The sequence below is a fragment of the Phoca vitulina genome, unplaced genomic scaffold (genome assembly GCF_004348235.1).
Source record: "Phoca vitulina isolate PV1807 unplaced genomic scaffold, GSC_HSeal_1.0 scaffold53, whole genome shotgun sequence".
In the NCBI taxonomy this organism is placed as follows: Eukaryota; Metazoa; Chordata; class Mammalia; order Carnivora; family Phocidae; genus Phoca; species Phoca vitulina.
In genome coordinates, this window is record NW_022589756.1 from 10,170,887 (window position 1) to 10,242,975 (window position 72,089).

Below are 72,089 nucleotides of genomic sequence, written 5' to 3' on the forward strand. Positions count from 1 at the left end.
GTACACATGCACAGGATATTAAGCCTGGCTTTTCACTTTCCACCTGAACCTCAGCATAGATTAGGATATGAAGATTCCCCAGATGTAGACTTACTAAAGTCAGGGTATGGTGGACACAAGCAGGACACTGTTACTGTGGAGTTTTTCCTGGTTCTCTTCAAGTTGCCTTGCACTCAGAAGGAAGTTGGCATTTGTGTTTTCATACCAAGGCACAAACAGTAGAACAAAACACTCAAGTCAGCATTGAACCCAGGCGCCAAGACCCCTATGGAGGAAATAGAAGATCAAAAGGGAGGCATTTGGTCCTTGTTTCTGTCTGTCACTATTATTTATTATCTTCTGAGTGGTTCCCATGCCTATGGGAGTTTTCAAGGAACCCCCCTCCCCTGCTCCGCCCCGGACATCTGGTTAAATATCATGGATTCATTTTCGATTTTATCAGGCTCTCCCCTCCCATCTCACCTGCCAAGGAGCTGAGAGAAGAAATCAGATGGACCACAGTTGGAAGAGTCTAGCACTCCATGGAGAGATGCTTCCTTCAGAACAGAGACTTGGCACATTAGAGAATCAGGTGTTTAGAGTTTGGCTGGACACTCCCAGAGGACAAAGGCCTCCTCAGCCTAGTACCTGGAGGGGTAAGCCTGCTAACTTGACCTTTCAAGGACCTTTTTGAGGTTGCAGTTCCTTGGGATGCAATTCTAGATGGAGAATGAGCCTGAATCCCTTACGGTATCTTTAAACCTTGTAAATCTCATAAACAGATGATTTTAGGCATTTTGTCTGATGTAACCAATGAAGCTAGTGAAACAGCTTGTCAAATGATCCATAATGGTTAAGTATGCATGCAAACTGCAAAGAGAGTAGTAAGTACCTCAGGTTACATAGTCTATGTGCTGGGACCCTTTTCCTGCTTCACCAGTAGAGTGCAACTGGTCTACCCAGAAGGAGCCTGGCAGAAGCTTGAGGGACAATGAAGTGGCATTACTGGGTTTCAGAGGGAGCTGGCAGATACTGTAGACATGACCTAGTTCAATTAATTCTTCACTTTATAGCAGAGAAAAGTGAGGTCAAAAAAGTCAAGTGCTTGAGGTCAAGTGGCAGAGTGTCAGGGGATGATGCCTTGCTCCCCCAGCCCATGGTTGAGGGGCAGCAGAGGGAGTGAGCATTCTCCTCAAAAGCCCAGGTAAGAAGGGATGGCAGCCACTCAACTCAGAAAGCCAAGGCACCAAGAGAAGGTGGACACAAGGCTTTGTCTCAAATGATTGAGCCTGAGTTATTTAAATCACTACAGGCATTGTACCTTCCGAATGTCTTTAGAAGAAAATGCAAGAGAAGGAGAAGGAGAAAGAGAAGAAGGAGGAGGTGGAGGAGGAAGAAGAAAGAGAATAAGAAAACTTGGGTTTCCTGGGGAGATATTACATAGCTCATGGGAGTCAGTGGTTTTAAACACTCTTAAATTAAATAAAATTGGGTCCCAGTGGTGGGGATAGGGCAAGGGAATGGGGAGGAGAGAAGTGCTTAACTCTTGATTCCTAGAATAAGATCTGAATGTCCACAAAACCTTCTGTTCTTCTTGCAAAGAACTGGTCTAGTGAGATACAAACACTAGCCAATCCATCTGACCCAAAGAGGTAGAAAAAGTGTTTGCTTGTTTTTTTTTTTTAATTATTCAAACAAATGTCAATATTCCTGTATCTTGGTGCTGATAGAATTCTAGGGGCCCTGTAGTCCAACCTCAACTGGATGCTTGAATCTAAATCTGAGACAGAAACCCAGAAACCTCTGTTTTGGTTGAAGGCTCCTGGTGTCCTATGGATCAAACACCATTTCCACCTTGTTCCACTCCTCCTTGGGGGTTCCTGTAGACAGAGCCTCCTTGGGAAAGCTGTCACCCAGAGAGCTGTCATGAAAGCTGTTTAGCGGTAGAGGGCATTGTTTACCTAAAATCCAAGCATGAAGGTGTCCTAACAAGACAAGCAGAATTCTGATGCCCTGAGAGTGGTCATCTAACAAGTTCTCTTGTCTCCTCCAAACCAGGCCCAAACCAGCCCAATAGATGAGAAGGTCATAAGTTCACAAAGGGCTCCCTTGTCTTACTCAGGAGCTCAGTCCTGTTGCAGCAGTCCTCCTTGTTGAGAAACCCTTAAACCAGCCTGCACCCATTGTGTTACATTTCCTCTCGTTCTGTTCCACTGACTTTGAACCTTGTGTTCATATTGCAGCAGATCGAATTACTTCCCCAAGATGCCTTCCCTCTATTATTCTCCTTTAACCAGCATTCCCTACCATGTTAACATCCTTAGGATGGGACACAAGGTAGGGTTGGGGCAGCGCAAATTGGGCCTAATTTGAACATTGGCAGATTAAATCTAACATTGTCTGACAGTTTGAGATAAAGCTAGATCTCATAAACCATGAATGAAGAGCATTTGATTATTTATTCAGCTTACACGTCAGAAGCCTAGTTTCTGTAAAACATGCAAAAATCAGAATCATTCTTACAGGACTATGCTTTTTGGAAAAGATGCCCCAAGACACTTGGAACACTGGAAATAACCAGATATCCATAGTGTTATTCTCTAAGTTATTTATTAGCCATGTTTCTGTGGAAAATGTTAACTTTACCTGTGTTGAGATTTGGCCTTGGTCTGTATAAGGTTAAGCCTCGGGATCCCCTGTTCTAGCCAAAGAAACTTAACACAGCCATGCGTTTTGTGAAATTTGCGAAAGTGAGATATTTTGGTCGCAAATTGGTTAAGGCTGTTATTTTTTCCACTCTGACTTCCCCTCCATCATACTCGCCATGTATATACGTACTTTGGTCACTTCTGGGTAGTTAATCGTTGCCAGCCATCCAGGTGTGGAAATGGCTTCCAGGCACACCCCAGGGTCCCAATATCATCATGAGATGAAGGTGCAAGGCCAGCGGTCTTGCCTCAGTGAGCACATGTCTTGGGGCTCCTGGCTCTGGAAGTGTGTAACAAACAGGGGACACCCAAGATTTGAAACATACAGAGCCAGAAGCTTGTATGGATTATTTTTCTGGTTTTGTGATACTTGTCAAGTTTTTTTTCTTCTATAAATACGCTATTTGGACAAAACTATAGAGAGAGTAAAAAGATCAGTGGTTTCCAGGGGTTCCGGGGTAGGGAGGGTTGAGTAGGTGAAGCACAGAGGACTTTTAGGGCAGTGAAACTATGGTAACTGTAACAGTAGATGCATGTCACTATACATTTCTCCAAATCCACAGAATGTACAATGCCAAGAGTGAACCCCGGGTGTAAGACTATGGACTTGGGGTGATTATGATGTGTCTGTGCAGGTTCGTTGATTGTTACAGTGCACCACTCTAAAGGAGATGTTGATAGTGGGGGAGGGAGGCTGTGCGTGTGCGGGGGCAGGGAGGACATTGGAAACTTCTGTACCTTTTGCTCTATTTTACTGTGAATCTAAAATTGCTCTAAAAAATAAAGTCTATTTTTAAAAAAATACGTAATTTCTGTGATTCATTTGCTCATTCCGAATAAATATTCACTTTTGAGCTTCATTATGCATTCACAAGCTTCTATTCTATTTCTTGAAGAGGGCTCCAAATTGTGGAGGTCCCCACAAAACTTGGGGCTGCCCTGTTTATAGGTGGCAAATCCTTGCAGCTATATTAGCTCACACTTAATAACTATGCCATTTTCCATTCAGATTATAAATCTTGATGGTGAAAAAGGTCTATTTCCTGTATTTCATAGATGAAGTAAAACTATTTGTTGTCTAGAGTTAATAGACCCCTCTTACTATACCCCACTGGCTGTTATCTGTAGGAATTGTGTTACTGGCCTGTTGAGTAGAGCGTAGAAAATTTTGTCCTGAGATTTCTGGTCACTTGGAAGTGTCTTGAGCTAAAACAGAAGGGGTATCACAGGAAGCATCTAATTATCTATGTCAATAGATGGGACCAGCAAATAGTGAACTACACAAGCCAATGACTTCAGAACTGAGTTTGTGGTACAGTGAACGGGATAATAGCATCCTGGCCTGGTGAGCTGGGTCAAGAGGAGCTGCGAGGCTCTTCGGCATGGTCATCCGTCCTCCTCTTCCCACCGCTGTTAATGACACTGAGAGACATTACTTCACAGACTGTTGCATACTTTTTTTGTTTCTAGAATTTTCCAAGTTCACCCTTCTGGGAGACAAAATTAGTAAACTTCATAGTTTGTTTTCTCCAAGTTATTGCTTGGCTAGAGTGAAAAAAAAAAAAGGTTTTTTTTGACAACCAAGATTCATGAGGGTGAATTTTTCTTCACAGAAAAGCCACAATTCAGATTCTCCCAGAGCAGATAAAGAACTGAAGATAAGCTGTAAATGTGGCTTCTCTGGTAATTCTCCCAAAGATCCTGAAGGAGAAATCTTGTCATATCTGCATTTGCCAGCAGAGGGCGGGACATCCCCTGTGGTAGGAACAAAGTTGGCTCCATAGCTAGGGGTCTTCCCTTGGCCCACCCCCATTACCAGGTCAGTTCTGCAGACTTCCCCTTGGGCATCTACACCCCCTGATGAGGTGGTCCCACTTGAGGAGGTTACAGAGAGCCCTGGGCCCAAACATCTGGCCTGGGCTGTTCTGGGGCCCTTAGACTTGGAGGGTCTTGTGTCCTGGAGAGCCATCTGCAGCCTGCAGGTCTCCTTTGGAAATCATGCTCTAGAAAAACTTTAGGGAATGAGATAGATCTAGAAAGACTCCCCACCCGCCATCTTCCCAATCCTGTCTAAACATCCCAAAGACTGCCCTACAGCATTCTAGACCCCACAAGGGGGTCTAAAGTAGCACCAGATAAAATTCAATTTGAATTTCAGATTAAAAAAAGAAGAAGAATTTGTTTAGTATAATACTGTCCCAAATCTTGCATGGGACATATTTATATTTTACAAATAATTTTTGTTTATATGAAATTCAAATTGAATTGGGAGTCCAGTCTTTTTACATGCTGAATCGGTACCAGCCAGCTCTCCTGAGATGCCTAGAATATTCTATCCCAGTGCAGACGCAAGGTCTGCTTTCTTCTCCTTTCCCCCAGCCCTGTCTCCCCAAAACTCTGGATAGGAGCTGCTCTATTAGGCTGGCTCTAATCTAAACCCCTCACTGCAGAAAGGGCCCAGGAATTTGGGGCAAGAAAGTGCTTTCACGCTCTCATTTCCTGGGCCTTAGTTGATCCTGTCAACAACACAGTCAGGCCGGCGCTTAACAGAGAAGGAAACAGAGACACAGAGCCTCTGACCGATGCAGGTCATTGATCTTGAGGGAAGATGTGGAGAGACTGCACGCACCTCCTGATCTCACAGCTGGACCCAGGGTCTCTTGCCCCCCACCTCAAGCACAAGGACCGAGATGCCCAAAGAGAGCAAGGCCACGTGCCACGTACTCCAGCATGCCGCCGCCGGCCAGGGCTCTGGGACCGGCCCGCGGGGACCCGCCTGTGCCGGCAGCCCCCGCCAGCAGGACACCTGGGCCCCGTCGGCTGGCCTCCGCAGCAGCCCCAGCGGCAGCCACGCTTTCCTGTGCAGCCGCTGAGCGTGGAGGATGCTGATAACAGGAACAATGCGGCAGAGGAAAAGTGGCAGGAGTGGGACAATGAGCCAGCCAGGGGGACTCTCCCAGGCCAGGCGGGATCGAGGAAGGATCTGCAGGTCCCAGGGGCCAGGCTGGAGACTGCTCTGTGGCGGGGCCATTAGGGGGGTGCCCAGAGCCCTGGGAAGGAGGGCTGGGGGGCAGCCTTGGCATTGCTCCAACCCCGAGGAGACCCCTCCCTCTCTCTGTTTGTGGGTGGAGCAGGTGCAGATAAGGAATCATTAACCCAAGAAGGGGCCTTCCAGAAGTCCCCAGGCAGGAGGGCAAGCATCATCCAACTGGAACAAAGACAGAGAGGCTCCCAGGATGACCACAGCTCTGACGTCTAACTTCCTCTCCTGCTCTCCTTCCTGTCTCGTGCCCAACAGCAGGGCTCTTCAACATCCCGCAGCTCTTGCAGAGTGGCTGGGTATACACACAGGTCCCCCAGGCAGGCCAGCCAACCACTCAGGTAGGCCAGATAGACATCTGCTGGGGGTGGGCCAAGTGGACCAAGTCGCCACAGTGGCTGAGTGCCTGCCTCAGCTCTCAGCCAGGAGTAACTGCTGAGATGTCTCAGGTGCCACCACCACTTCACCTATGGCTCATGGCTCGTGGTAGGTATGGAGCAAATGGGTGTAAAATAAATACTCAAATCCCCCCAGGCCACACCAGAGACCACAGGAGGTGCCCCGGGGGCGGGGGGATAAATGATGAGCTTGGAAGAATATCTGCCTCTTCCCTATACAAAATCCGGACCACAGTACTGAGGCTGTGTTCATTGCTTGGTCCCACCTTATAGGGACCTGTAAGATGCAACAATGTAACAGGATAAAATGAACACAAGGGAGGATGGGAGGGGAGGTAAAATGGAGCCCAGAGCGAGGGCAAGTCCCAGCAGTGCTCTCGGCCAAGTCCTGCACGCGGCTGGTGGAGCCAGGAATGCAGCCGTCACCATGAGAGAGGAACATGACCTGTCACAGGTGGCCTTTGGGGAGGAGCAAAAACAAAACAAAACAAAACATCGGAATATTATTTCTGATACTAAAACCAAAGACCAATTCTTGCCCGAAGTCCTCAGGGAGAGAGCTCAGAGCCAGGCAATGGACACCTTCCCCTTCATGGGGAGCTTGCTGCTCAAAGCTTCTCTCGGTGCTGGGTAGGGATCAGTCAGGAAAGGCCCTAGAAGGAGACCACTGCGGGGTGACCCCTGTGTCCACCTCTCTGCTGTTTCTACTTCATTTTTTTTAAAGATTTTATTGATTTATCTGTCAGAAAGAGAGAGAGAGAGCATGTGCACAAGCAGGGGAGCGGCAGAGGCAGAGGGAGAAGCAGGTTCCCCGCCGAGCAAGAAGCCCGAGGCCGGACTTGATCCCAGGACCTTGGGCTCCTGACCTGAGCCGAAGGCAGATGCTTAACCGACTGAGCCACCCAGGCGCCCCTGTTTCTGCTTCATTTTAGGGCAAAATGTTAAGGGGCAAATTTTAGTGTATCAAGAGAGGTGGATGTTTCTCCAGCCCCCAGCCAATTGTCAACGAACCCTGTTTCTCTTGGTTGAACTCTGGTTAGGGATCGGATTGCATGCAGTAGGAGCTGTTCTTCTCTGACAACAGCCGGGAGGCCCTTGTGTGTGTTTCTGGTTCAGTGCAGCCCTCTCTGCTAAGTTGTGTGCCATGGGTGAGGCCGCCACCCTCTTGTGAAAGAAGATATTTGAGAGGCCACTCCACCCTCTCCACCCTGGAGATCCGAAGGGCCAAGGCCCCAGCACAACCAGATTGGGCCCGGCCTACTGCAAGGTCTCCAGGGTCATGAGCAGGTGACCCAGCTTTTATCCATCTAAGCCCACTCCTCTCCCAACTCCTGTCCCAGTCAGCACTTCAATCTGCATTTACAGATGAAATTCATTTAACCTCAGGTGTGTGTCCTCTGTACAGGGGAAGGATAGCAGCTTTGCTGGCAGGAACCGGGGGGGAGGGAGGGGCTCTCAAGGGTCTCCACCTCCACATTGCCAGGATACTGAGCAGCCATGGGCTACACTGACCAGAAAAGTGTGTGGTCAGACCCCAGGTGCAGTCTTGGAGGTGAGTCATGGATCCCAAACACCACGATGCATTAGTTTAGAAAGTTTCTAGTACATTCTCCAGGTTGGGGCCAGGTGCTCCTAACTAGTCCAGCTGGGCCAGCTGCCTCTCTCTGGTTACCCCCAGAGAGTTCGGGGTCCACACCAGGTCAGTTCCCCGCAATTCCCTCACCCACACAATCAAGGGCAGCCACTGGAGCTCCCTGTTACGGACTGTTTTGTCAGCACTTGGCATGCAATCAACAGAAGTGACACCAATTACTTGTGTCACAGCTTCGGGGGAAGACGGAGATGTATGAAATCCAGTGCAAGGGCCATCCATCAAGGCCTGAGAGGGGGCTGAGGGTCTGTCACGGTGACAGGGAGTTGAGGGAAGCTGGAGTCTCTCAGGACAGCTGGTTGGCAAAGTGCATTCTATCATCAGAATTGACACCTCGGCAGGGCAGCAGAGCCCAGGAAGAGGGACTGGGCCTTTCGGAGCCAGGTATCCTGGCCCAAGGGCCCATCCCTCCCCCACCCACCAGTGTTTGGTCAAGCCGGGCCCTCCCTGCCTCCTAAGCCTCTGGGCTTTTGACTATTCTGTCCCCTTCTCTGGAATCTCCCCTGCCCCAGCTCCCAAGTCCTCTTGTTAAAACCCTGCTCTTTCTTCAAAGCGCCGATCAAATGCTATCTCTTTTGTGAAACCTTCCCAAATTTACTCTCCTCCAGTTTGAATGTGCTTTCTCTCTCCAGGCTGACCGGCGGTAGGTAGCTTTCTATCCTCTCAAGACAAAAACTTTGTAACCTGTCACAGCAACAAGTAATTTATTAAATATTTACTATGGCTTGTCCGTGCTTATGACAACACTTCACTCTCAGAGACACTTAGTCAGCGGGGTATTGACCCCGTTTCGATAGATGGGTAAACTGAGGTTCAGAGACACTGGTGACTTGCCCCAGATCACACGGTTGGTAAGCAGAGTGTGGCAGCTGAACAGTTTTGTAGGTACAAAGGACAGTGAGACAGAGGAGCCTTTGAGAGCTGCCAGTGTACCCTTGGCAACCCTGAAGCAGCTGGAGGCCGAGAAGGTCTGGTCCTGGCAAGTCCCACCAGCCTCAGGAGGGCGCTGGGCTTGAAGGAGTGACTGCCAGTGGGGATAGAAGGCAGCCCATGTTTGTTGGTCATGGGGACTACTCAAGAGGTTTTGCAGAACTACCAGCACGTGTGGGTCAGATGAGAAATTCAGGGAGGTGACTCAGCCGGGTAGTTCAGAGTGGGAAGGGACTCTAGGAATGTTGTAGATGAGGAAATAGGCCCAGAATGTTGTAGATAAAGTCACCCAGCTCAAGACAGAGGAGCTGAGACGTTCCCACACTGCCAGGACAGTCCCCCTCCTTCTTAGCGGGCACCGACTTCTTCAGCGTAGATCTTGCATCCAAGAAACCACTTAATTGTGGCCGTTGTAGGAGCTACTCAAGCCCCGTGTCCTTCAACAAAGCCGTGGAGGGTGGCATGTGGCCACTACCAAAGACTGCCTTTTCTAACTTCTGCTTCACAGTTGAGGACGCTGGTGCTTGAGCCTATGCCTTGCACTCCTGCCTGGGAGGGGACTCAAGTGTCGCTTTCTGCCCCATTGTCACCCTATCCCTGTGTTGCCCCAGGTCACAGGCACAGGTCTTGATTTGCTTGATGCCATACGTTGCCCTCAAATTATAAAACATGTGCAATGCACTCTGCCCCCCCCCCCGCACCCCGGGGTGGGGCTCCCTGCTGCCTCCTGCAGAGCACGAGGACATCAGGGATTAGAAAGTGCAGCATTAGCACTCTTCTTATTTAAAGTGGCCCTGTTGCATTCATTAATTAAACCTCCTTGGCCTCTGAGAGAGAGATGCCACAGAGTTATTCCTACTTAAAGCTGGGGGTAAGGGGCGGTAGGCAAGCTCCATCCTATCCTTTAAAAGGAAAAGTGGAAGCAGAAACATAGGGTCCCAAGACAGGAACGGGGACACCTCCCCTTTGTTCATCCCTCCACATGCTTGAATAGAACTAGGAACCAGGGTCAATGGGAAATCCACAAAGTTTTCACACTCCCATCCTCCCAGGTTCAGCAGGCTGCAGGGGAGGGGCTTCAGAGCTGCCAGAGAATGTACTGGAAAGGGAAGAAAAAAAAAAACAGCCTCAAAAATGCGAATCGGCTCAGGGAGCAGCGTAATGGGAAGATTTCAGCATGATGTATGGTGCTGGGGATGTTATTAATGGTTTGCTGATTTTTACCTTTAAAACCTTTGGGCAGATTATTTATTATGTCCTTGGCATGCCTATGATCTATGGAGGGGGCACTAATCTGCGAGCACGGCCCCCCACATCCCTGCTCCTCTACAGCTTCTAATTAGGCTGGGATGCTGCTGTCCCCTCACCCACCGCACTCAGCCCACACGAGCAGAGGAGGCAGCCCTGACTCTGAGGCTTGGGCTCAGGCTGTGGAGCAAACTCGGGCCTGCAAATTAGGGAATCCTGTTTCTAGGCCTGATTCTGCTTTGACTTGCTGTGTGACCTTGGGCCAAGGCATGACCTCCCTAGACCTCTGTGCTCTTATCTTTCACACCAGGCCACTGGGCTGCACAAGCTCTAGTGATGCAGAAGTATAAATGGCAGAGCCAAGATGTAGCAGGGTCATGGCTCTCCTGGTCTGAAACACTCGTGCTTCTATGACACACAGAACTGGAAACCAGTCATGCTCTTCCGATGGTCTGCCATCACCAGCCCCAGAAGCCAAGCGTTCCCGGGTAAGAGGGGAAATCATTCTTTCTTGTTCTGGCTTCGCTGTTGTGTCTGTTAACCACAGGGAGGTCCTCACAAATCCTGGCTTCCATAGGTAGGAAGGGATGGCTGGGCCCTCCAAGCACATGGGTGCCCGAGTCATTCTTCTGGTTAAGTATGGAGCCAGGCCTAAAAGGCAGGTGCTGCAGGAAGGCCATCTTGATGGTCAGAGTGCATGGCCTCAGGCAGAAACACCTGGGCTAGAGAAGACCACACCCCTCATGGTGGCCTGGCCCCTGTCCCCCAGGAAGCCGGGGTGCGGGGGGGTTCCTGCCAGTCCTGGTTTCTCTCTGTCGCATCATCTGCTCCCCAGCCCGACAGCATCTCATACCTCTCTTAGATCCCCAGTCACTCCTTCCTGGGTCTGTGTTTTGGGGACCTGGTGGCTGGGTGGGTCTCTGAGCCAGGGTCAGCCTTGAGCTGCCAGCTGGGCTGGCTGAAGCCTGGTTCTCCCTGAGGCATGGGGAGAGGCCTGCCCTCACATTGGCCAAAGCTCCATCCTACTTCTTCAAAAGTGCCTAAAGAGTTTCAAATTTTCCATGCCCATCCTCCTCTATTGTAATGAATCTCTTTTGTCTTCCAGAACAGGTGTCTCTTAGGTGATACTAACCTGGGGGTCATTAGAGCCCCCTCCTCAAAGAGGCAGCATTTCTGTGACTCTCAGCTCCCTCTCTGCCCTATACCCACTACCCACAGACCACCCCCCCATATACCACGTGACTCCCCTGGGTTCTTCCTAATTGCTGTCACCCCCATCCTCCAGTCCCCTGATCATGGCAAACTTACCATATCCTGGCTCCAGTCCTTCCTGCCTGGAAGCACCCACACCACCACTGCCACTAGTCAAACTAACTCATGCAACCTGACCTTCTAGCTGCCATAGTTGCTCGAGGCCATTCTTGTTGTACCTCCCAGTTTTCTCAATCACCATTGGGGTTCTCTGCTGTTGCTGCCCCAGTAGGCACATGGAATAGAAACACTGTTATTCCACTTATCCGTCAAGAGGGTAGCACGGCTAATCAGTAAACCCCCTGGAGGGGTCACACAGGTACAGGGATAGGGGAACATCAGGAGCACAGTTTCACCTCTGCATCCTCAGTAGCTGGCACGTGGCCTGGTATGAAACAGCTGCTCAACATATGTTGGCTGAAAGAACTAACAAATGTCAATCATCCCAGTGAGTAGTGTGCCCTAAAATGCTCGTCTAAGTAATGCAGGAAAACTCTATCATAATGAGTCTTTGTGGTGCTTTTGTGACATCCGATTGCAACAAACCCACTGGCAGAAATCATATTCTCCATCTGCAAGACCAGGATGAACTAAACATCACCTAGTTTCACAGTAGGAGCCAAGAGCCCTGGGCCCGGGAGGGGAGAGACTCAGTTAATCCTGTAGATGGTTTATCTCCTTCCCCCATCCCTTAAATTCTGAAGTTTTTGTGGGTTTGATTCTGATATGCATTTGGGAAGGTCAGGTGCACTTGGAAGGCTGAGGTCAAAGAGCGGAAGAAAGATAATCGCTCCTTGATTGTAGAATGAAAGAGTTATAAAGCATTCTCGTTACCTCTGGGTCCCCAACATTTTCTGGAGCTGCCTGTCCTGTCAGGACCTGTTTCCTATGGAGCAAGAAAAAGCTCACCATGCTGGGGCAGAGCAAAAGAGGATGTGGTGCTCAGCCTTTTCCAAGAAAATGAATCACTTTCCAACTCTTACCCTTCCCACCATTCCGTCCATTGCACCCAATGAGCATCTGTCTCTGGATTCGTCCTTTCCTGGAATGACTGTGATTGATGGAGCTTTGAAAGGTCACTCAGTTCATCCTTTTGCCTTGAGGTAGGGTGCTCCCAAGCCAGTCTGGCATGTTAGGAGTGATCTCATTCTTTATGGGAGAGAGTGGGAAGAGTCAGAAATCAGGAGAGGGACGCTCATCCACTCCTAGCCCTGTGCCTCTGGGGAAGCCATGGTGCTCTCAAACTTCAGTCCCCTCAACTGCAAAATGCAGCAATAACAATACCCATGGCAGTCGAGGTGGGACCACCCATCTTTGTGAGGGACTGGCCCACATGTTGCAAGGTGTTCAGCATCCTGGGCCCTGTACCCCAAACTTCACTAATGCCCCCAGCCATTGTCACAAACAAAAACATTCAATGCTTTTCCAAGGCTGCCCACAGTTGGAAAACCATAGGTTCCCTATTCCTTATCAGGAACAGGTCAGTGAGGGTGTCTGGGGATGCAACCGAGGAGGGTGGACCCTGGGGTGGGGAGACACTGGCTGGGACAAGATGTGAGAACCTGGAAGGTTCATCCCAGCATACTAAGGGCAGGACTGTAACATGGCCAGAGGTGCAGCCCAGCAGAGTGCAGCCACCCTGGCCTTCCTCCCCATTGGAGCTCCAAGGGAAGATGGTGGAGCTTGAAGCCCAGCACAGGAGATATGAGGCAAGAAGATGCTCAGAACATGGAGTTCAGAATTGGGCTGTGTGGAAGAGGGAACCCAGGCTTGGGAGATTCAGGTTTGGGTTCAAATCACAACTTCAGCATCTACCAGCCACATGTCCTTGGCAACTCACCTCTGAAGCCATTTCTTCATCCACAAAATGGCAATATGACAGACTTGTTGGGTTGTGGTAAGGATTAAAGGTGGAGAATGTACATAAAAGCCTATATTTTCCTGCTATACCTTAAGAGTGCAATAAGAGATCACAGATTATCTTGGGGAGAGGAGGAAGTTGCACCTTCAAAAGCAAGGCACCCCAGACAGAGCTGAATTTCCAAGGCAAGGACTCAAGCCCAGCAGAAAGACAGTGGTCCAGTAACCAGAATGCAGACCAAGAGCAGGCCCAATTGATCTAAGGGCTGTTTGAATACCTCTGGCCAAAGGTCAGGGCTGTCCAGGAGCCAAGGGATTCAAGTGTCCTCCACTATGGGGCTGTATACATGACCACACTCCCTCTGGAGACCTTGCTCACACTTGGCTCCAGAGATCCTGGCTATTCACTCTTCACCATCCAAACCCATGTATGACTTCTCTGTTCCTTTGCTCCTGTCATCACCTCCACCTGGAATGCCCTTCCCTTCACCTCTCTACACCAGAGCTCATCCCTCAAGACCCAGGTCAAGTGTCAGTATCTCTTGGTACTTTCTGGGACAGCCCAGCTGGAAGGGCCTCTTGCTCAGATCAAGTGTCCATATTTTACCCACATGGTTCTCTCCTCCAACAGCACTATGCCAGCCTATGTTTTAGGGGAAGCTGCCTCACTCCCCAAATAAAAATGCCCCAAGTTGCTTTTCTTGACTGACATAGCTGACTCTGCTGAATAAAAAGAACAAAGTAACAGTGACAACAACTGATAGTATTTATTGACAACTTTCCAGGTGAGCAGGCACCATGCTAATTGTTTTGTGTGTTCTCTCTGAACCATCTTGACAACTCCAGGAAGTGAGTACTATTATTTACCTTGATTTTCACATGAAGGAGAGTAAGTAAATGGCGACTAATGGTGGAGGTGAGGTTGGAGTTCCTCAGTCCACCTCTAAAGTCCACACTGCTAACCACTGTGCTGCCATTTCTCCAGTGCTGCCTCAAGGAGAGTCCAGGCAAGAACACGCTGTGGTCACAGTCCTGGGAAAAGCAAATAGAAAGAAAATGGCCTCTTCCCAAAGCTTAGCAAAATACTTTAGTGAAAGTTTAAGATTTCTCCATGTCATTAACAAAAAGGCCTGTGGTAGATAAGTCTATAATCTGCAGGGTAATTTGTAAGCAGTCAGGAGCATCATTCTGGTTGATGACAGGCTCTTGCCTAATTATAACTAGAAGTAACTTGGTGAGGTTTATCTTTTAGATAGGTGATGGTGGCCATGGTGAGGATAAACTTGAATGGAGCAAGGTGAGAAATGGGAAGACCCTATTAGGCAGATGGTAGTAATGGTGAGGAGTGAATCACCAGGCCTGGGAAGTTTTAGTAGAATAGAGAGAGAGGGCTTAATGGACTTGGTGGAAGAAGAGATGAATCTAGGATGGATGGTGGTGGTGCCATGGTGTCGGTGTGGTGGGGGAGAGATGGGTCTAGGATGGATGGTGGTAGTGTCATGGTGTGGTGGGGGAGAGATGTTTAGGATGCATGGTGGTGGTGCCATGGGTACAGTGGGAGAGAGATGAGTCTAGGATGATGGTGGTGCTATGGGCTTGGTGAGGGAGAGATGAGTGTAGGATGGATGATGGTGGTGCTATTGCCATGGTTGGGGTTAGATGAGTCTAGGATAGATGGAGATGATGCCAGGTCTGAGCATGTGCCAGGTCTGAACATGGAAAGGAACAGGCTGAGAAAAGGAGATGAGTTCTACTGTGCATGTGTTGCTCCTGACGAAAATGCAGGAGCTGGAGCTCAGGGAGATGCCTGGGTTGAAGTCCTGGATTTAGGAGTCATCAGCCCAAAACTAGGAGCAGCAACAGCAAGAACGAGTGAGGGCATTCAGGGAGATGAAGAGAAGAGAAGAGCAGTGGGCTGGCATGGGGAGACCTCAGCATTTCAGGTTCACATGCTGGCCATGGAGGAAGTGCCAGAGCTGGACGCTTGGAAGCCCATGAGGATGAGACATTGTTATGAGCCAGAGGGGCATCATTAGGAGTGTGGGCCCTACGAATCAGGATGATGACTAAAAAACACCATGTTGTTTGGAAAATACGCCACTAGCCATGATTTTAGGGCCAAGAGTGTGGTGCAGGCCAGTGATTTGAGATGGGAGGGGGTGGATGAAAGTGGGGGAGGCATGGCAGCAGCTGGGTCATGCTCCTGACCTGTGGGGCCTTCGATTGGTCTTCTCATCAACGAACTGGGCACCTTGGGTTTGATCACCTGTGAACCAAGTCTAAAAACTTAAAACCCAGGAGGCTATGGGTAGGGCTCTGTAAACCCCAGTAGGAATGAAAGCACAAATGAGGGTCTCCAAGTGCCTCTGGGATGAGGGTGTGGAAGCAGTGGGAAAATGGAGACCTGCCTAGAGGTGGAACAGCATGAAGCAGTTGCCCTTTCCCCCTGGATACTGTGGCTCAGCTCAGATGCTGGGAATGGCCACCAGTCTGAGGGTTGAAGACCCTGGGCTGAGTACTCCAGGAGGCCAGGCCTGTGGCGGGGGGCGGGGGGGGGGGGGCTCCAGTGGAAGTCATGAAACAAGTGTGGGTCCCATTGCCCGGGGTAGCTTGGTTAGGGAGAGGGCATGAACTCAGGGACCTTTGCTGCCCAGGTCTGCGTCTGCCCCAGGTGAGACCCATAGACAAACAGAGGGCCCGGGCTGCCAGCTGTGCCTCTGGATCTGGGGTCCGGGGGTGGGTGGGAGGACCAGCGGAGGGAGATTTCTCTTTACCCACCCTAGTTGCTTCTCCAGAGAGGGAAGCAGAGAAAGGTTGCTGAGGCTGACCTACACTCTCCCTTGGGCAGACCACATAATGAGGGAGAGCAGGGAAACTGTGTGTGTGTGTTGGGGGGCTGCTGGCGGGCTGGCAAGGCTGAGGAGAGGTGCACAGCCTCTCTGAGGAACCCCAGTTCTGGTGGGATGGCCTGACCACAGAGGAGTCAACTTGGCGAGGCGGTGGGGGAGAGGCAGGTATGTGGGCTTTCTTCCAGGGGTTTGTGAAAATGCACATTCCTGAGTCCCACCTCAGATACACTGAATCAGAATTTTCTGAGTGGATCTGTCCACTTGGATCAAGTTGTCTAGGTGGAAACCCTGGACGATGATTTGTTTGGAAATCTCTCAGGATGCGTCCCCTTCAAAGCTGCACCTGCCTGGAGAGCTTTGTAGAAGAAGGTCAGTTTACTTCTCCCCTGGACACCTCAGAAGGGCTCTTGTGGAGATAAAGCCTGGGTCTCGGGGACAGACTCAGATGCAGTGGGGGAAGAGGAAGGTGGGTGGGCATGCAGGTGAGAAGAGTGCAGTTCTGGGTTACAAGGCAGTGGGTTTGCTGCTCGTCCCATTCCTCTGCAGGACCTCTCTCAGCTCTGGGAAGGAGGAGTCTGAAGTGAGATATAGTATCTGGTCTCAGCATGGCCACTTATCCCGCTGTGTGCTTTAGACAATTCCTTTTTTCAGGATGGGTCTGTCTTCTCACCTGGGAAAAAGAAGCTGGACCAAGTCAGGGATGAACCAGCTTGGCGGAACACTGTATACATCTGAGAGCTTGACAACTTAGCTGTGCTGGGGCTCTTAACTCAAACCAATAAGGTCAGAATCTCTGGGCACGGGACCTGGACATGGGGTGCTTTGGTTCCCAGCCGCTGAAAGACGGTCCTTTTGAGCTAGAGCCTCTGATCCCCACCAGCTAGACAACAGGATGGGGAGAAGAGCTTGGCTTCTTTTTACCACTGCTCACTTCTCTCTCCAACTTACTTCAAGGAGAAATCCCTGGCTGGAAATGTTAGAAGGACTTGGGCAACGCTTTGAGGGACGAATGAATCGAGTTTGGAATCAGGGATTCGGGCTAAGACTACAGGAATGCCAACATTTTCCCTAGATGCTACATGTCAGAGGCCTGGACCGTGGTATGCCGTATGATCGCTACAGTGAGGAGGGGGCAGGGGAGGAGACACAAAGAGCCCCACCTTTGGGAATGGCCCTGAATTCTTTATCTTCAAGTCAGAAGAAAACACAGTTTTCCATTAACAACGATTTTTAAAAGGTAAAGGGCAGAAATATTTGGGAGCTTAAGGCAGGTGGGTTTGTAACTAAAAGGAGAATCCCATGGAGAGATAATTTTCCAGCTTAACTCTCAGCTTTATGAAACCAGCTTATCTCCAGCTCCCGATATCTGTATATAAGTAGACTATTACTAAGGACATAATGCAATCAGTTGAGCAAACCAATCCCATCTAATTTACTTTTCTAAGTCTTAACTATTTTGCAGTAAGTTCATTTAACAAAGTGTTAATCACCTTTAGTTATTTATTTATGGGGCCTGAATTGAAATGAAGAAAATATGATACAATGGAAAAAGGACAGGGACTTTAGACTCTGAAATATCTGTGTTTAAATCTTGGCTTTGCCCCTAACGAGCTGTGTGAGCTTGGAGAAGTTTATGTAAGTCTTCCCTGTCGCGATTACTTCGTTTGTGACACGGAGGTGACAGTGTGGACTTGCCTAGTTCACAGACATGTTGGAAAGAGTACACGTGCATCTAATATGGTCACTGACACATAACAGGCATTGAAAACATAGCAGTGCTAATGAAAATATTGCTATGTTCCCAACATGAGTACAAGGAAGTTTCATATGTGATCTCATCGACTTCTCAACAATGCAGTGAGGAAAACACGGTTTTCACGGTTGAAACTGAGGTGCTAGCGCTGGGACTTGAGCTTATGGGTCATACGATTCCAAATCCCATGCTGTTTCGTTCTCATGATCAGGAACGGACAGCGCCATTTTAATTAAGTGCCAGGTCGGTGAGTGCCAGCGATGGCTGTCTGTCATTTGGGGAGGTCAGTTTAGGAAACACAAAGGTTGGAATATCTCTTAGGGGATGACTGGGGACCTCAAGCCACAGAAGAAGTGCATGGTGTATACATCATGTCAACTAACAGTGACAAGTTCTGGACAACTCTGCATGTCACCATATTTAAAGCAAGCTCACAATACAATCTGTTCCACTGAGGACTTCTGGCTAGGGCACCAGCGCATGCGTGTGTGTGTGTGTGTGTGTGTGTGTATACACACACATATGGCACCTGGGTGGCTCAGTTGATTAAGCAATCAACTCTTGATTTTGGCTCAGGTCACGATCTCAGGGTCCTGGGATCGGGCCCTGAGTCAGGCTCCGTGCTCAGCGTGGAGTTTGCTTAGCCCTCTCCCTCTGCCCCTCCCCCGCCTAAAAAAATAAATAAATAAAATCTTAAAAAAAAAAAGGAAAAGAATAATCACCTCCACAGAAAACTTTACAACACATCAAATTTTATTAAGAATATTTACAGCACTCAGAAACAGAACAGGTGACTGCAGGCATGAGGACATGGCCTACACCCAACATTCACTTACTTTTAATTTTTTACTTATTTTTATTTTTGCTTTTTTTTTATTATTAATATTTACATTTAAACAACCAGGGGGCAATACCTGTCCCTGTAGCATCGACTTCTACTTTAATAATTCCGAGTACACAAAATGGTCATATATGAGCAGGAATGCTGGTGAGAACCAGTCAAAGAAATTCTGCCCCATCAGGAGCTCCCTACTTAGACAGGGCCCGGTCCAAGGCTAGCTGTGGAATGATGTAGAGGAAGGGCATTATTTTTTTAAATCTCAAAAATGATAAATAGAATATTAACAAAAAATTATAAAGGGCACAGGTAAATCAATTCATCAAAAAAAAAAAAAAAAGAAGCTAGGACCCCAGTTGAAAATGGGCGAAAGGCATACACATAAAATTTATATGCAAATAGCTTTTTAATAAACAGAAAACTCTTTAATCTCACTAGCAATCAAATATATCAAAAATAGTACCACATTAAAGTCAGGTACTATTTTTTGCCCATAAAATTAGCAAAAGATTTCTCATTTTTAATGGCTATACCAAACACTGATGAGCTCGTGGTGGGCCAGGTGATGTAAATTAGTACAGACCTTTAGAAAAGCAATTTGGCAGCATGATATCAAAAGCCTCGAAAAAAGCTGATATTTTTGGCTAAGTAATTCCACGCCTGGGAATCTATTCTAGGGAAATCATCTGCAGTTCGGGCAAAAGAATGCTAAGAAAAAAAAATAACGAAACCCATCTAAATGGCCCACACTAGGGAAATGGCAAAGTAAAGTGTTTTATGTTTGCATAATAAATTATTCAGGCATTAAAAATAGTTTTATGAAAAAAAGTTTTGTGAAGATTTTGAGATAAACTGGGGAAATTCCTATATTGTTAAATAAAAAAAGAAGTGTATAAGGATGAGTTCAACTATCAAACTGTTAGGAAAAATTGGGAAAGAACTGTAGACAACTGTTACATTAGTCATCTCTGAGTGATGGGACTATGGATGACTACTTTTCCTTCTTCCTGCTTTATTTTGCCTTTCCCAATTTTTTCCATTACCAATATGTATTTTCATGAATATATATATGAATTAAGGACATACACTTGGACTTTGGGGCTGAGAACAAACTTTGTCCAATGACCCTGAATTTATCTGTGTCTTCCGAGTATTCACATCTGCAGAGTCACCAAATATATTCAAGACTAGAAAAAAAACACCTCAAAGTTGAACGAGGTGAATGCCAAGAGAGGCCAAGGAGAAAAATAACCAGAGATCAATAGGCAAAAGAATGAGAGCAAAAAACAAACACACAAACAAAACTCTCCTGGAACTTTTCCAGTCAGTTCCATCCTTTTGGACTCAGCAGGAAACTGGTGGGGTCCAGCTGACCTCGGATAACAGGGCAGATCTGAGGTAACCCTCCTTCACACCACGCATGGGATTGGCCAGCAGGGCCCTGTGAAGCTCCAGAATTTAGAACCCAAGGACAGCATGGTGTGGCTGTGTCCTTGGCAAGTCCTGATCTTTCTCCAAGCTCTTTGCACATCTCCAGGGGACCGAGCCATGCTCAGGTGTGTAGACAAAAGGTTAAAAACAGACTCATGACTGCCTTGCGGCTGGATCTCTAGAAATCTAAGTCATCTTGGCCAAAGCCATCTGTTCTGTCCATGGTGAGGTTTTTAAACCTCCTTTCTGTGAAAGCAGGAGTTTTAACTACCTTCTCAGCTTCTAGGCCAGAGGCCTCGCCTGCCTCCTGCTCTGGAGTCCTTGGCCCCAAGGGCGCCTCTTCTTGCTCAGAAGTGGAGCTTTCTGGGTACATATCTGTGACTTTTCTCTCTGGACCAGGGAGTACCTTGGACTCCTCTTCGAAGCTCCTCATGTTTCCATTCAAAGGCTTTTCTACAGAGCCTTTCTGAGAGAGCTGAGAGCAGTTTCCCAGAGATGATGTGCTGGAGGAGGCGAGACCTGCTTTCCAGCCTGACCTCCGGCAGGGGCTATCTCCACCTGGGGTAGGGGGCAGTGCTGGCTTCCCCTCTTGATCTGGGCTTCTGTTTCCAGAAGTCTCACCCGGCTGGCCCTGTCCCCAGCCGACCTGCGGGCTACCTTCTTCCTCCCCTTGGTTTCCCCCTCCCGACTCTGGCTGCCCCTCTCCTTCAGCTTCCGGGGCCTCTGCAGTTTTGACACCATCGTCCTGTCCTCCTGGACTTGGGTCACCTCCTCCAGAGGCTTCACCTTCCAAACCGGTGTCAGCCCCAGAGCCCTCTTCGGTGTTTTCTTCCTTCCCACCAGAGCCCTGCTCCTCCCCACCTGCTGCCTCTGGGACACTGCTTCGCCCAGCCCCTGTGCTCCCTTCTCTCTTCTGAGCAGTTGCCTCCTCCTCCCTCCCTCGGGGGTCTCCGTCTTTGCCAAGGGTCTGGCTGTTCTCACCCTCACCCCACCCCTCTGTCCCAGGGTCCTGGTCTAACCCCAGCTCCAGGCCTCCAGTGGACCCCTGGACAGTCCCTGTCCCCAAGGGGTCCCCCTGAAGCAGCTCCATCCCTCTCTTCTCAGGGGCTGCCTCTGCTGCCTCGCCACTAGCACACCCCCCTTTCTTCTTCTGCAGAATGTGCTGCAGGTCGAAGGCCTTTTGGATGGGTGCCCTGGATGCCCCTGTTGTGTCCTTTGGGGACGTGGGGATCACTTTCTTCCTCATGCAGGCCTCACAGGGACAAAACTCCTCCCCCTCGGCCTCCCCAACCAGCCAGGTCCCCAGGGCTCCGCTGAGGGTTGGTGCATCCTCCTCCTCTGTGGGGAAGGGGCCGGGCCCCTGGCTTCCAGCCGGCCCGGAGAAGGCCGAGAGGTACCTCAGGCCCTGGAGACGGCGCCTGCGCTGCTCCATCTGCAGGGACATCTCCCACCTGAGGCCTTCCTGGGCCGGCCCCGGCCTCTTCCCTACTGCCTGGCTCCAGATCTTCTGGAGCTCTTTCTCAGTGCTATCTCGGAGCCGAAGGCCCAGGTCCTGCTGCAGCTCTGCCACCATCTGGTCCAGCAGGCTGTTGTTCTGCAGGCTCCAGCGGGCTCGGAGCTCCGCGGTGGCCCTGCCAAGGTGGGCCATGAAGGCCTTCTCCATCTTCCTCAGCAACTTGGACACCCAGAGGGGCTCAGGGCCCAGAGACACTCTGTGGGCCGGAGAAGAGCTCGTCTCCCTAGGCCCCTGGGTGCACTTGGCCTGGGCTTGCGCATGGCATGTCTCAGCTGCTTTGGGCAGCTTCTCCAAACCAGGTTCCATGTGGGGGCCACTGGCATTTGCATCCCTGTCGCTGAGGCTCCTAGGGAGCTCTGTGGGTTTCTCTCTTTTCCCTGGAGGGCAAAGTATAGTGGAGACAGGGTCTCTTCCTGCTTCTTCTTCCTGCACACTCTTATCTTCCTGTGCACCCTCCCCGTCCTGAGAGTCGGCCTCTGACAGTTCTTGTCCCATGACTCTTCCCTCTTCTGGGAATCCCTGGACACCATCTCCTTGCAGTGCTGCGATTTCTTTTTCTTCTCTGACTTTCTCTAGCGGTACCTCCTCTTCTTGCATTGTGTTTTCAACTACTTGGTCCAGGTTCCTGCCCAGAACCTGCCCCCCACTGTTTCTGTCTGCCTCGTCTTTTCTGCTGGCACAAGCCCATGCTTGGGAATTTGAAGAGGCCGTGGAACCACTCAGCTGTTGGTTTCCTGGATCCTCTTGGTTCTCGGAGGTTCTAGAATCAGGCCTCTGGGAGGGGATTTTCAAGGGCAGTGCTACCCTCTCAGGGACCAGGGCGCACTCCATGGCACAGGGTCCACTGCCCTCCCCTGAGCCTCTGGAGCCACTGCAGACATCCACACCAGATGAGGATGTCAGTGTGAAGTCCTCCGTCATGACGTCAGACCTGAGGCCCGGCAGAGCCTGGCACCAGCCAAGCTCCCAGAGGCCCGAGTCCAGCTCACCACACCTGAGGCCACACCCCGGCCACAGGGCCTGGAAGGTGCTCAGGAGCTCCTGGTACCGAGGAGAGTCTATGAACTTCACTTTGCCAGTGGGAGACCCAAGGTCTTCATCAAAGAAGTGGAGCCCAGCAAGACAGGTGATAAGGGCCTGGGCAGAGCGGCTGAGCCTCCTGCCCGCTGCGCTGGACACTTCGGGCAGGCTGCTGGGCCGGCCCTGCTTGGAGCCCATTAGTGTTTTCATGATCTGTATGGAGGCAGAGACCTTGTGCGGAAGCACGCACGGGCCCACTGAACAGTCCACGGCCATGCCTTTGCCTGATCCAGCCTCCCTGGGGTCTTCTGAAACTCCGCTACAAGGAAGATCCTCTTCTGACTTGGGATGAGCATCACCAGTCACTGGGAGGGCTCCGTCTGGCTCTGCTTTCTCGCTGGTGGCCCCTTCATGTGACGGTTGTCTGACCTGCGTTGGCTCCCCCAGACATTCTGGGGAACGTTTGTCAACAGGATCCTCCTTGGGGCCTTCTGGGTCATCCCCTGCCACAACTGTGCTCTCACCCACCATCTCACATTTCACGGGTATGGGCTCCACTGGGATGTTGCTCAGCCATTCACGGACCACAGCATCTGGTGAGGCTTGGGGCAGAGCACCCAGCGCCATTCTGCTATCTCTCTCTTGCCCCTCTAGGCTTTCTTCTCCACCAGCAACCTTCTTCCCCTGGAATATTCTCCCAGACCTGGGGCCACAGCTGGAGCTGCCCCTTCTCAAGGCTTTGACTGCTTTCCCCATGGCCCCTGACTGAGAGCCGGGGGGCCAGGGGCACCATGCCTCAAGCTTTCCCTCCTCCAGCTCTCCCCCGTCTGGCCCCCAGTCAGCACTGGGGTTGCTGCAACACGAAGGGTATTTCTTGACAAAAGGCCATGTCCTTGGGGGGGTGGGACAGTATCTGCTGCATACCAAGGGGACCTCAGAGAAGGGCCCCTGGCTGCGCAGTGGCTGGGAGGTCTGCAGGGCGTGAGTCTTATCACTGGGGGTCCTGTGGAACAGGGATGTGCTGATCGGTGAGCAGTCGCAGCCTCTGTGGGCTCCCGGCACCCCTCCCTCGGACTGTCCAACTGGCAGAACTAAAGGCCGGGAAGGCTTGGGAATGCCGCCCCCTGCCTTTTTGTCCAGACCATCAGCTTGGATGCTCAAAGAGTCTGATGGGTTGGAAGGTGTGGGAGCTGATGAGCGTGCCCTGAACTCAGGGTCCCCTTCAGTCTCAGCAGAGGGAGAGTATGGGGGGTAGAAATTGGAAGCACAGTCAGAATTGCTCACAGGGGTAATGAGAGCACTGCAGACCCCCTGTGCATACTGGGAATGAAGAGAGGCAGAGGAGAGCGGCCCTGTGTCCTGGGACGCCCGGTTCCCGGCCCTGGGTGAGCTTGCAGAAAGGGGTGGTGCTGAGCCATTTGGGCAGGCCCTGCGTCTGCTGGGAGGTCCCGGCATTTGCCTGGGCACAGGTGAGTCAGGTGGGCGGTGGGTATGCCTTTGGGTGTGGTGCTGCCTGGGGTGGCCTATCTGAGCCCCTTGGCTGAGACCAGAAATGCTGGGTGAGGACACAGCACCGGCTCTGTCCCCCTGCTTTCTCCTCCTGCCTGGGACTGAGGCGCAGGCAGAAGGTAGAGAATGGCCTGGAGTGTCCCCAGAGCCAGAATGACCTGGAGCCAGGGGTGGTCTCCTCCCAGACCTACCCTTAGCCTGGGAGTGCCTGGTACCCTGTCCACTATCCTCTGCCTGAGGGTCCTCATTCCTCAAAGACCAGGGACTCACCGTGGGCGGACTGGGGCCTTCCCCCTGAATGGCCTTTGTCCGGGAAGTAGTCACGGCCCTTGTCTTGCTCAGGCAGCCCTGGTGCTGCTTACCCCTTTCACTAGACTCCTCGAGAGACCCAGCACTCTCTGAGGAGTGAGAAAGAGCACCTGCCGTGCCTCGGGTCTGGGGCTTCAGGCAGCTATGGGGCTCCCTGCTGCCCTGCCCTGCTTCCTGTGGACCTGGGCCCTCACTAGTCCAGGATGGGCTTCCAGCTTCCCACACTGCTCCCCTCTGGGAGGCAGCCCCCGAGGCTGAATGTAGGTCGCAGCTGCCCACGCTGCCCTCCGGAGACCTGGAGCAGCAGGAGGAGTTTGGCTCAGAGTCTTTGGGGGGTCTGTCCCTAGAGGTAGGGCTGACACTGTCCTTGCTGCTTCTTTTCCTGCTGGTGAACACTTGGCTACAGGGCCTCCTGGAATGGGAGTGTTGGGTCAGCCTGGATCTCCTCCGAGAGGCTGTCCCCTCTCCCTGGGTGAAGTACAGGGGGTTCATCCAGATCTCACACCTGGTCCCTGGCTGCCACCGGCCTCGGCCAAGGGCTTCTTCACATCCTGCCTCACAGGGCCCCTGTCCCTGTGCCCCAGGCTCTGGGGAACCCCCAGGGTGATCCTCCCACACACAGTGGAGGGAGTCCACCTCCCCCAAGACAGGGACCTCCTCACTGGCTGCTGTGAGGGCACTGGCCCTCCCCACCCTCCTGGACCACAGGAGTGCGTCCTCACCAAGTAGGTGGAAGCGGACTTTCATCTCTACAGACAGGCTGCCATCCTCGTTCATGCGGACCTTTTTCTCAACATCGTCACTGGCCACCAATGGGCCAAGCTGGGCAGGCATGTCCTGAGCGTGTCTGTCAGGAACAGGGCCCGTCTGAGCGTGATGCAGGGACACCGGGGGGTCGCTGAGACCAGACCTCTCTGACAGCAAGGAAAACCGCCGTGGCTGGCTGCCCGACCTGGACCTTGAGTGGATCACACTCTGCTTGGCCTTTGGCCCCCAGCTTCCTGGCACACGATGAAAGTAAGAGAAAAGAGGAAAGACAGTGAGCTACTAGGGGGAGCTTCAGGGTCGGAGAATAAAGGCTAGTCATGAGGCTTTCATCATTTAAACACCCCTGCCGCCCCCAAAACCACAAAGTAAGGGCAGAAACCATTCTAGAATGAATATCCAGTCGGCAATCTGTGAACCAGCAAAGCCTAGTGAGATGAACTTAACGTCTGAATTCAGTCTCAACTCTGCGATTTCCTTGCTGTGTTGTTTTTGGCAGAGACTCCTTACTGAGTTGTAAAATAATAATGGTAGGTTTGTTTTGACGATGCAGGGCAATGCATATAAAACTTTCTGCAGAGTTGCTAGCACAAAGTATGTTTTCGATAGACAACAGAGTTGGCAGGCAGAGCAGCAGGGCCCAGAGCTAACTCCGGGCCCGGCTCATGCCCACCCCCAACACAGGAAGCAAAATCAATAAGCTGCTGTAAAGGTGCCTGATTGTAAACTGTAAAATGCTTTGCAATTATTAGTGGTGATTTATCATCCTAACACTCATCAAGCTTTGGGGTTGATAAATGATTGCAAGGAAGGACCTGGACACACAATAGCAAGTCTTGATAGTCAAGCCTGTACTCTAGCCATGAAAAAGAGAAGAAAAGGGAGCCACTGAAGGAAGAAAGAAGTGGTCTCAAGTAGGAATGAAGCCTTTAGTACTTCTCATTTCATCTCCTCCTGATTGGCAAGAAGAAAAGGCTAGTGGAGGCTGAGCCTATGGCCAGCAAAAGAACAGATCCCCCTACTTGAGTTCATCTAGACAGAAGGTTTCGCCAAGCTCTGCTCTTCCATAAGCACCTAATGAGACTAGGATCTACTCCAAAGGAGGCTCTGTGGCTAATAGGTCCTTGTACCTCTAGCACCTGGCATGCAGTGATCACTAATACCATTATTGTCATTTCTTAGTAGCTTTTCACAAAGGATATTATTTTGTTTATTCACCAAATTTGCCCATTTCCATTCCAATAATTTTGCTGAAAATTTCAACCTGCAGTTGTTAATTATGCCTTTAAAATAATGTGTTTTTAAATAACAACACCTACACTCTGGCACATAGCAGGCTTTTTGGAGAGATACACATACAGTTAGATGTATAGACTGATGAATAGATGGAGGATCAATGGTTATTGTTAGTTTTAGTCCATTTGGCTTCTACTGTTGTCTAAAGGAGTCATGACTCTTGAAAGATGCAAATGCCACATACCCATGGTCCATTGCCTCCATAATGTCATGCCCACCATGGTCCTTAATAAAGCTTATTTTAGATCCTAGAAATTTAGAGTTCAAGATTTCCTAATCCCTATTTTCTTTAAATACCAGACACCCCCCCTCTCATACACCAGGCAAATTTCAACCCAATTAAGGTAGATGGCAGTAAGAAAGAGGAAGAGGCAAGGGTGACCCCAAAAAAGTGGGATACCCAAAAATTTGGGCCAAAAGGCAGGTTTTTAAAATTATCTAGAAAGGATATCTGCTTAGTCCTACTGAACCACTATCCAGGGCAAATAAAATTCGGGAAACTCCAAAACTAACTCACCGGTTTTGTTTCTTGGAGTCTGCCCAGATAAAGTTTCAGTTCCGTATCTTCTAGAATCTTCCATTGCCAGAGGTTTGAAAGACTCGTAGCCAGCACATACTAGCACTGAAGGACTGCAGAGCAGACCCTTCAGAGAGTCCACCTGAAGAAGGAGAGTGTTGAATTAGGAGGCCCGGTTTGCAGAGCCCCTCTTCTACCCAGGGAGACATAGGTAAAGGAAGAATCCCATCACTCTGGCCCTTTCCTGAAGTTTGCATATCTCACCCCAGAATTCTGTCCTACCCACTTGCCATAATACCTCCATAACTAGCTGGGGGCAGAGGTCCTATCACCATCACCTTCTTCTCTCCACATACCCCTCCCCCCACCCGGTTTAAGGCCTGTGGTTTAGGGGTTCTTCTGGATGCCTCAGGTGGAAAACATTTCAAGAAGTCTTTGGCCTGCTTCCCTGCCCACCCTTGCACCCTCCAGAATATGTATTTTTTTTAAAGCAACCAGAACAGAAAGGCCTCCAGCTTCCCTATGGAGATCTGATTCACTATCTCACTCATTTCCCACAAAGAGTTCGCTCCTGGGTCCAATCTGTGTTTGCCAGTATAATCTCGAGCCCATCACCTCTGCTTTCAGCCCTTCTGGAACAGGGAAGGGCAAGGCTGCTCTCTCTACAGGCTCCTCCAATGATTCCCTAGGGTCCTGCCCAGAGGCTTATGCCATCCTTTCCCACCCACCCTAGGACATCCTAGGCTGGATGCTGAACAGGCAACATTGCATTCCAGGAAACAAGTCCCTGCTTTTAGAAAAATCTCACATGGCCCTGAGGCCCCTACGGCACATGTGAGACTTTGCACTATTTATGACATTATATAGTAACGGGCAGTGTTGGGGGATTTAGTTTCATCTTCAAAGGGCTGCATTTGTTCTTCTTTATTTTCTCAAATTAGGAGGGTATGTTCATTAGCAAGGAAATGAGAAAAAGAGAACTCTTGCATCCTCTCCCCACAAATGACATTAAATTAGCTGTACACCAGATCTTTCAACCTAGTGGATTAGAAGTTTCTTTCAAACTACTAAGCACATTTCTTTGTTGATTTAGAGCTCTAGTGCATCACAAAAATGCAAACATGACCCAAGTCTATCAATTTATAGAGACATATCAATGTATTCATATCCCTTAGACAACAAGAAGCCAAATGGACTACATGACCCAAATCTATCAATTTATAGTAGTCATACTTCTAGGAAATCAGACTTTTCCAAGGAGGAAAAAAAAGAACTCAGGGTTAAATGATGCTTCCATTCTAGAAAGAGGTCAAGGTTTAGGATCCACACACAAAAAAAGAGAGTTATTGAGAGTATATTGAGAGTGTTCACCCAGTTGAGGACCTGAAAACTGATAATCATGCCACAGCCTGCCCTGGGGAGCAATGAGACCATTTTGTTTACAGAAACTCTAATAGTTCTGCATTAAGTCTATAAGAAAATACACTAATATTTTTTTCTCCAATTAACTTATTTTTGTACCTGCTCTCTCCATTTCGCCATGCCCACTAAACTGTAGCTAACTGAAGGCAGGGACCTAGACTTATTTTCTGTATCCTCTGCATGAAGCACATGCTGGTACATAGCCAATGTGCCATAATTTAGGAGTTTTCTTACATTATGACTCTGACATTATTAATGTCGATTCTATCATTTGCCAGCCATGCAACTATGAGCCAATTACTTAACCTCTGTGCCTCAATTTTCTTACCTATACAAAAGAAATAATAACATGAATTGCCTTGTGAGTTTGTGTGGTAGATGTCATGTCCTAGATTAGTCAACCTCTGTTTTACTCTCTTTCTGGTGTAATTTCCAGTATGGCAGAGTGTACAAAGCTCTATATACATTTTCTGGACTCCCTTGCCGCTAGACTTCTAACCATGAAATCATTTCCAATAATTAGATGCACTTGCACAAGGTAGGAGAAATGACAGTGAAGTAGAACCCATCTTTCTTTTGCTTTTGACTGTTGCCACAAGAAAAAAGTCAAAGGCATAAAGAGGCATGTGCAGCTGCAATGGCAAAAGCCACACTCATTTTTCCAGTACCCAGTCACCAGCTTTCTGGATATCAACAGACAGCAGTGGCACATGACCTGCCTCATTCCAGACCACAGCAATGGTAGGCTAATACTGAACTCAATTATTCCAGGGACAACAACCTACTTGCTTGATTGTGTTGAGGTATCTATCCAGATAGGTCAATTCTGTGATATTCTGGGAATTATTTCCAGAAACCAAGCTTATGCTCCTCCAGCTTTCCAATCTTTAAGCACAAAAGTCTCTGTGTATAATTTCTTCATGCTTAGGATACGTACAGAGGTTTCTGTTTCCTATACTGAATCATGACTGATTCAATGTACAGTATCAGAGGTTGTTGCAGGCAATAGACCCTCAAGGAGAGGAGTCTTGGATTAGTTATTTGACCTGATTGGGTTTGAAGGCAGTGATAGTCTGGTTATAATGCGACACTGGTGGCCTAAGGCACAAAGTGATAAAACAGGTTCTTGAATGATCACCTCTGATAGTAGAATGCAGTGCTTAACTGAGAGCAGGACTTTGACAATCACTGGCTGTCATGATAGATCTTTCTAATGAGAATGAGAGCTTCAAGGACTATGGAGTAGGCTGGCTTCTCTGACTTAAAGAAAATGGCAAGCTCGAGGTCTAAACTCTCAGTTCAGGGATGGCCAGAGGACCTAGGTGCTTCTACTACTACTATAAAAGAATCTTTTTTCTCTTGTAGCAAACATCAGCTGCAGAAACTGATCCTTCTAGTTGTTGAAATACAACTGAAATGATTGTTGTGTGATCTGTCAAGCCATAAAGCAAGTGTGTCAAAGCAGGACCCCATCATCAGGAGGTGGTGACATGTACTAGATCAGGCTCCAGGCATTTGAACGGAAGGCATAAGTAAATTGCATGAGCCACACTCCCAGTTCACCTGCTTCTGCTGCATTGCCATCTTTCCTTCCCGCACACCTAAAACTTCCTGGGGGAGTTCCCTATGACCAGTTAACTGAAGAAGAAAATATTTGATTCTGGGTTTCAGACTATTTCACAGGATATGCTGACACAAGTCAAAAGTTGACTGCTGCACCATTACAGACCCACTTGGGGGTCATAAAGGGCAGTGGGAAAGGAAAGTACAGGGGACAATATTATTTGATCGGCTACTTTTCACCGAAGGAGCAATGGCAGGAGGTTCTATCGCAATTCGTAGGCAGGAGTTAGCAGTTCAATCCGACAATCAAGGCCTTGGAAGGAACAAGACTGGAGGGCTGGTGACAAGGAACTCTAGAGAAGAATCTGTAAATGGGTCTCCCAGAATGTACCTAGAGAACGAGAACATTTGTGTCCCATTGAATGCTCACCAGAAGGTGATAATCATGTGGACAAATGACCTGTTCAATGGATGTTAGTCATTCTTTTCCTCCAACCACCCCAAGGTGTGCTCAACTTGATTATGAACAGAGTGACAAAGTAAACATGAACTAGGAATGTGAACTACCTTATTCATGTGGGTCTGACTGCCATGTCTGCTAAGGGTCCAATCTTCCAAGAGCAGAGATCCATGCTAAACTTGTGCCAAAACACTTGTGATTTGCAGCATACCTTGAGGTACTCAGCAAGCCATCTCATGGGAAGCTAATGACATTGAACCCCTCCATCATGGGGAGAGTCAGAAATGTGGATTCACTGGAATAGGCACTAATTTTGAATATGTATTTTCTTCCTTGCCCACATACCTCCGTGGACTTACTGAATACCTCATTCATCATTGCCATAATCCATGAGGATTACTTCTATCCAAAGAACTGATTTTATAACAAAAGAATTGAGGCAATGCACTAACACCCATGGAATTCACTGTGTAGCCATATACCACATCACCCAAAAGTAGCTATAACTTATAGAACGGTGGCTCATTCTATGGGCACCAACTGAAAGTAATCACTTTATAATGTTGAGGCATTATCTTGCAGGATGTGATATGTGCTCTGGACTGGCAACCACTATACAGTATAGTGCTGTTTCTCCACAGACAACAGATACCTGGGAATTAAGGGGTGGGAATATGAGCAGCTCCTGTCACTATTACACCTATGACCCAGCTACAAACATTTTGCTTCCCATCCCAAAAACTTCAGGCTCTGCTAGTTTGGAGGTCTCTGGGTCCAAGGGAAAATGTTCCCACCAGGAGACACACAGCAAGTCAGTGAAGCTGAAAGTTGAGACAGTCACTTGGCCATATGGGGATCCTTGCAACAATGAACCAACAGGCAACAGGGGGGTTCTGTGTTGAATGGGGTGATTGATTCTGTAATGGGTCTCTCAGAATGAGAGTTTGGATCCTATTCAAACTTGGTTAGGGGGAATAGGGTTGCTGTTATGCAAATAGAGTCGGGGGAAAGTAATCTATAGCCCAGGGAATCCCTTGAGTGCTTTCTGTGGCTGCCATATTCAGGGTTAAAAATTAACACAAGACTACAACGGCTCAGGAAGGACCTCCAAGGGCTGAGTCCATAAGAATGATGTAGCACATGCAGCACGTAGTAAACGCACCATAATTTAGATGGTGGAATTGGTCCAGCCATTCTACCATATCCATAACCACATTCAGCTGAGGTGCTGGCAGAGGGCAGAGGGAACATGAAATGGACAGTAGAAGGAAACCTAATACCATCAATGGCCTTGCAGTAGATAACCTAGTTTTCTTCACAACTCTGCTAGGCATGAATCAATTTTCTATGTTTTGCCCTTGCCTCCCTCTAGCACTTTTTATAAGGTATTTTGGTGACTTGATAGTTAAGTCTTAAGACAGAGGCTACAAAGGTGGGCTTGTGCTCGGAGGATGGATGGTACAGTGCTGATGTGACTCTGGGGGGAAGGCGAATATGTTTTGATTGTAGGAAAGACAGCTACATACTTAGGTGGGAACATGCTGCTGTAGCTGCTGCTTGTAAATTTAAGTAGTGGTAGAATAGTGTACACAGGTGTTAAGTAGTGATAGGATTAGATTATGGGGAAACTGTTGATTAGATCAAGCCACCTCCATCCTCCATCCTGTGTACCTACAGTGTACATTCATGTTCTGCAGGAGCTGGAAAGGCAAAAATTATTCCCTAGCCTTCTTCACAGTTCGGGCTATATGCAGATTGGGTTCTCCATCAATTAGATGCACTTGATCAAGTCTGGGAAAGCAAGTGAGGCAGACACCATCTCTTCTCGCTTCTGGTTGTTGTTGTTGCGAAGCAAATGTGTGGGTACCAGGAGGCCATAGCAGCCCAGGCAGCAGGCTAGACCCGGCACCCCAGAGCTCCTGCATGTCAAGAGTGTCAAGATGCAACTGTGGCAGTTTCCTGATCCCAGATTTATAAGCTTGGATGCCACTATAGAGAAGTATTCTTGAACTCAATAATCACAGTAGCTTCAAGCAGGGTAGTAGCTTCCTGCAGAATGCTGGGAGCTATTCCTGTAGACCCAGCTTAGAGCTCATGCCTTCAGCTATCCAAAGATTTGGGAATCCCCTAATGTCCTGCATTAGATTACTTTCTGCTCAAGGTACTTTGAGGAGTTTTTGTTTTCTGCACTGAACTCTCCCTGAAATAGATGGTATTGGATAATAGAAGGATTGGATAAGAAAATAATAAAAGTGTGCAAAGCACAGTGTCTGGCACTCACTAAGCACTCACTAAACGGTAAGCAAAATACAAATAATAATTGCTTGTTTAACTGACTACATGTCTCCACTCCTTTAATTCACCTTTAATTAGTAGCAAGGCAATCAGTGCCTCTTTGTAAAGAATAACCTCCCCATTCCATCTAAGTATTTTGATCTGAGGTCCAGAGAGCTTTTTAAAGGAAATAGCATACCCCAACAGCCTACCTTTTTCCCACTTGTCGTGTACACTTGCTTCACAGGAAAGTGCAAAAGATCTGAGGCTTTGCTGAGAAAGGCCGTCAGGTTCCTTGTATTTCTATGGCTGAGAACCACTGTCTGCTGGAATCTAGGGTCTCCATTCTTAACCAGCATTATCCTCCTTGGGGCCTTAGGACCCTTGCAGGAAGAGGATGTTCCTGGTGCCTCACATCGGCTTTCAAAATCCCTTGACTGCTGAGCAGATGGGCTTCTCCCTTGTGGCCAGTCTGGCCTACTGGGTGTTTTGGGGGGCTTCTTATCAGAGCAGAGGTAGCAGCCACCATCTTCCAACTGTTCCAGGGTACTGAGGCCATGAAGGCCCCGGGGCGTGGTGACAGAGCGCACCCCAAAGGAGAGAGGCACACGCTGAGAGAGCTCATCCATCAGAGCACCAAAGCTCTTGAACACGCGCTGGTCAACAGCCAAGCGAACCCCAGCAAACCGGGGATCCCCTCGCTTGAGGAAGGTTATCTTCTTGGCTGGCGTGACCTGGGTGACAGAGGAGGTCCGGGCCACGGAAGGCAGGAGGCACTCACGGTGGCTCGGGGCCTGGGCATCCTTCAAGGTGCTGTTCATGGTGGAGAGGCCCAGGCAGCTGGAATGGATCAGAGGAAGAAGAGAGTCAGAGACAACCCAGGGGAGTTTACATTTCCTCTCTCCCCTTTGTTACAGAGGTGCTTCCAGACCATCCCAAATTTGTACCACTCAGCTACGTAGAAGCTGGTTAATCCATTTTGATGGAATAGAAGGAAGGCCAAAGGTCTGGCACCAGATAGATACGAATTCAAATCCCAACCCCCCACTTACTACCTGTGTGACCCAGGAGGTTAATGACATAATCTGTGTCTTGGTGGATCCCACCTGTAACATGCAGCCATATTCATTCTGCATAGTGCAAGGTCTCATGTGTAACCCAGGGGAATTCCCAACTCTCTGGATTCATGTCTTCTGGTGCCAGGTGAGCAGAATCCCTTGGGACAGGAGTATAGACAAGGAGACTTGTAACCCACCATGTCTTCTCTTTATTATCTGGTAATGTTTGCTTTAACGTAGAAAGAATGCCCCCCTCCTCCCATCCCTCCAAAGTCTTTGGAAGATGCATGATGGACCCTATGGGAGAGTACCCCAGCCCACTGCCATCGATGTGGGAGACTGGGGGCTTAGCCTAGCCTTGATAGGGTCGATCCCTTTCGTCCACCTGTTCATTTCTATTCCCACTTCAGGAAAGCCCCATTGTCTTGCCTGGGACTTTGGAAAAGCCTCCCACAGGCTCTCCCTGTCATTGCCATGCTCTGTTCTGTGCACCTGCTGGCCAATTTGTCCTGAAACCCAGTTTTTACCTGGGCATTTCCTATGCTCCAAACCCTTCAAATGGTTCCCCAGTGTCTGCAGAAGAAGCTCAGGCTTGTTACCCTACAATTCAAGGGTCCCTCAGGCTTCCTTCTGACTTCCCCCTTAGAGCCTCAGCTCCTGCTTCTTTCCCACAGGAGTTCTCCACTCCCATCTAGCTTCCTGGTTCCGAGGCTCTCCCCACATGGCAACCCCCATCCTTCTGCACCCTGCCTTGGATTCCCTCCTTTGTGGAGCCTGCCCCAACTGCCTAGTCTGGGGCAACCCCCATTTTCAGTACAACTCCCCTGACATTTCCTATATCCCTGGCCTATATCCTTCTTGGCCAAGTACCCCAAGCCTGTGAAGCAAACCTGTACTCCCCGGGGCTCTGAGCCCCATGTTTGGCATAGATCAGGGATCCAGGAAATACACACTGATTTCTAATGCCCATATTTCACAGATCCTCGTAACAGTGCTTAATCCTGTCACTAAGCTGACACTTGATGAATTATGATTAGGTAAGGAGTCGTCCCCACTTCCACATGGTTCAGACCACAGCAGGACCCTCATAGATGTGCACACTGCAAGTAAACATGGTCTTCCCTGCTGTAGCCACGAATCCCACGTTTGGCTCAGTGGTGCTCACATCTCCCTTCCTTACCTTTGCTCTCTATCTAGCCACATTCATCTCAGAACTCTTCTCTCATTTTCAAAATGGTGGTGCACAAAGAGGTCTTATAATCCTCTCTCATCTCTGGTACAAACTTTATAATTAGCTCCTTCAAGTTCCTCCCTCCCAACTAATCCCTTTAAGCTGCTTTCTTAGATCTCCCACTAACATCCCTGCAGCGGCCAGATGCTGTTACCCAAGCATGTCCTCCTGCAGGACTAACTTTTCTTCCCACTTGATTTCCATTTTCACTTGTGATAATGCGCATCCTTCTTGGCCCTTACTGAGGGACTGAGAAGGGAAAGAAGGGTGACTATGTCCCCCAGTGTCACCATGTCCCCAATGTCAGTGTTCTCTATTGTCACTGTGTCCTCTAATGTCACCATGTCCCACAGTGTCACTGTGTCTCCCAGCATTGCCATGTCCCCTATGCATTCTGCTGCCTCCAAGGGCTTTCTGGGCAGAGAGAGCCTCTCTAGAGACCTCTGGGACAGTAGTTCTGCAGTGAGAAGGGAAGCTTTCATAGGGAAAGCAGAAACATGGCCTAAATCAAAGGCAAAGACCATTCTGTAGCTCCCTGAGGACCCAGGCAAAAGTGTAACATTGGAACATACGCTCAAGAGACTGCCCCTTTCTTCTGGCATTCTTCTAGAAAATAACAGCTTTTTGAATTAGAATTCTCAATCTCCAACTGGGTTTTTGAACTAAAAAGAGAAATGGATCCAAAGTACCAACGATCAGGCTAGTATCAGCCACAGTTCACCATAAAGACTCCTTCTCAGCATGAGACCAAGCATATGGCCCAGAGAGAAGTTGAGGGAAATTATTGATCATCCCCTGCTGAATGCACTTAGGTGCACTCAAATAACTGACGAGATTCTGCATATAACTAGGTGGCTTGCACATATGCATAAATACACACACAGACACACATGCATATGCAGGGATGCACACACATGCACACACGTGTGCGTGCATGCATACACACACACACGTTAGAAAAAAATTTAGGACCCAGGAGAACGAGCTGAAGGACCCAGGGTGGCCTAGATTTGGGCACTGTGAAAGGTGAGGACGCATATGACTCACACTGCTCCTCACAGGAAGGTGAGGCAACTGCTTGCTCTCCAGGCTCACTGATTGAAACAAACAGGTTCAGCTTCATCTCTTGGCAAGTGGCTGAGAAGTATGACCTTCTCTGGCAGCTACAGGGAAGGGAGGAGCAAATTGATTTTCTTTTTCAAAGAGGCTTAATAAACTTTTGATTCATTCACCTTCAAAACGACCTGGCCAGACCAGGTTATTCATTCATTCAATCACCCAGTCATTCACTCATTTGTGTACCCAATCAAGATTTCGGAGCATCTATTGTATACCAGGCTCTGGGCTGGGTCCTGGAAATATGAAGATTACTGAGACATTTCACGCACCTTCAAAAAGGTCACATTTTAGTGTGACAAGCAAGTACATTATTAAAATTCTGCATAAGAAATGTTCTGAGATATATAACTATAGATATATTATACACAGGGTGAGACTGAAAGCAGATTAAGAGAAACAGCAAATCAGGGAAGACTTCCTGGCAGAGGTGACATGGAGCCTCCTGAGCCGACACCTACAGGACAATTTAAGGGTTAGCCAGAGAAGGAAGCAGTTAGGACCAGCATGCCAAATAGATATGCCCTTGGTGCCAGCTCTGACCCACCGGGGTGGGCAGCTTGAAGGATGGGAGGAAAGGTGCCCAGGCTTCCTGTGTGATGTGATCGGCTAGCAATGTTGCTGTAGCATCAGGGCAAAGAAGGGCCATAGGGTAACAGACATTTGTCATCGGTGCTCTGCTCAGGGCATTTGAGGTGGGGGAGTATGTGCAAAGTTGCAGTGGAGGGAGAAAGCTTGGACATTCAGCAAGAGCCTTCAAGGATGTCGTCCTAATATCTTAGAAAAGACCCACCCCTCTGGCAGCGGTAGGGAGGGCAGGGCATGGGAGGGCAGGAAAGTAATTGGTGAATGAGGACAATTGCTGTGGGAAGCAAAGGGCCTGAGCCCGTAGAGGCTGAGAAGGCAGGACTGGTGACCATCAGAGGGGCTGTAGGGAGCCCTGCATGGCTCTGGGGGTTTCAGGCTCAGGGACCTGGATGGGAGGTGGTGCTGTCTACTCACCTGGCAAGGGAGCAGAGGGAGAAGCAGTTTGGAGGAAGGGGTAAGGGAGTGGTGGGAAGGGCCATCCTCTCTGTGGGAGCAGATGCACTGCACGTGAGTTCATCTGACATGGCTTTATTAAGGGGGCTGGGGAATACCCCCACGAGGATAAAGCAGCCCAGACACAGCTCTGGCAACAGGAACATCAACAACAGAACCAAAAGCCCTTCTCCACTGAAGTCTGAGGGGCCAAGGCTGGCAAAAGCAAACTCGGGGTTCCTGCATTAGATCCAAGAACAGGTAAGTGCAGTAAAGGAGGACAGTGACAGAGTTTGGTAAAAAGTGGGGAAACAAGAAGCAGATGTCATTGCAGGCCAAGATGACCAACTGTTCCAGCTTGCTTGGGACTGCCCTAATTTTAACACTGAACCACCCCCTCAAATGCTGGGACCCAAACTTCTCTTGCCACCCCCTGGCCCCAGCTAACCAAACAGGTAGTCCCCTTCAGTGTGGGGCTGGTGTCCCAGGATCAGGTGGCCTTACTCCAGTGGAAGCCGAGATAAGCCAGCACTGCCACGGGTTGCCTTGTGGAGCTGGTTGAGCCCCTAGACTCAGCAAGTCCTAAAACTACTACCCAAACTGGAAAACCAGACTCTTCAGTGATGTGAGCCAACAATTCTCTCCTTAGTTTAATAAATTTGGGTTGAGATTTCTATTATTTGAAATAGAAAGGGACTTGGACCCACCCAGGAGAAGGACCAATGAGTGTTCTGCCTTTCCTGGATTCCAAAGCTGGGTTTCTGAGTTAGGAAGGCCCCTTGGGTGGGGAGGGTGGCCCTCAAGCCCTTGCCAGATTCTCCTACTCTGCTCCCAGGGTGGGACAGTTGCCCCATTCCCACATGCCAGTGAGGGTGGGAGGGGAGAGAATGTAAAACAGGCCCTCAGATGTGGGACAAAGGATTAATAATCAGCGGATACATACAGTTGCATATGTCAGTTTTTCCCTCACTGCTTTCCTCCTTGTAAAATCAGGAGGTTTCTCTCCCTAAGCAGGAGCGGTAGAGGAATTGACCTCTTCAACAGACAATCAAGGTAGGACTCCAGGCCTGGCCCAGAGAGAGGGTAGCCCAGGTCCATTTAGTGTCTCCTTACCACATGAACCTCCCTCATGGTAGAGAGAAGACATTCTTTCTTCTGTAAATGGGGTTAAATACTTTCATAAAAATGGATATAAAGGAAAGGAGGTGCCTGACCCTTCTGATTGCAAGGTATAGTTGAGGGAAAAGGGCAAAGAGAAGAAGGGTGCAGAGCTGGAGGACAGCAAATAAGGTCTACTTTCCAGCTCTCCACATTCAAGTTCCAGCTTGGGGTCAAGTGGGGGAATAATGGTGGTTGTGGGGGACGGGGGTCTAGATAAGGTGAGAGACACTCTAACAACAGAGGGCTTCTGGCAGCCAAGCCCCACCACTGAGCTTTAAAGAAGACCTCCTCTTGGACTCTCCACCCCACTTGCGCTGGGGGCAGGGCCTCAGTGGATTGGACGGGTCTCTGATGTCAGCATTCCCAGGTGACCAGGGTGCTGCAGGAGCTCAGGGGCCGGCTGCCAAGCTCTGGTGGATAGTCTTGGTGAGCACAGAGAATGGGGGGGTGAACCACTGGTGCTGAATGGGTCCCAGCAAACTTCAGGGCCCACAGCACCAGTCAGAGCTATTATGGGATTGGTTTAGGGCAGCAAAGGATGGGGGAGGGGTGCCAGGGGATTTCAGGAGGAAGCCGGGCAAGAAAGCAGAGGAGGTATTCCAGCTGTGTGTGGGAGGGGGAGGGAAGTAGGGAAAAACAGATTAAGGGGCAAAAGGAGAAAAAAATAGAAGTCACAGGAAATGCTCAAAAAGGTGATAGCCCTGGTAGAGGAATTGGCAGGGTGGGCCTGCAGGGGAGGAAACTGTTGTCGGCAGTCCTGGAAGCAGGCTAGGCCAGGGTGAGGAGCTGGAGGCGGGAGCAGGCAGCAAGAGTGATGGATTCAGGAAGAGAATAAATAGGGTGAAGTCTGCAGGCAGGATGGAGGCTGGGCTTTGCAGGAGAAAAACTACAAGTGGCAAGGAAACCAAAGTTAGACTTAAGAGGGAGTGAGCAGGAAGTGGGGAGAGCATAGTGGCCGAAGGCTTGAAGGGTTGATTGATATTACACATCAATCGCTCAAAGAAGCAACGATGATGTCAACAGTGCATGTCCCCAGAGAAAAATGCTTACGGCATGTAGCCTCTAGAGAGAATAAGAACTGCTTTTATTCCAGGCAGCTAAGCCCTTCATAGGTTCCTCCAGTTCCACATGGGTCCATACAGGGTGTATGGGGGCTAGAACCATTTCAACACCACATTTCAATGACTCTAATTTGCAAGGAGCCCCATTGTCTTATGAGCCAAGAAGAAGGAAAGAAAGACATGGTGGCAGACAAAGGCATGCTATTAATTGCAAGATACATCCTAATTGCAGAGATAGTAAAACATGGAGGGGGGGGGACCTGTGTGTATTAAAGTCAGTGAAATACAGTGTGACAAAGAGCCAAGCATGGGTTGTACACATAGCTATGACAAAGCCACAGCACTTATTTGAGTTCAAGTTCTATTGATTTGGAGTGATAACCACATCAGGGAGTCAGTGTGCTACAACCTGACAGTCATATCATGATGATCAGATGGGCAAATGTGACTCATAAAAAAAGGAGGGACCAGGGTGGCTGGGTTGGCTCATCAGTTAAGCATGCTACTCTTGATTTCGGCTCAGGTCATGATCTGAGGGTCATGAGATCAAGCCCTGCATTGGGCTCCACGCTTAGCAAGGAGTCTGCTTGAGATTCTCTCTCTCCCTCTCCCTCTGCTTCACCCCGCCCCCAACTCTCTCTTTAAAAAAAAAAAAAAAAGGAGGGGACCACAATGCCATACCACTTCACACCCATTGGGATAGCTATTATCAAAAACAAACAAACAAATCCAGAAAACAAGTGTTGACAAGGATATGGAGATTTTGCTGATCAGAATGTAAAATTGTGCAGCTGCTATGGAGAACAGTATAGTTGTTCCTCAAAAAATCAGATACAGAACTACCTACCACATGTTCCAGCCATTTCACTTCTGGGTCTATACCCAAAAGAATTGAAAGCAGGAACTCAAACAGATATCTATACACCCATGTTCATAGCAGCATTTTTCACAATAGCCAAAAGGCAGAAGCAAACCAAGTATCTATCGACAGATGAACAAATAAACAAAATGTGATATAGACATACAAATGACTATTATTCAGCCTTAAAAAGGAAGGGAAGACATTATGCTAAGCAAAATAAGCCAGATACAAAGGGAAAAATCCTTTATGATTCCACTTATTATGAGGTACCCAGAACAGTCAAATTTATAGAGACAGAAAGTAGAATGGTGGCTGCCAGGGACTCGGAGGAGAGGGAATGGAGAATTAGTGTTTACTAGGGACAGAGTTTCAGTATCAGAAGATAAAGTGGGTTGAGATGGATGGTGGTGATGATGGCACAGCAATGTGAATGTACTTAATGCCACTGAACTGTACACTTAAAAATGGTTAAAATGGTAAATTTTATGTTATATATATTTTACCACGATAAAAAATGTAAAATAAAATAACAGAAAAGTTTCAAAGGAGGTGGTGAGGAGAAAGGTGATTTGGTGGATGGAGACTTCCCAGATCTGAGGTGGTGAAGGGTGAGGGAAACAGCACGCTGGCTCCACACAGCAGACCAGACACTCTCTGTGCTCAAGGTTCTGAGCAGTGGATTCAGGAAGAGAATCAACAGAGTGAGAGGGAAAGCAGATGTAATAAGAGCAGTACTTGTGAAGGGATTTGGCAGCAAACATTGAGATCTGCTATGTGCTGGGAATTTGGTTAGACACACAATGAGGCACAGCATGAAGACATGGGTTTATGTCTAACAGAATTTATAATCCAGGAAAAGAAACAGAACACCTGCACCTGGGTCCTCACCTTTGGGCATAAGACTGTCCCTACTGCTTCCAGGGGGACCCAGGCTCATGATCCCACCTTGGCTCTTCCAGTAACTAGATGATGTCTCGAGCAAGCTACTTGACTTCTCTGAGCGTCAATTACTTTAATCATAAAAAGAAGGTGCCGGACTAAAGGGCCACTGAGGTTACACTAGGAGTTCATAGGAAAAGAGAACATATAATGCTATGCTATAAATGATTACCCTTGAATCTTGCAGATTCAAGAAATATTGGAGTTATTAGTTCTTAAAAATATTGGAGTCATTATTTCTTAAAATTGTCCAGGTAATATCCTCCCCTTTCAAAATTATGGTGAAAACCATGAAAAACACCCCAGAAAAAAAATGAGCACATTCCCATATTCCACATATCCAATAATTATATGCACAAAATATTGCACACAGGGGAGCCTGGGTGGCTCAGTCATTAAGCATCTGCCTTCGGCTCAGGTCATGATCCCAGGGTGCTGGGATGGAGCCCCACATCGGGGTTCCTGCTCGGCCAGAGGCCTGCTTCTCCCTCTCCCACTCCCCCTGCTTGTGTTCCCTCTCTCGCTGTCTCTCTGTCAAATAAATAAAACCTTAAAAAAATATACTGCACACAATTCCAGGGGGCATGGGCCTCTGAAGCCCACCCATAGAAGACCCCCAGAGATTCACAAAGTCCAGGTCAACATTTTTTGGTCTAGGTCTGAGGATCTAATATAAAACGTGGTGATTATAGTTGATAACACTGTATTCCATAATTGAAATTTGCTAAGAGAGTAAAACTTTTTTTAAAGACCTATTTATTTATTTGAGAGAGAGAGAGAGAGACAGCAGGGGGGAGGGGCAGAGGGAGATGGAGAGATACAATCCCAAGCAGACTTCATGCTGAGCACAGAGCCTGACGAGGGGCTCAACGTGGGGCTCAATATTACCACCCCAAGATCACAACCTGAGCTAAAACCAAGAGTCAGTTGCTCAACCAACTGTGCCACCCAGGTGCCCCAAGAGAGTAAAACTTAAATATTGTTTTACATACACAAAGAACCTTTGATGGAACCTTTAATGTAGTTCTTGGAGATGAGAAAACTCAGAGGAGGGACAATAGAGTGGAAGACCATGGAGCTGTGGTTGACCAGTATATGCAGGCGGTGGGATTTAGGAGGAAGGAAAGAAATTGTGTTTGTGAACATAGATGCTCTTGTTCAACCTGTAACTACCGGGAAAAGTTTTCTAAAGATGGTTTCCTTTCTGCCTGATGATGAAAGAAAGGCACGTCCATGACAAGTCAGGAAAAGAGAATCAGGGTGGGAAGAAACCTGACATTGACCATTGACATAGGAAGTAAAATCTTTGGAAATTGTCATTAAAAAAAAAAAAAAAAAGACAAACAGGGTTAGAGTATGTTCCTGTCCCCCACCACACACACACTTGCTAATATTGTCAAGACAGCTTATCAACAAGGGAAGTAGGCTAATGAGATGGCCTGGATTTATAAGGCTTAAAATGTACAGTAGAATGTGCAAAGTGGGATGTCTGAGCTCTTAAGAAGGCAGGAAGTGCTTCTGGTTCTGTCCCTGCTGCCCCAGGCAGTGCTTGGCACATCACAAATGCTTGACAAATATTTGCAGAATAAATATTGGTTGGGGTACCATGCAGTGGTAAGAGTGGGGTGAGGAGTACAGTCAGAAAAAAGCAAGATAACAATAAAATAGACAGGATAACCCGAGGGTGGAAGCCCAAGAAACAGACAATAAAAATGCAAGTCCAACAACTGGCATAGGCTGGAGACAGCTGGGAGGGTTTGTGAGACACACAGACAGGGCATACAACCTCAGGCTGCCCATGGCCCCAGGAAGCCAAGAAATCAACTAAGGAGGCCTGAGGTCCAACAAACATACAATCATAGGTAAAAGCAATGTAGTAAAGATCCAAATAAAAAGAGTTAATGGGAAGGAACTGGGCAGAAGCTGGAGAGAAGGAAGGGATAGATTTTATTGGGGCAGGCCAAGAAGGCAGAACTGGGGGTGCTGAGAATGGCCAGAGCCTTCCTCCAACACTGAGGTTGCTCTCAGCTGAGCTTAGGAGACAACTTTTAGACAAGTGGAATCATCCTAAGAAGATTGCTGTATCAGAAATTGCATTTGGCTCCCAGTAACAGAGACCCTCCTCCCCAAATGATTTAAACAATATAGTCCTTTATTTTTCTCTCACATAAAAGAAGCCTAGAGATGGACAATCTTGAGCTAGTATAGAATGTTCCTGACAACTTCCATTTTTCTGCCCTGTTACCCTTACTGCCTACCAATTTCCCTCTTTAACTTTCATCATGGTCACAAGATGGCTGCTGTTGGCCAGAAGTTTGACTGGAATCCATTCAGCCCAGCACTAATGGTCTGCTTCCTTGTGCTCCATGTTCATCAAGACTACCTACCACAGCTTTACTGCCAGCCCCCGAGCTCTTGCATGGTCCTGTCCATACCCAAGGCATCCAAGTAGCTCAGAAAAGTGAACATCAGAGTCCCCACCAATCCACTCTGCCCAAATAACTTGATCAGGCCCTGCTCCAAGTGGAATGGGGGTAAGGAGTCCAAAAGGGAGTCTCCTTTAGAACTCAGTCATGGGTCTTGGCTGGACAAGAGCCCTTTGCTGTTGAAGTGTCATTCACTTGCAGAGAGTGGAGAGCAAAGAACCAGAACCCTGTCTTGCTTTGTTCCAGCTCTGCACTCTTCTTTTCTTTGCCACCCATCCACATCCAGGAAGAGGAAGTGGGGAAGACAGAGGCACTTATCAACTGAGTTAGCCCCTTAGAAAGTTGACCTGAAACTGTCATCTTCCGCCTACTTCCTGTTGCAGAACTTACAGGGCCATTGCAACCTGCATGGGGGGCTAGCAATGACTGCAACAGGGGGAGAAGTGAGGTTTGGCAGTGATGACCACTCTGGGCCATCGTTGGCTTTCAAGCAGAGAAAAGAGAATGTGATACAAAGCTTGAGGGCTATAAAGGACAGATTGAGAGAAAACTTTAGGCCAAGTTCTGGAGAATAAAGCATTTTGTTTTTGCTTTATGCCCACATTGTTTCCCAGGAAAATAAATCCCTGTCTAGAGGGTAGCAGTGTGGGTCAGATAAAAGAGCTCTGCACTATTTGCAGGGCAGCCTGCAAACATGGGCTTGGTCACTGCCTAGGTGTCTAACTGTGTACAAATCACTTTTCACCTCTTGGCCTCAGTTTTACATCAGTAAATGATACCTATGTTCACTTCCAAACCCTGAATCCAGTGGTTCTCAAATGGTCCATTTCTGGAAAAAAGAGCTCTCCTGAGTGTAATGGTCTTGAACAACAAATGGTGTATAGAGGTGGGTGAGCCCTTTGAAAAGGTTTTCTCCTGCATGCACAGCAGAAGAAGTGAACAGAATGACGGCCCCAGAGAGAAGGGAGCAAGTCAAGGTCAATGGCATCCCTGAATAAGATTTAAAATCCTACCAGAAATGACAAGTCATTGGTACAAGTGCCAGTTATCTAACACCAGTAGACTGAGCATACGCCACATAAAGAAGGTCAGAAAAGTCAGATATTTACTCAAAATAAGAGAAAATATTAAACATGCCAACTCAGGTCAGACTCCCTGGAATAGAAAAAGACCTTTTACAGAAAACTATAGAAGATGTAAAAGTGGCCAAGATGATAAGCAGAAAATCACTGTTAAAAAAATGTTCAAAGCATCTGCAAGTACCATGGGGGCATAAAGAGTAAAAAACCATGAAGAAATGCACATGGAGGCCATGTTCTGTGATGTAATAAGCCATTAGTTACCAATGGGTCAATAGTCAGCTATTATACCAAGGGAATCAAAAGGTACAGCACCACCGCCCGCCTCACGGAGATGATGATCCAGCTGGGGAGGTGGCAGGTGGAGGGAGATCAGTGCGGCCACCAAAGTGCTGCACCCTGGATATGCTGTAGAATTACCTCGTGTATGAGTTTGCTTCAGTTGATTTAACAAAATACCACAGACTGGGCAGCTTCAAAAACAGAAATTTACATTCTCATAGTTCTGGAGGCTAGAAGTCTAAGATCAAAGTGCTGGCAGGGCTGGTTTTTCCTGAGGCCTCCCTCCTTGGCTTGAAGATGGTTGCCTTCTCCCTGTGCCCTCACATGGCCTTTCCTCTGGGTGTGTCTGTGTCCTCATGTCCTCCTCTTCACTGGTCATATTGGATTAGGGCCCGCCCTAATGTGGGCCTCATTTAACTTAACTACCTCTTAGAAGACCTTATACACAATCATTTTCTGAGGTACTGAGGGTTAGGACTTCAACATATGAATTTGGTAGGAGTGGGGCCCACAATTCAGCCCAGAACTCCTAGAGAGCTTTGGAAAGTACTGATACCCAGACTCCACCTTCAGAGATTCAGAGCCTTTGGTTTAGCCTGAGGCCCAAAAACTTTTTTAGAATTTAAAAATGGTTTTCAGTTTTTTAGGAAAAAAAAAAACTCCCCCAGTGATTCTCAGCCAGTGTTGAAACCACTAAGCTAAAGTAACACCTGGACAATATTATATGGCAATTGCAGGCCAACCCAAGTGATGTTAAGTCTAGGTAACACAGAAATTCATAAAAGGAGAGACTAGTCATCGAGGCAGGGAATTTGAACAGGACTTCCCAGTGGGTGTTTGGGAGATGGGACGATGTGCATGACAGGGCAGGGTGCGGCAGGCAGCAACGTTGTAAGTGGGGCCTTGCTTGAAGGAGTGAACTCCCGACTCTCAGGAGTGGTAACATTGCCTGGTTTGGGGGAGGAGGGGTTGTGTATAACCAGCTGCACACTCAGGAGCCGTGGGGAACTTCTGAGCAGGGGCATGATGATCACCCAAGATTAACCAGCAGGGTGCATTGGAGGGCCTGTGGGGAGGATATTGTCATGGCAACAGTACACACACATGCACGCACGCACGCAAAATGGGCAGGGGGCACTGCTTTAAAATACACCATGAATATACAACCACAGCTCAGCAAGAGTTCACGAAACCTCAAGAACCCTTAACTGTACATAAGAAATCATGCAGTAATCCTTTATCTGGTTCAGAATAGGGTTAATGAATCTTCGCTGTTAGGGGACAGTGGTTCTATTCATGGGGGAGAGGAGGGAGGAATTGAAGGTCGGAGCACACTTGGGGACAGCTCTGGAACGCTGCTAATTCCGGATTCTTGAGCTGGTAGTAGTTACGTTGGTTTGCTCAGTGAGAACTCACTAAGTATAGCTGGCTCTACACTCCTGATTTACATACTCTTTTGTATGTATGTTATACTTCAATAAAAATAAAGTTTAATGTAAAAAAAAAGCTTTGTGATATCCAGTTGATTAGACTTACCAAATATATCTAGCCAATACCCTATGGGTAGGCATTTCTTACTGTGATTATTATAGACAATCCTGACATAAAACGCCCTCGTAAACATAAAATTAAAAGAAGAAAAGAATCCTTTAAGGCAACATATGTAAAGCTCTTTTCAGTTTACAAAGTGATTTTTTTTATATATATATATGTATTATATATATATATACACACACACACAAATATATTTACATGCTGTATAAGTATAATACATATATATGTGTGTATATATAATATGTATATATAATAAGTATATATGTATATAATATGTATATATAATACATACACATATATATATATATACACATACATATTACTTCATTTCTCCTACCATAACCTACAAGGGAGAGCGTGGGAAACCCCACTGAACAAAGGAGAAATCCGAGGCCTGGCACAGCTCCAAAGTCTGTCTGTCCCTTGGCCTCTGGGTCACAAACGACAGAGCCAAGGCTCCGCCAGGCTTCAAACCGCCAACACCTCAGCTCTCCCTCAGGGCGCCTTAATCCGTTGTTGATGAGGGCTGGTCGAAGGCAGAAGAGAAGCAGCCCATTCTTGATGAAATGAGAACCAAAGACGACAAGCACTGCGGGGAAGACACTGTGACCGCAAGTGTCTGGATTCAAAAACAGGAAGGGGGAAACCAGCACAGGGCAGATTTGGAATCGGTCCATGGAAGTAGAATGAATAACTCCAAATCCTGCTTTCTCCGACACTTACGGTGGCCTCCATGAGCAGGACCGCTCGTTTCCTTGAGAATGTTTTTGTCATTTTGTCATCACATTTCACATGGTGGGAGATGGTGGGGGAGGAGCCTTCAAGGGGCCACCAGAGGACAGGTTCTCCTGAGGAAGGAAAGGGAGCAAAGACAGGGGACAGACCTAGCCTGAGGAGGGGGCACAGAGGTACAGGCCAGGCGGTTTCTCTTTCCACAATCTTACCACCGTATGGTAGGCAGGGTTCTCCTGAGAAACAGAACCAACAGAGTGTATATAAAGAGATACACAGAGATTTATCATGAGGAACTGGTGCAGGAAATTCTGGAGGCTCTGGAGGCTGAGGGGTCCCACTGTCCGCTGTTACCAGCTGGAGGCCCTGGAGAGCCAGGTTCCCCTGATGATGGTGTCAGTCCTAGCAGAGTCTGAAGGCCCAAGAACCAGGAGTGCTGGTGTGGAGGGCAGGAGAAGATGGAGGTCTCAGCTCAAGCAAAGAGCAAGTTGTCCCTTCCTTTGCCTTTTGGTTCTATGTGGGCCCTCAGTGGATTGGATGATGCCCACCCACATTAGCAAAGGTCATCTTCTTTACTGAGTTTACTGACTGAAATGCTAATTTCTTCTGAAAACACCTCACACACACACACCAAGAAATTATGTTTTACTAGCTTTTCCCCCTTAGCCCAGTCAAAGTGACACATAAAGTTCATCACACACTAGTTCGAAAAAATATATAAAATAACCTGGGGCAACCCTGGGATGCAAGAACAGTAGGCAATCCCTGTTTTTCCTCCTTAGGTTTAGCAACAGCTGGCTAGCACTGCACTCTATGACCCTTCACTGGATGCAGGCAGAACCTTCTCTTCTCCGGGAAATGGATAGAAGCACTTTTTCTGGGATGCATGGACGTGGAAGAGACTGCACAGATGCAAACCTTGAATCTAGAACTTGTTGGGCAATCATTCAACCCTCAAAGCTATTTCTTTCCCTGCACAGTGAGGATAATAGTGTTTCCCAGGAGTTTTGAGATGATGGCTATGAAGCCCCTGGCACACAGTAGGACATGAATAAAGATTAGTAGGTCTCCCTTTTGGCTTAGCTTGTTGGTAAACAATCATCTCTTGGCTATACAATCCAATATATTGATTTATGGGGTTATCTCCACCCAAAATCCAGGGGAGGTGATGCCCTATCTCCTCTGTGTTCCTTTTTCTTCCATGAGTGCCTGAAGTGCTTTATTTCTCTGCCCCCATTTCTCATGCTGACTGTATCATTGATGTGTGTGCACATGGCTTATTTCTCCTACGACACTAGGAGATGGTTGGGGCTGAGAACTAGGCCATTTATTTTGGGGTCCCCAGTGCATAGCTATGCACAGAGCACAGCACATTGAAGGTGCTCAGGAAATGTTTGTTGAGTGCCTAAATGAGGGCAATTGTCCCCCACCCCTTACTGCAGTTTCTGTTACCCACCTTCAGCAACCATCCAGAAGTAGATGAACCTCCTTCTGACCTATTGTCAGAAAGTCAGTAGTAGTCTAACACTATATCACAGTGCCTGCATCATTCATCTTACTTCATCTCTTCGTGTGGCCATTTTAGCATCTCACATCATCACAAGAAAACGGGGAAGGGGGACTCAATACTCTTTGAGACTGCTCAGCCCATACTCAGAGTTAAGATAAATAAAAGTTTATACTCACTCCTCCTTGGCCTAAGACTGATGTATAATGAGCAGCACGCCAGCCACTTCCCTTGCTTATCTGTTATGTTGTGCTGGGCCCCCCAGGAGGTTGGAGCTAGAGCCACTGAACTCCAGGAGTCACTCTGAGAGTGAGGGTCAACATCTAATGGTATCCACCTTGGTCAGTCCCAATGGTATCCACCCTGGAAAATACAGGTCACAGTCAAAGGGTTGATTGTGAGAGTTTAGGAAGGAAGCATGGGTAGAGTGTCCAACATTGTGTGTCCAACAAGGGACAGTGATGTGCCTATAAAATGACAACAGTGGGAACTTGTTACTGCTCCTGTGCCTGAAGGGGTGTGGGGAGGAAAGAGCATTGCTGGACCAGTGAGAGGTAAAGCTGCAGAGCAAGCACCCAACAGCCTTGAGTAGAAAAATATAAACATTGCCAAAGCTGTAGCCTGGCAGTGGATGGGAAAACAAATAGCCCAACCTCTGTCTTCTCACCCTGCCATTGACCAAACCCAACCAGAAGCCAGAGGGCAAGGGAGTCTGTGAGGTAATCCATAGAAGTCAAAGGACTAAGAATAGATCTGGAGGGGCAGACAGAGATTTAACAACCCAAATATCCCAAATGACATCAGCTTCCAGCCAAAGGAAACCCTGGGCAGGGGCACCAGTAACATGCCTGAGACCTTAGTGCATTTCAGCTCCAAAGACCCTCTCTACAACCCTCCTATATGCCAGGCACTGGAGAGTCACTGAGGAGTCATAAGCCTGCTCAGAGGAGTCCACGGTCCTGGAAGAGAAGCAAAATGTCATCTTTTTTTTATCCTTCTTGAATCTGGTATCAACCTAGAGTAGCTGGAGGGGCTTCAAACCTCCAGACTGTACCCCAAAAAGTTCTCCAGACCTCTATCAAGTTCATATGAACTTCAGTAACCACTAATTCATGGTGGGTCAATGTTTGCAAGGCATTTTCATAGTATTGTAGATAATTTTCACATCGTGCCATGAGGAAAGCAAAAACTAATATTCCTTTCTACCCTCTCTGCTTTTTATCAGATAAGAAAACTGACTGACAGATGTAAAGGGAACCTGATCTTCATGACTCTAGAAACCGTGCCCTCTGTAAAGAAGGGTGGCTGAAGGCCTAACCAGGCTCCCAAAATCACCCTGCCTCCCAACTGCAGGCCGGAGGTACCTTCAGACCCATGAAGCGGAGGAGATAGGGCTCAGAAGTTCAGGCTGGACCACACCACAGTTGTCTGAGCAGGAAGAGAGATGATGGGGGTATGAAATGGGGTGGAGTACTCATGCCACAGAGCACCTATAGAGGGAAGAAAGTACCTTTGGCACCTCTCTGAACCCCCCATTCACTCTTATACAAATAGTTCAGAATATATGCTCTCCCAGTATCCAAGAAGGAGCAGCAACTGTGGCTGTGGGCAAGAGCAGCAAGATGCTCAGCACATGGATCACAGGACAAGACGCACCCTACTGTACAACCTCATCTTCACTGGCATCTTCAAGGTTTCTACAAGCATGTGAACTGATCCTTTGTGATTGCCATGATTGAGGAAGATCAAATCAAAGAAAGCAAAACAGTCGGAGCATAGAAGTGGGGTGTTGGGTCTGGTGTTGCCACATGAGGAGAACTTGGTTTCATGACTATCCAGGTCTATCCTCAGAGTTACTCACATTGCTTGGGTACTTCTTGCTGGAACTGAAGGAGGTTCTGGGTTTAGCAGAGAAGCTGGCAGAAGAGTACCAAGTCCCTGGGCTCTTGCTGGATTAGGAGGCCATCCAAGGGATTCAGGGACATCCCAGCAGGAATTGAGTCTATAGGTATGGTGGTAGCTGCTACATTTTCTACTACTATCAACATTACTGAAGCCCTACACAGAACCCGCCAGGCCAAGGGGCTCCATCCCATCTACCTCCAAGCATTATGGCTCTTTCACCTTGTATGAGCTAATCAACCCCCAAGTGGGATGCTCCTCCTCAAGGGGCACCAATAGACATGGTCTTTCCAGTCTCCTTGGGACCCTCTTCACCAAGAATTAGGGACCCACCTCCCTCAGGAATGCATCCACCCAGGCCGTAGGTACTCTTGAGCCTTCTTGGTCCCTTTTTCTGCCATGCATAACTGAAAATGTGTAGAGTGTTTGTGAGCTTTTGTCTCCTCTTTCCTACATTAACATCAGCCAATAATAAATGCACAGAGCAGTTGAACTGTGGAGTGAGGGGAGACAAGCAAAGTCTCAGGAGTCAGAAGACTAGGTCTTCATCCTAATTCCACCATAGACCAACATTCATCCTTGAGGAAGTCAGTTTACCTCACTGGGTACAAGTGGGATAGGATATAGAAGCCCAGGTGCTTTCCAAGTGACCCTTGAGTCTCAGTAGCCCATGACTCTACTACCTCCTTGTTACCCTTGTTACCCCCAACCTACACCTAGATACCTAGTGCCTCATATACTTTCTGTTTTCTCTTGGATGTCCTAAGGGAACATAATTAATAAAACTCATGTTATTCTATGAAACCAATTCATTCCTTTGTTCTGCAAATACCTATTGAATATCTACGAAATCCTGTACATTATCAAGAAAGAACACTAGGTAACTTCTTAGGACAGAGTTCTTTAATGTTCTACTCTCTGGGCAACCATGAAACTGAGAAAAGGAAAACCTTTTGACTTAAACAACACTAGGAGCTTCCCATTTCCTCCACATTTCTCTTCCCTTCCCTGCCTGGCACAGAGCTGATGGTTGAAGGAGCCATTGGTAAGGGTGTTGGGGTACCTACAGAAATGGTGGAGAATATGGGAGTTTTTTGTATCATTCCTGCAACCTTTCAGTAGGTTTGGAACTACTTCAAAATAAATATTAGTTACTTAAAAAGCATGAATAGTAGAGACTCAGTGTCAGCAGGAGACCAGTGGGTGGACTGCTGGGAGGCAGCAGGAGAAGTTCCCCCAGGTCAGGCCACTACACTGACCTGTAGACAAAGGTCCATTTGAAGAGGCTGGAACAAAATGAGAACTAGATCGGGATGGGGTTTGGGCTCATGTCCAGCTCCATCACTAATTCCATCATTTAGTCAACAACTCCGTGTGGACAACCTGCCTTCAGCCAGGCAGTGTTAAGTGCCATGTGGGTGTGGAGGAGTTGTTTCATCTCTCTGGCCCTCAGTTTTCTCATCTGTAAAATGGGTTATTTGGACTCAGTGATGCTTATGGGTCCTTTCAGTGCTCACCCTTCCTGAGTCTGTAATGAAGACTCTAGGATGCTTCACGTCTGGGCCTTGAAGAGGGGCACTGGGGGCATTTGGTGTAGGTTAAGGCTTGCTTTGTCCAGCGTGATGATGGCAACATGAGGCAAAGGAAAGAGAGGCAGGTTTGCAGTCTGCCAGATCCCCCTCAAAGTCCCAGCGCTACCCTTTAGCAGCTATAAAGACTTGACTTGGACTAATCAACCTATCTGAACCTGGTCACTGCTCCTGTGTAAAATGGAGACATCAACACCTGCCCTGCACAGTCAATGCCTCTCTTCTTCCCCTTCCCCCTCGAATTGCATCTCAGGGCCCCACCAGCCCCAAGGAGCCTGCTTCATAATGACCTCCTTGGATGACAGGCGCTGGGGCAACAGGAAGGACTGTTGTTTTAACTGCTCTGCGTTTCCTCCCTTTGTCTCTGGCATTATAAACAAGCCTATTCCCCAAAGCCACATCTGATAATCCAGCTGCAGGAGGTCAGCGGTCAAGCAATCAGAAATGCTTTTAGTTGGGATTAGGTAATTCAGAGCTGGGCCTGATGCCCGCAGCAGGTCAGAACCAACCTATCCTCGTTGTCACTGCCTGGGCACAATGCTCCTTGGGAAGCTGTCTGCCGCCCAGATGGAGCGGGAGTGACCAGGGCAAGGGTCAGCCTGTCCACACAGCTCCCTGAGACAGCTTCCAGGCCATCAGCCTTAGGACCACAGGTCATGACAAAAGGCCCCTGTTAGGGGAGACTCTTTGCGGCACACAAAGAACTTTCACTGGTCTCAGCTATCCTTGGAGAGCATTTAGAGCAAGAGATTGGGGCCCAGAGAGGAGAAGGGTCTGCTCAGGGCCCAAGGAGCAGGTAAGGAGAAAGTAGTTTGACTCTGGACCCAAACTCAAGGCTCACACAGAGGTATCAGCTTCACATTCCCCAACCATCCTAGTTTATCACAGAATCTGAGTGGCTGTGCCTTCCTCTTTCCACAGCCTGAAGGGAGTACAGTATCTCCTTCAGTACTCATCCACTGTACTGAAATCAAGCCAGGTAGGTGACAAATTTAATTAGGTGATAAGTATACTGTGTGTGATGTTATGCAGGAACCAGAGGACTCTTCTAAGTCTTTTTGGTATTAAATGGAGGAAGGAATGTAGCAGTAAAAAGTATAGTTCAAAGAGCTCCCCCTTAGTCAGTTGACCCACTTGATAATATACCAGATGCTCTAGTTAATGTGCTCAGCTGAGCTTTTCTGCAAAGAAAGAGTTAATGTAGATGTTATTTGTGGTAACTTATCTCCCATATAGGCACTTATTTCCCTAAGTTGGTTGAGACAGGAGGGGAAAGAGACGGGGGGAAATAGGAAGAGAGAGAGGAAAAATGGGTTCGTTTAAAGATCAAAAGATGCTCAGAGATCCAAAAGGAAATACGAACTCTGGGGGTGGGGGGGTTTTCAGGACTCTGTATCCTCCTGATAAGGAACTAAATCTTGGGATGGCTCCATCCTCCTGTCTACAGCCCCAGGGCTAAGTCCACTCTCCAACAAGAGCAGGCCATGGCAGCCATTCCTGGGGCTGGGGACCAGAGAGGCCAGAGCAGACACAGACCTGGGGAATAGCCCCTAAGTCCACGACAGGAAAGAAGGATTGGACTGTATTCTGTTAGTTTCAGGTATGGCTTACGGCAGTTACACATGTGACCACAAAAATATGGACTAAGCTTGCCTATGCAAATTAAACACCATTCAAACACATTTCCACTTATTTATAGGCATTAGTGATTCTCACAGACTGAGGTCTAACCAAATAGTAAAAGCGTTTGGTTAGTCTTAATGATAAAAGGATAAATAAAAGCACTGAAATAGGAACTTTCTATGGACGCTGGAACTTAAGCAGAGATTTAAGAGAGTGTCACATGGAAATAAAAAAAATTGAAGGAAGAATTGAAATAATTCATTCCCTTGATTTTTTCTCAAAATATTAGATAAAAGTTTCCATTCAAATTGTTTGAGAGTTGGAATTATTGAAACTAGAGCTGAGACAAATAAAGGGGATCACCAGACAGAAGGACCCATATTAAACCCATTAGCTGCTCAACAGATTAATGGGAAGAACTACAGGGAGGCAGCTGGAGACAGGTGTTCTCGCCTCTGCTTTCTGACAGAGCAAGCACATATAACTTTTGCTGAGGCCCTTTGCTCACCCTCAGTTCTGATCCTTGTAACCCCATCAGCAGCAGGAAAGACAGTGCAGCAGAGAGAAAGAGAAATAGGACATATGGACATTGTGTTATCAAGGATTCAGGTAATACGATTCTAAGTGTGTTTATCTGACCTATCTCTTTCTCTTTGCTTCTTGGTGATGTTTTCAATTTATTTAAGAAACCATGCTATTTGAGCATTTAATTGTGAGCCTTTCTGTTTCATGACCACAGGGAAAACTTGGCCGAACTATACTCAGACCTACCAATGCATCAAGGTATCCACCACATAACAAATCTAAAAGATGAATGACATTTTACTTGGTGAAGATGGATGAAAAGCATTTCAAGTAGAAGGAACAGGCTGGGCAAAAGAATTCCTGTGGCATTTCCCTCTTTTTAGGGGATGATGTTGGCAGAATGTTGCATGGGATGTATTTATTACAGGGTTCTGAATGGTCAGGGTTTGTTGCTGTTGTTCACTTGTCTTTTGGTTCTACTTTAATCTACTAAAAAACAAAATAAAAAAAAAAGCTCCCTCGGAATGATACGAGTCATAGGAAAGAAACTACAGACACTGGAAGATTTTGGAGTGAAGTTGACAGGAGCTTTCAACTGACCCAGGAAAGCTGCATGATTTGAATGGTTTAACCCTGTTCCTTTCATTTCAACAATGATACTGTTTTGTCTGTGAGGTCTCATATACCTCACATAGTTGGAAAATAAGCCATTTTGCATAAGTCAACTTTCCACATAACAAAAATTTTGCTTTATATAACACGAAGATTTTTTTCTATGCTGTAAATCACTCAAAATTTTTTTTGCCTTTTTTTTTTAAAGCGCACGGAGCCCAACACAGGGCTCGAACTCATGACCCCGAGATCAATACCTGAGCTGAGATCAAGAGTCAGTCGCTTAACCAACTGAGCCACCCAGGAACCCCTAAATCACTCAAAATTTTAAAAAGTATTTATAAGAAATAGGAGAAAGATTGTTATAATATTAACCTATACAATAAAATGTATATTTTTCATATAATATGGAGCAGATACAATGCCATGGCTCACCAAATCCTCTGTCATATTCCTCTTTCCTGATTATATGACCACCCTTTCTGTCCTTTGCAATTAGGTGGATCTTGTGACCAGCTCTTGCCAATGATACGTGAATAGACATGACACATGTCATTGAATATGGAGGCCTCAAGTTTGGACAGCAGAGCCAATTAAAGCAGCTTGGACCCCAGAGTCCCCACTTAAATGGCAATAGCCCCAGAAGGTTGCCTGGATTGACAATAATTTTGTGTAAATGAGAAATAAACCTCCACTCGACTAAGCCGCTGAGATTTGGGAGTCAACAGTGCAGCATAACCCAGCCTATCCACACTAACACATGGTATAAGAATGAGAACAATAAAAATAAAAATATTTTTTAAAGACATAGAGAGAAATTACTCCAAAATGTTTATAATTCTGTTTTTAGATGATGGTACCTACAGGCAATTAAAAAAAAAATTGCTTATTTTCAATATTCTATCATGTAATACATTACTTTTGGTGGGAAAAAAATTCTTTTAAAAGCCCCAAAAGTTACTGGCAAAGGAATAGACACATAGATGAATGGAACAGAATAGAGAATAACCCCCTAAAATAAACCCACACAAAAATGTCCAACTGATTTTTGACAAAAATGCAAAATGAGAAAGGATAGTTTTTTTCAGTAAATGGTGCTGGAGCAATTGGACATCCATAGTAAAAAAGAAAGAAAGAAAGAAAATTAATATCAATCTAAACCTCAAATCTTACACAAAAATTAACTGAAAATCACAGACTTTAATGTAAAACATAAAATAATAAAACTTTCAGAAAAAAATAGGAGAAAATCTTTGGGATCTAGGTAAAAGTTCTTAACTCAAACACATGATCCAGAAAAATAAAAATTGATTAAATTCAACCTTATTAAAATCTAAAACTTTTGTTCTGCAAAAGATCCCCTTAAGTAGATGAAAAGACAAACTACAGAATGGGAGGAAATGTTTGTAAACCACATGCCCAATAAAGAATTGGTATCTAGAATATATAAAGAAATCTCAAGACTCAACAGGGAACACACAAAGAATCCAATTAGCAAATGGATAAAAGACATGAGCAAACGCTTCACCAAAGAGAAAATATGGATAGCAAATAAGCATGTAAAAAGATGTTCAACATCATTAGCCATTGGGAAATACAAATTAACATCACCATGAGAAATCTTTACCTACCTATCAGAATGGCTAAAATTTTACATTCCCACATTGCTAATGGGGACATAAATTATTGCAGCCACTATGGAAAAGGGTTGGGCAGTTTCTTATAAAACTAAACAAGCAACTACCGTAAGACCCAGGAATTGCACTCTTGGGCATTTATACCAAAGAAATGAAAACATAGGTTGACACAAAAGCCTGTACATAAGTGTTCATAGCAGCTTTATTTGTAATAGCCAGAGGCTGGAAATAGCTCAGATGTCCTTCAATGAATGAATACTGAGACTGGTGGTATATCCATTTCGTAGAATACCACTCAACAATGAAAAAGGAACGAGCTATTGATGCATACCACAAGTTGCAATACAAAATGTTGCATATTCTGATTCCATTCATCTACCTTTCTTGAAATGACAAAATTATAGAAATGGAGAACAAAGGAATAGTTGCCAGAGTTAAGGTGGAAAGCGGGTGTGTCTATAAAAAGGCAAAATGAGGGATCCTTGTGGTACAGGAGGGTCTATATCTTGACTGTATGAATGTCAACACCTTAGTTGTGATATTGTACTATTAGATGTTACCATTGGGCTAAACTAGGTAAAGGGTACAGAGCTCTCTGTATTATTTCTTACACCTGCATATAAATCTACAAATCTACAAGAATCTCAAAACAAAATGCTTATCTTTTAAAAAAGTTTTTAAAAAGTTCCAAGAGGGAGACTGATAAAAATTTTTACCAGGTGTGGCAAAGATTGTTAATACCCACTCTCCCTTTCTTCTTACTCCCCATATCCTATATATTGGGTGTTGCAATATGTCTAATTAATAAAATTACATTTCCCAAGTTCCTTTTCAGATGGGGATGATGAATGAGTTTTAAGCAGAAGTCATTTGGAGGAGCTTCTAGGAAGCCTCTTTCAAGGTGCCTGGAACGTGTATGCAATGACTGGAGCTACAGGCACCATTTTGCCACCAGGATGGAATCCAGTACTAAAGATAAGAGATAGAAGAAGTCTAGATGCCAATGGCCATGGAAATACCAGCTCTGGACTGCCTCTGAGTTTTTCAATTAAGCCACTGAAACTTGATTTTTCATTACCTGCAGTCAAATAGAACATAATTGGCTCACCATACAAGTCACCACATATCTCGGTGCCTCATCTCCCCCTGCCCAGTCCCAACCATACACATGCCCCCACAGCAGAAAGGTGACTTGTTGGCCTGGGTTTACTTGTTTGTGCTTAAGAGGCAAGAGTAAGTCTGTTGAATTGAAAAAGCAGAGAAGGCCTTGGTTCATTTACATTAGAAAATTCTCTTGAGGGGTCTGGGTGGCTCAGTCAGTTGAGCATCGGACTCTTGATTTCAGCTCAGGTCTTGATCTCAGGGTCTTGGGATCAAGTTCTGCATCTGGCTCAGCAGGGAGTCTGCTGGAGATTCTCTCTCTCCCTTTCCCTCTCCCCCTCCCTACCCCACGTGCACTCTCTCTCTCAAATAAATAAATGAATCTTTAAAAAAAAAAAAAAGAAAGAAAAGAAAACTCTCAAGAAACTTAAGAAAAACAAAAATAATTGGGAAGTTGAAAGTGAGAGAAAAAACGAGAGTAGTACTGGCTAAAATCCTGAGAGAAAATTTTTTTGGAAAAACTAGAAAAATCTGGGCAGTGGGTGGAAGATAGATGAAGATCTGTTGTATATTTTGCTATGAAATGACCCTTCCAGCCTTTTAGGGAGGTTTTAGTAAATATTTGGCTTTTGAAAATTTATTTTTAAATTTCAGAATGAGTTTTTCTGATTCTGCCTGGATGCTGTGAAGTGCCACCAGGCAGCCCTGGTGTATTTTGGTTACCCAAGAATTGTCTATATACCCAGGGTCCCCTGAGCTAGATGCTCAGTAACTTAAGATGAAAGCAGGGTGCTTTTAGGAGGCACAAGCAGGAGAACATTGGCTCTAACAAAACCATGATCAACTTTTAAAAAGTACAAAAGTATTTATGAAGAGGAATGTTACAGAGGTTCTATTTCTCTCCCTTTTTTAAAGATTTATTTATTTATTTTAGATAGAGAGTTCATGTATGCATACAAGTGGGGGCGGGGGTAGGAACAGAGGGAGAGAATCTTCCTGCAGAATCCCTGCCCAGTACAGAGTCTGAGACGGGGCTCGATCCTATGACCCATGAGGTCACAAGCTGAGCCAAAACCAAGAGTCAGAAGCCCAACTGACTGAGCCACCCAGGCACCCCTATTTCTCTCTCTTTTTTTAATGCAGAGCTTCAAGCACAGGGAAGCTTATGGTTACACGGGTGTAGTCAAATTTTGTCTTTTTCCCCACTTACTAGTTATGTAATTTGGGGTAAATTAACGAGTAGCCCAAATCCCAGTTTTCTCATCTGAAAAAGAAACTAAAAACTACCCCAAGTTCTACATGAAAGCATGTGTGTGAAAATGCCTGGCACCCTGTAGGTGCTGGGCGGTAGCTCTTCCACTCTTTTGATGGTTCCTTATCCAGCTTCTGCTCTAGGATGATGGCCAGTCTACTGTGAGCTCCCCAAAAGACTCAGGGATGACAGACACTTTCTTGGCTTCTCAGAAAGGAAGGGAAAGCATTGAGATTAATGTTCTGGGGGAGAAAAAAACAGTGTCTTTCCGTCTGTCTCTTTTACCAGGTAACAAGGTAACAAGGAGTCTGGGAAAAGCTGGAATGTGGTCTTTCCTGCCTAGGAGAGAAAAGCCAATCCCTGCACCAGGACGGAAAGGATCCTGGTTCAGCAAAGAACCTAATGTGGGTGCTGGAAAAACACTCCTTTCTCACCTGGGGGCTTGCTGGCTACCTCTCACCTGGGCAGGTGGTGATGTGTGGCAAAGCACCCAGCTCCAAGAACATGTTGATGGATCCATGGAAATTCAGAGAATGGAAGCAACTGCTATGTTACAAGAAACTGATCTGCAAAACCAGATCAATAAAACTGGGTATAGTCTGTGTCATTCTGGCAAATGTGGCCAAGGGTGGGCGGGAGTAGATTGGGAGGTGGTCAAGAAGGGTAGCAGAATCTTCCAGCATCTGTCAACAAGGGGGAATATTGCCAGGGACAAGTTTGGGACATGAGAAAGCCATGTGTGGTCCTGAGAGCATTCAGCCCAATTCTGCCCCTGTGAAAGCTTATGCTCTGCTCCCTGGTGGCCTTCTCCAGGAGGACCCAAGCTCCATTCAAGGTCTGGGCAACTAGAATTATAGGGAGTGCTCAGGACTGGGGCCAGGTGACTGAGATGCTATCTCACTGGGGCAATGGGGACCCAGGGTTTTCATATCATATCTCTGGACTTCTGATTTCTTCTCCAAAAAAATGAGGAGACTGGACAAGGTGGCCCCTAAAGAAACTGTCCATCCTAAAAGTCTATGATTCTACAGGAAGCCAAAGGCTCTCCAAAACTGTACCTTTCAGAGAAAGGCAGCCCACAGCAGACCATCCTTGTGCCACCCCTGCTCTTTGAAGATGCACATAAGGCCATGCATGTTGGATTCACACTTGCTTTCAACTATACAGAGAAGTATGACTACTAAGAGTTGACTGGGTCAAGGTGAGGTTACAGCATCTATAAACAAAGACACAGAACCAGCTCTTTCCCTCTCTAGCTTCTGGCTGGTTCGTTCACCTCTCTGCACCTCAGCTTTTTCATCTTTTTTTCATCAATAAAATAAAAACAAAATCCCTAACTATTTCACAGGCTTATTCTGAGGATGCCATGAAGCTGGTGACTAGGGGGAGCTCTGGCAATGCCATAGCAGGATTTCTTAAACCTGGTTGCATGTTAGACTCTACCTAGAGCCCCACCTCAGAAATCCCTACTGAACCGGCACTTTTCTAATGTTCCCTATGGGATTCTAGTGTATAGCCAGGAATGAGAACCACTTCTCTCCGACTCTGCATAAATACACGTTATTGCTAATAAAGGTGAATAATTCAGCCAAGCAGTTATTTAGCTTATACAACACTAACAACCCATTTGACTGATTTTTGTACTAATGACCATTTATTTTAACATCAGATCTCTTAGATTTCTATAATGTTTATGTTATTCTGGGAATGAAGAAACAAATAAATAGAAGAAATAAAATCTTAAATTAATCTCTATAAAGATATTCTCCAAACCAATGGTTCCCAAACATCAGTCTTCAACACCAAATTATCCAAACCACCAGAGGTTTTGGTCGAAGTCCCAGATTTTCCAAACACCACTTCCTAGAGCTGAATCCAAACTTTTGAGGGTGGGGACCTGGTATGAGCCATCATTCCAGGTGATTCTGAAGCACAGCCAGGTTAGAGAATCATTGCTAATACATTCTGGGATGGGCACATCCTGCCAGGAAAGAAGACCTCCAGGAAGGGAAGAGTCATGTGCCCTTTAGCCTTCAGCCTCTGCTTGCTTACTGGGCTTCCATGGTCCCAACTGTGAAATGGGACACCAATAAATGATGGGCTCTGGAGATGCTCAGAGACATAACCCACAAGCTGTTTCCCATTGTGCAAGGGAGTACAGCTCCTGTGTCACAACCAGGCTAGGCAGAGGAAACATTCATATATTGGTTACCAGTGAACACAGATTCCACACTGTGGAGTCTGGAGGCACCTACTGAGGTGGGCTTTCTCCTCCTTCCTGCTTGCACTTTGTCTCACTCAGAAAGCCTTGATTCCTTCAACACACTGCAGACCATCCTGCCCCATCTTCATTATGTCACTCTGCAGATACGGACTCTACCCCAGGCTGGGCACTGGGGCCACCACAGAGAGCGCAACAGAAGCCATCCCTGCACCTTGGAGCTTAGAGTCTAGTCTAGAGACAGGTGAGGAGGACCAGGCTGGGTCAGGAGAAGCAAAGGGTGAGTCAGACTCAGCAATGTCACTGCGATGTGATGAGGACCTCATAACGCCAGCACCCATTTATGGGTCACTTGCCCTGCCAACCTGATCCCCACACACCATGTAGGACCCACCACTATCATCTCCATTTTGTGGTAGAGAAATGAAGAAATTAGAGATGTAAATACCTAGAGATAGGCAGCAGCTGCAAAGGGAAGGTAGGGTTTGAACTCAAAAGCATGGACACCAGCACTGGTTTTCTGAATGGCTAAGTGTCTTGTGTGCTATGTGAAGAACTTGTCTTTCATTTACAAGCCATTGAAGGATTTTTGCATACCTTACTAGGAGCCTTGGGAGCATGGACCCAGAGAAGAGGTGATGCAGGCCCTAGAAACTTCCAGGGAATCCTGAGTCCCCAGTGTATGGTCAAGAACAGAGGAAAGAATATGCTCTCCAGGTGGGACACACCCCCTGGTCCCTCTGGACTCCTCATCCCCTAGGAAGGGGTGTCAATTGAGGTGGGCCAGGGCCAGCCCCTCTAATGTCCAGGGTCCAAGACAGAGCCTCTGTTGCCTGCATCTATGGGTGACAGGTGTGGACAGAACCCTGGACTCAGACAAGAAGTTGGAGTTCTAAACCGGCTCAGCTACTTACTAGCCATGTGGCTGAGCAAGTGAGTTAACTGTTCAATGCCTTACATACAAAACAAGGAGATAAGGCTTTCCTCAGAAAGTGCTACGAAGATTGCTGAGAAGATTCAGGGATGGGTGTTGAAGCCTATTATTTACTCACGCTAATAGGCACTTTGCATCTGTTCCTTTCAAATGACAGACCTCAGGGGTCAGCCCCTTTTGGAATTGCTTCAGCAGAAGACAGCCTTGCCCAGGGCCACACATCCAATGACAGATCCATGCCCAGCTATAAAGGCCTGGTCATCTTGCCTCAAGTTGGGACAGCAATAAAGAGCTGTCTACTTTCAGAACTCCCTGCAAAATTGTCTGAGTTTCCACTGAGACTCCATGGCAGCCCACTTCTCCCTCTGCCAATCATGTTTCTTCCTGCTCTTCTGTAGGGATTGGTCCAAGGGCACCCCCTAATAAACCTCAGTACCCTAACCTGCCTCTCAGATTTTGCTTCCCAAGGAACCCAATCTGTGACAGCTGAGAGCATAGTTTCATTGTTGTTGCTGCTACTGTTTTTTTTTCAGTTGTGATACAGTACACATAACATAAAGTGTACCATCTTAACCATTTATAAGTGTGTAGTGCCATGACATTAAGTACATTCACACTGTTGTGCAGTCATCACCATCATCTACCCACAGAACCCTTCATCTTGCAAAACTGAAATTCTGTTCCCATTAAACACTAACTCTCCATTCTCCCTTTACCCAGCCCCCAGCAGTCACCGTTCTACCATTTCTGATAGAACCACCATTTCTGTCTCTATGAATTTGACTCCTCTAGGAATCTAATATAAGTGAAATCATTCAGTATTTGCCCTTTTGTGGCTGGTTTATTTCACTTAGCACAACATCTTCAAGGTTCATCTATGTTGTAGTTTGTGTCAGAATTTCCTTGTATGTATATGTATACCACATTTTCTTTATGCTCTCACCCGTTGATAGATACTTGAGTTGCTTCCATCCTTTGGGGATAGTGGATGATGCTGCTATAAACGCAGGTGTACAAAAAGCTGTTCAAGACCCTGCTTTCAATTATTTTGGGCATATACCCAGATGTGGAATTGCTAGATCATATGGTAATCTTATATTTAATTTTTTGAGGAACTGCCATGTTGTTTTCCATAGTGGCTACACCATTTTGCATTTCCACCAACGGCGCGCAAGGATTCCAGTTTCTCCACATCCTCACCAATCCTTGCTATTTCCTCTTTCTTTTTTTGGTAATAGCCAACATAGTGGTTGCTAACTGTTTTTCAATGTAAGTTTCCAGGCCTCCTCCCAGAGGGGCTGTATTTTTTTAAATGCTTCATGGCAGTTTCACCACAAATAGATTTGAGAACCACAGTTCTGAAATCTAGTAGTCCCAGCATCCTGCTCCTACACAGATCTGAAACACATCTCCAAGCTTTTAAGACATATCACAAGGAATGGTGGGATAGGCATGGACCCTGACGTCCAAAACCCTGGGTTCTTTGTCTTATTTGAAGTGACTTCCTTGTCTTTGCCAGTAAAATGAGATCTTCAAAACAGAAGAGCATTAAGGTCCATTTGGCTTTGCCATTATCCAACTCTTGTGCTAGAGTTCCAAGTAGGAACTCATTTACACAAATCACTTTTGCTGAACTGGACAGATACCATACACACAGGGGAATTGGACACAATCTTCTATCTTCTCAGTGTTTACCCTCCTCAACCCTGCATGTATCTCCCCTAGAGACACCCCTGGGGATTTCAACCTCATAGCTTTCCCACAACACTTAGGAGTTAAGTGGAGAGCTTCAGGAACAAGAGCATCCACCCGGTGGGCATGAGGAGCCAAGGCAGTGAGGGCTGTGGCCATCCCCTCCCCTCCCGGCTTTGCTTCCTTTCAGAGCTGTGTGGCCATCCCTGGGCCTAGCAGGAGACTGTTCCTTAGAATAGAAACCTGGTTGGGGTCTGCCCTTCCATCAGAAAACCCCTGGATCCACCATTCAAATGGATTCGCAAAGCTCTCATAGAGGAAGAAGAATGAGATTTTTTAAATCCACAGACATGACTTTCTCAGAATGCCAGCAAAACCTATTCCACTATAAAAGACTTCATTTTCCCCAAACCCACTTGCTGATCAAACGACTTTAATTATGGCAATTAGAGTGTCTTTCTTAAGCACTTAGATGTTTGCCAGGCATATGCTCTAGGTACTAGCACTATGCTAGATTCAGGAAGAAATGCCACACATAGTAGTAATGTCATGATGCTGATTTGTGAATTCTCAGGGTCAAGCACTTTGCCTGGGAAAGACTCTGCACCCACTGAGTCCACAAGGTTGTGGTCTTGCCCTGACCCTCTAGACCAATAACCTCCCTGCCAAGACAGGAGGCTGGATTGCTCCCCCAGGCTCCCAGAAAGCTCAGTTTCTCTCGTGAAGGATGGCAAATACCTGTTTAAACAGCTTTTCAGTATTGTGCTGGGGGGCCTTTCTAGCTGTGACCCCAGCTACAGGAAAACCTCACAACATTGTGGGGAGATGTGCAAGTAAAGTCCTGTGGACCTGATTCTAATTGGAAAGAGACATTGCCTGTCACCTCCCCCTTTGCACTTGTTGACTTTCTCCCTTGCTGACAGAGACCTGATATGTTTCATGAGGTTGAATATTGACTAGTCATATTCAATCATGCAATCCATTCCCCCCATCAAAGGGCATGTGATACAAGCCCTGGCCAATAAAAGGCATCTAAGAATTTTTTTTATACATTAAAAGGGATTCATTTCTTCCTGCTTCTGATTGTTGTCATATGTGGATGTGATTGTTGGCACTGCTACAGCCACCATGTGACCATGAAGAGAAAGCCAAGAGAATTTCAGAATCTTAACTTGGTCAAGCCATTGAACCAATCAACCCTGAAATCACCCTGCCTCTGGACTTCTTGTTAGATGAGACAACAAACCCTTTACCTTAAAACCACTTTTAGCTGGGAATTCGGTTTCTTGTAGCCAGAAGCATCCTAATGTAACAGTGGCGCAACATGTAGCTTTGACCAAAGGGGCCAACGGGACACAGGGCAGCATCAGCAGGGTATTAACTAGAAATGTGCATTATCCACATGTAAAATAATGAGCTACTACATGACCAAAGTTGGCACATAAGATGAACCCATTGACCATCCTGTTGTATTTTGGATGAGGAATTTGAAGCTTAGGGAACTTATAAGAACAAGACTCCATAGTTCTTTATAATTTCACAAATTACTTTTGTATCAGTCATCTCACTTCATCTTCATAAAAATTACTATTATTATCCTCATTTTATGGGTGAGTAAGCTAAAGCTGATGGGGAATATTAAGCCATTAATAGTTATATGGTGTTTCATAGTTTATGAAGTGTTTTGCTCATCATAATTTTTCTAATTATTACCTTTAAATCTGATCTGTAAGGAAGAAGTTTATAAATAAAGAAGCAGGCTCAGAAAGATCAACTCACTTGGCCAAACTCCACTAAGTTCCATAGCTGTTCTTCCTATATCAGTGATTCTAACAGTGCAGGCCCTGGACCCACAGCCTCAGCATCACCAAGGAATGTCTTAGAAATGCAAATTATCAGGTTCCACCCAGACTCACTGAAGCAGAAACTCTGGGATGGAGCCCAGCAAACTGTATTTACTAAGACCTCCAGGTGATTCTGATGCACACACATATCTGAGAAGCATTTGCTTTGTACCACAGCTGTCTCTTCATGACTTGCCCAAAGTTACCCTGCCAGGTTAGCCATAGGTCTCAGTCAAGGGCCAAGTTGACATTAACTCAAAAAAGAATATGGGCCCCCAACCATAATGATAAAAGCTAAGATCACAGCTGTTGATCTCAGACTATAAAATCATGAGACATATGCTATACTATAAATAAAAGATTGCCCTTCAACCTTGAAGAAAATTACTTTAGGATCAATAAGCAGAGATGATACTATTGTATACATCACATAATCAACTCACAGAACTTAGAATCCCAACTAGTGGCATGACCAACAGTATATATCCATCCAGATGAGCTGAAGACTTTTCATAAAATGATCCTTAATGAGTTGATGAGGGGAAGGGAGATTATAATACCAATCACCTACTATGCACCAGACACTTTACAAATGTGATTTCATCTAAGTTCAAATAATCCTTCTTGGTAGGTATTATCCTGCCATGCAAAAAGCCTGAAACTCAGAAACCTTAATTAACTTGCCTGAGGTTCACCCAGCTAATGAGGGTAAAATCATTATTCAAATAAGGGTCTGGTTTACTCCAAATTCTGAATTCTTTTGGCTACTTCACTTTATTATCGATCATGCTGCGTCTGGGAGAAAAGCTTTCAAAGCAGCCCACATCGAACACCAATGTCCTATCTGCAGCCTTGAGGTTGGCAAGGTCCTCACTTAGGACACACTTATCCTTCTTTGCTTCTATACCCACCCTTTACTCTCTACCTCGTGCACCTGCCTCTCCTCCCAGTGGTCAGAGACAGTATCATGCTCATTTTCCTAACTCTCAAAGTGCCTATCACAGGGCTCTGAATAGAGCAGGTGCCCTTAAATGTTTACTTGAAACATTTTCAGATATTGATGTTGAGGCACGACCTGATGGTATTAGAAGGAACATCATCCTCCCAGCATGTCCACGGTGTCCCAGGCCACTGCTGGACAAATGAACCCTTGGTCTGAGCTACAGTGAAAACTCTTTTTGTTCCTGTGTGGTTGGATTGTATCAGCCCAGCACCTCCTGCAAGCCACAGGGTGGTTGCTCAAGAGATATTGTTGACAGATTGATTTACTGACTAATTTATATGACATACTTATCCAATGACATAGGTATCTTGGAGACAGTTCAGAGGAAAATAACCAAGATGATTAAAGGATTGGAAAATGTGCTTTAGAGGGAAAGGTTATAGGGACTGGGGTTATTTAACTTGGAGCTGAGAAAGCTGCTGAACACTGTATGCATATGCTATTGCCCTGTAAAGAAGAGATGGCTTCTTTAGTCCATCCTGCTTGCTTTCTACCTGGAAAACAAAGACACAGAGAGCAGAGGTACCAGGTAGTCAGCCAGAGCAGGTCTAGGCATTGTGAGTGCTAGTCCAGTGGTCTCTCAGCACCCCCAGCAATCCTGCACCAGCATGCGTGCACACGCGCGCGCGCGCACACACACACACGTTCATACACATGCACAAAGAAATACCCATTCACATATACACACCTTACAGGCATGCACATTTACACATACACACATGTACACACACAGACACATACATATAGGCATGCACACCCACACGCACATACACAAACATACATTTAAGCACGAAGGTACTGAAAATGGCAACCAGCTCTCCTCTTTCCCCCAAGCTTAGATAAGGAAAGCGGGCCTGTCTGACGTCACCATAATAAGAGGATTTCTGGATGACATTTATATATCTAAGAGGGTAAATAGAGACTGATGCGGGTTATACTTCTCTAGAAATTGCCCCTAGCAGAGGATATTCTCACTGTTTGAGGTGCACTTCTGGACTGTGGGAAGGGACCTCAACTGGTTACACACCTGGGAAGCAGTGGCTTATGCCCCCTTCCCCACAGTAGACTTCCTCCTCCAAGTAGGGGATGAGTTGGCAGTAGGGCGAAGCCCTGTGGGAAGGTGCAGAACTGAGGCACAGAGACAATTAGTGGCAGTCACACTGGACTTGGCCAAGAGTCTGCCCTCACTGACTGTGTGCCCTCTGTAAAGCACCCAGCTACCCCAAGTCTCAGTCTCTCTGTCTGTAAACCTGGGACAGGAGGATGGCATTTGTCTTTACCCAGGAATGACCATAAAAAGAGCAACAAGGAGGAAAGAGGTTTGAGGCAGAAACTGGGTTTGACTTTGTGGCCCTTCTATAATTTAATATCTCCATGCCCCACTTTCTTCTGTAGGAATGGGCGCTAACCTGAAACCAGTAGAGAAAATTCAATGAGGTAATTCCTAGGGACTCCCAACCCTTTTCCCTGCCAATCTTTATATTCACCCTGGCCCTTTATAGCCTTCTCTTGAAGTCTTGATCCTCTGAGAACCAAGTGTGACCCCTGAACCACCCCACCATGGGCCATCCTCACCCTGCAGGACTCTAAGAGCCTCAGGAGTGTCCTCAGGAGGGATTTCTCCCTCTCTGGCTCCAGCAACTGCATTGTTCACTCTCCCGGGATGGGTGGGAGAACCAGACAGGTTATAATATTAATATCCTGTAAATCAACGAGCAGGAACCTGAATCTCAGCAGCACCGTGTTTAAACATGACCTATCTCCAAACAGCCCAGCAGACTGGGGGAAGAGACCCAATCTTGCATCACCACAAGCATCCCGCTCAAGACGTCCCTCCCAGAGTCTCAGGCTGAAAAGTCCTCCCTGTTGACTGTGACTTCCCAGAGCCAAGATATTCTGCCCCTGGGGTGGCTGGCCCCAAGGGACACAGACCTACAGACTCACCATCCTCTGCAGAGCCAAAGGTCATGGCCAGCTCCTCTGAGCCCTCTGAGCCCCAGGGAAATGGCCAGCGGAGGAAAGTCAGGCCAGTGTGGATGTTTGCCTCACTCTCTGAAGCTGATTCAGCCTCCTAGGGCCACAGGGCCAGTGGCCTTCTTCTGAATAGTCCTTGCAGCTGCTCTCTTTGGCTCAAGAGCCCAGAACCCCAGTCCCACAGATCAGATGCCCTATCTCCTCTGCTTTAACAGACAGCCCTTTTGCACAAAAGCCAGACACCCAGCAGCTCTCCTCAGAAAAGAACTGGATTATGACAAACCGAGAGAGGATTAGTGGGGAACACCATCTGCAGAGAGAATAATTAGCTTAGCGGGTTACACAGATTGTTCCTGGCCCTCTGCCCAAGGGTACACTCTTCAAGACTATTAAACATAGCCCCGATGGGCTTTCAGGGGAGCCCTCCCAGCACCAGGGGCTCCCACCTAATTCCAGCCACCTGGGTGGGCCACAAGGAGCCTGTGCTGGCGGGGGGTGCTCCATGGAAGTACAAGTCCTGAGTCAGGGACACTAGGGCAGAGGTGGCTGGCTGGTTCCCATCTCCCTGAATAAATCAGAAAAGGAAATAGGATGTCATTGTATGAAATAGGAATTAGGTGTATGAAGGCCTAAAAGAACCAGCTGACGGGTAAACCCATCCATCAGCTGTTTTCTCTACCAACCCTTGGAGGACCCCACTTACTCATTTTAGACTGAATTGATCATTTTGGCTTTATGTTGGCAACACTTCTGGGGAACTATTGAAGCCTAGAATTATCAAATCCACTCTCTCTGAGGGCAAAAAACAATTCTTTCTTAGAATATTTGCATTTAGGTGCAGGGTTGCCTAGAGGCAGGAATGAACTACGTGACCTAACACTTGGTGGCTTCCTCACTGGAATTTAATGAGGTGAAAGAGCCACCTGCAGAAACGATTGGGACCAAGAATGCATTGCCATCACGAGGCGACAACTTAGGCAATATACATTCAATATCAACATGACTGATCAGTTCCCAAACGAAATCACTCAAGGCTTGCCTCTGGTTGACAGATGCAGGATTCAATCCAATCAGATGTGCACACATGTGGGCTGCAGAGTGGAGATCACTCTGCATTTGAAAGCTAACTGTATTCGTCAAGGTTTTCAAGTGAAACAGAACCAATAGAATACAGAGAGATCTAGATATGTAGAAGAGATTATAAGGGATTGGCCCATGCAGTTATGGAGGCTGAGAAGTCCCACATCTGCAAGTTGGAGAGCCAGGATAGCTGGTGGTGTAGTTGCAGTCCCAGCCGGAAGGCCTGAGAACCAGAGGAGCTGATGCTACAAGTCCCAGTCTGAGTCCAAAGGCCCAAAAATGAGGAGCACTGATGTGGCAGAAGAAGATGGATGTCTCAGCTAAAACAGAGAGAACAAATTCACCTTTCCTCTGCCTTCTTGATCTTTGGGGCCCTCAACAGATTGGATGGCGCCCACCCACACTGAGGAGGGTGATCTGCTTTACTGAGTCTACCAATTTGAATGTGAATCTCTTTCAGAAACACCTTCACAGACACGTCCAGAAATTATGTTTTACCAGCTATCTGCGTATCCCTTAGCCCAGTCAAGTTGATATATAAAATTAATCGTCACCCTGTGCTTGCCCAGGTAATCTTAATAAGTCAGAACAGACATTGTCCAATGCAATAGTCATTAGCTGAAATCCAGATTCTTCATGCCAACTGTAGAACATAAGCAACACAAAGAAATTTCAGATGGTGTGTACTGGCTCACTGAGTATGTGCAAAGTGTACAACGTTCATTGGTATTCAAGAAATGCTGATTCATCTACCCTATGAGGTAGAAGTTATTATCGTACCACTTTTTGAATGGAGAAACTGAGTCCTGGAAAGGTTAACTTTCCAAAAGTCATTTGGCTGGTATGCAATGGAGCCAGAATTTAGGTCCAGGCTGCTTGGTATCAGCTTCCCTGTGTCTAACCACTATACTATGCCTTTTATGGGGAGAATAGCATAGGCCCAGAGAAGGAATGATTTTATTAAAGGAATGAGAAAGAGCATGAAGTGTCAAAATGGAAACGAGGAGAGAAGAGTCAAAAAAACAGAAGGGGTGTAGCACTGTTTTCATGTCCCCATGTCCATTCCCCAGGACTTGTCACCCAGACAGACATGCTTGGTTCTGGAAACCTCAACTCTATGAGATCGGTCTTAGGCCATGGCCTTCTCTCTCTCTGGCTTTCTTTCTCTCTTCCCCCCACTACATCTGTTCTTCATGCTCAGCAGACCTTAGTCACCCTCCTCAGATTCCTTTGCCCTCTTCCTGGTCCCAGATTACTTTGCATTCAGCTTAATGCCCATGGGATATTACTTCAGCCACTGTCTTGCTGATCAATCCAGCCACATCCTTCTTTTCCACCCTCAGGGGTTGGAAGCTCCTGGAGGAATTCACTCATTCCTGTGGATTGAAGTTTCTGCCAATTCATGGTCTCAACATTATCTGAGCATCCAATGCTACTCCTCAATGCTTCTGCCATTCTCTGGTCAGGTCCAGTCCTCAATCTAGCTACTCCAAACCATCACCAATTTCTCCAGGTCACTGTCTCAACAGACCTCTGGCCAGGATAATAGGAGCTGGGTTTTTTGTCCATAGGATTAAAATTATTCCTCTGCTACTTGCCCCTCCCTAGGTTTTGACCTCTCTACCACCCCTCCTCTCCAAGAAAGGCTCTCAGGGAAACTTTAGACCTGGACCAATATGTATTCACCAGGTGTGGTAAAGCCTTTGACTGAATTATGGTTTCCACAGTTTGGGAGATATATGCTCTCCTTTCCCTACCTGCCCAAACCCCATTCGTGCCCCCTCACCCTTAGCAACAATATCACCTATGCCCTGCTACTATAAAGTAAAAATCAGAATGGGATCACTCTCTTTTCAAAGAATCCCTTAAACAGGCTCCAGCCCCATCCCACATAGATGGGAAACTCATCACCCTTCTCCATGTCTCTGGAGGGATTTGGTGGGGCTAGAACTTTCATCTCATTGCACTTGAGTCTCATTTACTGCTACCAAATTCCCACTTTCTCACCAGGTAGCTTTCGAGTCGTTACATTTCTCTGCCCACATTGATCTTAATTTCTTCATAACCGACCATTGTGCATAATAGACATCTGTGATTTAGGGGGTAAAGAAGGGCAGTTGGGATTATGTCACATCCCAGTGAGGGAGAACACTTTAAAATGACTCTGACACATCCTTGTGTGCCAAAGGTCTTGGTCCTCACACCCTCCCCACCAGTGAGGACTTCTCATTGTGGCCCCTCCCCTTGGGCCCCAGCTTCCTTCATTGTACCATCTTCTTCAAAGTCCTCTTTGGAGTCCCCTGATTCCTCATCTCTTCTACACCCAAGGCCCTGCCACTTCTTTTTCCCCAGAAAATGTTTTATTACCCTCAGGCAGAAAGGCTTTGTTGTTGGGGCAGGTGAGGTTGATTGCCTACCTAACTGCCATGCCTACTTTCTTCATTGCCAGTAAGACCTCACTTTTTGAGGTGGAATACTGAATGTT

At 47.0% G+C, this 72,089-nt stretch overlaps 1 protein-coding gene across 1 annotated transcript; it reads right to left on the minus strand.

The window, feature by feature from the left end:
• Positions 1–20,114: 20,114 nt before the first annotated feature.
• On the minus strand, positions 20,115–33,408 carry RP1L1 (RP1 like 1). Its single transcript, XM_032389026.1, has 3 exons — positions 32,800–33,408; positions 26,869–27,010; positions 20,115–25,291 (listed from the first exon to the last, which is right to left on the minus strand). Exons 1-3 carry the CDS (start codon positions 33,406–33,408, stop codon positions 20,115–20,117), a joined length of 5,928 nt encoding a protein of 1,975 aa, XP_032244917.1.
• Positions 33,409–72,089: the final 38,681 nt, after the last annotated feature.

Excerpts from the sequence above, each read along its gene's own strand:
- RP1L1 (XM_032389026.1), bottom strand. The coding sequence starts at position 33,408 with ATGAACAGCACCTTGAAGGATGCCCAGGCCCCGAGCCACCGTGAGTGC. Across the intron at positions 27,011-32,799 it reads ACACGACAAGTGGGAAAAAG|GTGGACTCTCTGAAGGGTCT; the intron begins GTAGGCTGTTGG and ends CTCCTTCTTCAG. Across the intron at positions 25,292-26,868 it reads GACTCCAAGAAACAAAACCG|GAAGCTGGGGGCCAAAGGCC; the intron begins GTGAGTTAGTTT and ends ATCGTGTGCCAG.